Here is a 72,089-nt window from a genome sequence, read left to right as displayed (position 1 = left end):
ACTTGAACCACCATACCTTTAGCAACCACAGATTAGTTCACAGCACTTCACTCAGGTTCAAGAACAAATTGCACACATGAGCAGATGTAAAAAAGAATTTTGTCCAGAATAAAAGTGTAAAAAAACTCCCTAAAAATCCATTTAGAGTTTAGAGCCAGGAACCAAGTTTAGTGAAGTAGAAATTCAGCCTAAAGATTTCTGTTATTTCCATAGCCTGGCTCAGTGCTCATTGCTCCATCTCACCCTTTCTGCCTCTTTCTCACCCAGGACACATGCCGTGACATGAAGCTACTGCTGCTTTCACATTAACACCAAATCACCAATGCTTGCCAAGACAGCCTTCAGCTCTCCCGTAGATGCACACATATAAACATTTGCAATCTCTCTCATTATACACATACAGAATAAAGTCATCTCTCACCCACATGCGAAGGCAATCAGCAAAAACAGCAAACAAGAAAATGACAGACATGGTTTGACTTAACAAACTTCAAACCACATAGAGAGACAGAGAGAAAGAGAGACAGAGGTGAAGTTGTTCATCACCACTCTGAATGATAGGAGAAGAGGAGAGTCAGTACCTTGCCATCGGCCCAGCAGAAACAGATGTTGCTGGAGGTGCTGAGGATATCTGTGATGATGCCTGAGATGCCCAGACGCATGATGGATGAGTAAAATAGAGAGAAAGAAAAGAAAAGCAGGAGAAGAGGTACAGGTCGCCCGGGTGTTGTTAGAGTGGAGTATGAGGCAGTGATGAAAGAGGAGGGAGGAGAGTGAGGGAGGAGAAGAGAGGAGAGGAAGGGTGTGTGTGGTTGTGAGAGAGAGAGAGAGAGAGAGAGAGAGAGAGAGAGAGAGAGAGAGAGGAATGATAAAGAAAAAAGGTGCTTCTTCAGCTCTTTGCCATTAGACCTATGTCTCCAAGACACACACCAAGCCAAAGACCCGGTCAACCAGCGGACAAACACACGCATACCACACACACACACAAACACACACTCTGAATTACACACCCTGTAATAGCATGAGCATAAATACACCCAACACACACTCTACAGGGCATCTCCACTTGTTTTTCTCTGCTTGTGGTATGAGATGGAGACTTCTAGGACGCACAGTGAGCTTCACACAGCTTTTACACCACATTCTCTCACCCGAGCTCACACATGTACTGTAGCTGTGAACAAACCCCTTCGCTCCTGTCACCTCACGATTGATTTTTCAGCGACTACAGAGAATTGTTAATTGTATTTGCTTGCTTTTAGGCTCTTTAGTGCTTCACAGTTCTTTGAAGGGTGATTCCACACAAATGTCCCAGTGTCTAATTTAACACTGATAAATAAGTGTGTAAAGTAAAGGTAAAAGGCAATAAATACAGGGAAAGTGCCCTCCAAAACTACCAAAAAATATTACTAAAATATTCGAAAGCATACAGATATGTATCCCAGGTGGCTGTGATATATGGGCAATATGGCCAGCCAAACTTTTTCTTCCATATCTTTTTCTTTATACGAGGCACACAATTGTCTAGGATGTCTCTGGAAGTGGTAGAATACATTTTCCCATCATTTGAACTAGGAGACCCAAACCTGTTCCAGCATGACAATGCTCCTGTGTACAAAGCCAGCTACAGGAACATATAGTTTACATGGTTTAGAGTGAAATATCTTGAGTGGCATGCTATAGAGCTCTGCCCTCACTCTACTGAACACCTTTGGGATCAATTGAAATGCTGACTGCACCCGAGGCCTCCTCACGCTACATTAGTACAACACTATTAATTTTGAATGACAATGACACAAATCACTACAAGCACACCCCAAATTATCTTCCCAGTAAAGTGGATGTTATTATAACAGCAAATGGGGAATACATATGGAATGGCATGTTCAAAAAGCACATACAAATCTTATGGTCAGATGTCCACAAACTCTCTTCTTGATTATCATTTGATGGGCACAGTGTGTGTGTGTGTGTGTGTGTGTGTGTGTGTGTGTGTGTGTGTGTGTGTGTTCGTAAGTGCGTGTGTGTGAGTGCGTGTGTGTGTGTGTGTGTGTTTGTTTTATAAAAATTTGCTAAATTTCTTTACATGTAGAGATCCCTAAGAGTTTGTTCATGACTCCATCACTACACTCATATTACACATTTACTACCACACTACACATTTAATGGCTTTGTGACAGCCAGCTGAACTGCTGTTCTACATTGACAGTGACACAATTTTAATAAATTTGTCCTGTACACCAGCACAATGGATTTATAATGAAGCAATTAAGATGTTACTGATATGGAGATTTTCAGTATCTATTTGAACCACACAGTTTTTTGAACAGCTACCGAAAGCAAATTCAACACTGGACCATTTTTCTGTATAATTTGTTGAGAAATAAAAAGTGAGCATGACACACCTGGCAACAAAACTGTTTATAGGTCAAGTGTCCTATTACTGCTCAATTTGTGGAATGGAGGAATTGTTGTGTTACCTCTTGTGTTAACTCTTAAATTAAAGCTGAAAATCTACAGTTTTTGAAAGCTTGTGTTTGATTTGATGATGCTACTCCATGAGTGCTAGTATATACATCAGACCTGCAGACAGTTAAGTTATTGGGGCCAAAGCCCTGGCCAGTTTATTGTTCCTTGGGGAACCATTGTCCACTCAGGGGACTTAATTGAATCACCACCACCCTTCTTGGAATGTTTCTGTGTTTTGTTTTGCTTTTGAAAATGTATGATGTAATACTGGTTTGTGCCTTAATTAGGTATATGGAAAAATCTGTATAATATATTGTGTGGGAATGTTTATGTAGATTTTGTTTAAATTTAGAAAGCAAAAGGACACTAAATAAATTCATCAGCTAAACTAAATTTGAATTAAATTGCACTTCAGCCATCAGACATCCACTGAATATAGCCCACTTTTTTATTAGCAATATTTTTTCTTCATTTGAAACATTGCAGCCCATATCAATACAAATCAAGTTACATAACTTACGACATGCAAGCTCATAGGAACACGATTTTCCAACTAGTGTGGCATCATCAGTCTCAAGGTGATCTCATCATTGTATTATCTAAATGAAGTATTGGTGGTATACAAATGTCTCTATAAATAGAAACGTGAATGGAGCTCATTTCTCCTCTGTCAGCGGTGCATCTGTGTGCTCTTGGCTCTGAACCATCATTAACTTTCTGTGTTCACCTGCTGGCATTTAGACACACACAAATAAACACACACACACACACACACACACACACACACACACACACACACACACACACAGTGAAATATATTGATGCACACTTACTGGTGTGAAATCCACAGTCTTCGTGGGGGAGGAAGAAGCTCACATTTGTTGAGAGGCACGATCCCAAGAGCTGCCTGCATCACTGGGAGGAACTTCTTATACTTCATTTTGGGCTGGTTATCTCTCCTGAACTGTCTGTCAGTTAAATTTAAATCCTGATTAAAACTGTCTCTCTGCTCTGCAAGCTGCCCTTATCTGCCTCACTGCACTTATTTCAGGTGAAATAAGATCGACAGATGTCCATTTAGGTTCAGTTTGCGCCTATGACAGACTACATCCCTGACCTGACTGCATTTCCAAAACACAGATTTTGTTCTGAGATTTATATCAACGTCACTCTTACATAACTCTCGACATGACATTAAACAAATTGAAGTGAACCAGGTGACTGGAGAGTACTAAGCCTGTAGAGATAACGCAGGACTCCTTTCTCTGTAATCCTCCTGCATTAAGTGACCTACTGAGCATTTAACATCGGAGTGGACAAGCAAGCAGTCTTACAAAGTGCATGTCAGGGGGGAAAAGGAGGAATACAACTGGTCTTGCACTTAGGTGACAAAATCCCAATGCCATCCAACTTAAAGTACAGAGACTCTTGTCACAATGAGTCCTGGAAATGAAATTATGGGATGGCAGCTTGCATGGATAGATTACATTTTCGTACAGCAGTAGGAAAACACAGGATTCAGCACCACCGTGAAAGAGCTAAAAGGGGATTTAGTGTGTGTAAAACCTACTTTCACATACCTTCATCATCCTTTAAATACTTATTGTATTGTATATCATTCAAAATAAAAGATTTTCTCCAGACATATATGTTGCTTTAACAGTATATATTTATATACAAGCATTGTTGGAAAAGCACCACCTGAACATGGAGTACATACAATTTGTCACTAATAATAATAACAATAACAATAGTAATAATATTTTTCATCTTTTTTCAGCTCCCGTAGGTGTTGCCACAGCGGATCATTCATCTTAATATCACTCTGTCCTCTACATCTGCCTCTTTCAAACCAACCACCTGTGTGTGCATGTCTTTCCTCACCACATCCATAAACCTCCTCCGTGGCCTTCCTCTTTTCCTCCTGCCTGGTGGCTCCATCCTCAGCTTTCTTCAACCTATATACCCCATGTCCCTTCTGTGCTCATGACCAAACCATCTCAATTGCACCTCTCTCACGTTGTCTCCAAAATGTCCTACTTTGTCGTCTCCTTAATCTGTTTATCCTCATTACTTCCAATGAAAATTGCAGCATTTTTAAATCTGCCACCTCCATTTCCGTCTCCTGTCTTTCTGTCAATGGAATAATAATAATAATAATAATAATAATAATAATAATAATAATAATAATCTAACAATACAACAGTAAACAGCTAGTCATTATAGGACATTTCCGAGTCCCAGTGGAAATTTACCAGAGAGTTTGATTTAAGGTGAATAGGGATCAAGAGACTGACACATACTATATGGAAAATCAATTGAGACTGAAATGAACTGAATACAACATTTTTCTCCCCAGCTGTCACTCATTTAGAGGCTGTCATTGCTAAAGCCCTTGTTCCAGATAGCAACAAAGTGATCACACTTAAGAATAATAATAATTAAAAAAAATTACAATACCACTTAAACCTATGCCACAGAATTTGATAAAAAAAAAAAAAAAAAACTGCTAATAAACAGTCCGAGTTCTTCAAATTGTCCATGCTAAGCTATATGCAAAGCATGATTGATGTGTGCAAGGTCATTTCTGGGTGCCCAGGAGACAGATGACACAGTGGAAAGGATGGATGAAGAGAGAAAGAGACATTTGATTATAAGTCATGATCCTCTTGCTGGCAGTCAGCAGGTTTTATGAGAGCGCTCTGTATTCGGATCAGCTCTCCAGCCTGAACCCATGCGGTGCTTTTTACTAAATCTAATGAATGCAACCTCACAGGCAAAACAGCATTACATAAACAGGGTTAGCGTATCGAGCTGTGAATGCTTGTATGCTCAGCGTGCGCTCGTGCATGACGACAAAAACGTTAAGACGACACCAGCAAAAATGTCAAAAGCAAATTCATTAACTCTAAGTAGAATTAGTGACCAACATGCAGGAAAATCAATTAGTGAGTCCAGTACAAGTGCAGAATTAGAGTAAGGGGGTGACCTTATCACATTGCTCTTGATCCATGTAGTCAGAGCACAAGCTGCATGGGGTGGTGTGTCATATTAATACTGCCTGTAATGAATGTAGAGAAAATGGGATTTACATGTACAGCATTTGGCAGACACCTTTATCCAGAGCGACTTACATTTATGCCATTTACACAATGAAGCATTTAAAGATTCAGGGCTTTGCTCTAGGGTCTAGCAGTGTCACAATTGAAAATATTCATAACTCATAACCATCTGATCCAATGTCAAGCATCTTGACTCCATGCTTCCTCTTTAATTAGTCTATCAGTTTTAAGTAAACACAAATCAAACCTGATAATAAAGCCTGTGTGAGCTGGCATCTCAGAATGAGTACAGTGTTGAAGACAGTCTCAGCTGACCAAGATTTGACCCTATACCCTGCCCCAGATTTATAGACTAACAGTGCTAATAGTTTGGTCTAATAAAGGAGAGGATATTTGGTTGGTCTTAGGTAGAGGGCATCACCCCACTGATCCAAATACCCTGGGGTAGGACCTACTGCGGCATTGGGAGAGATTTGTTGCATTTGCAGACTCCCCTATCCTGAGTGACTTACAGTTATCTCATATATATATAAAACTGAGCAGTCAAATAGTTAAGGTCCTTACTCAAGGGCACAGCAGTGGCAGCTACTCCTGAGATAGATGATATTGTACCCTTCTGCTCTCCAGACCTTCTGAATGGAGTTCTCATAATTTAGAAACCACTGCCTGCTGAGGATAACTTCACATTAACAGTTTAAAGATACATGAGATTGCTGTGGATTGTTCAACTCAATAATATTTTATGAATATTCCATGAACGATTTTGCATTTAAGTCTCTATCAGGGAATAGTTTAGAACCTGATGATGATGATGAAAATATAATGATGAATATTGGATGATGATAGATTCCCCTTTAAATCTGGTTCATCTCAAGGTTTCTGATTTATATTTACTCAGGAAGATTTTCATCACCACAATTATCTCTGGTTTGCTCATTAGGGACTGACATAATATAAATATAGCAGTGGTGGGGTGCGTTTCTTAGCTAGGCTTTAATTCTGTTGATTTTGAAGGCCCTCAAGGCAGAATTTGACCCTTGCAACACATGAATGCTGAAAAATTATCGACTAGAAACTCTAACATAAGTATACACTTGGGTGACAAAATCCCAATGGCATCCAAAACGTAAAAAGACGTAAAAAGTAACATGTAAACACAGATAATCTCTTATCACAGCCAAAGGGTTAGAGGTATCCAATTCAGAATAAGTCCTGGAAATTAAATTATGGGATGGCAGCATTCATTAATGGATTACGTTTCTTATAGCAGAAGGAGAACACAGGATTTAATTCAATTAGTGTTTGTAAAACCTACATTCGCATACATTCATCCATCTCCATATAACTCTGTCCTTTACATCTGCCTCTTAAAAACCAACCACCTGCATCTCTTCCCTCACCACATCCATAAACCTCCATGTCACTCCTCTGCTCATAACCAAACCATCTCAATCACACCTCTCTAACCTTGTCTCCAAAACATCCTAACTTGTCGTCTCCTAATTCTGTCCACCCTGATTAATTCCAATTAAAATCACAGCATTTTCAACTCTGCCACCTCCATATCCACCGCCTGTCTTTTTGTCAATGGCAATAATAATAATAACAATAATAATAATAGTAATAATAATAACAATAATAATAATAATAATAATAATAATAATAATAATAATAATAATAATAATAATCAAACAGTAAGTAGTAAGTCATTACAGGACATTTCCAAGTCCCAAGTTTCCAAGTTTGATTTAAGATGAAAATACACTACTGGATGCAGTGCAACAGCTATAAAATTATGAAAATTGACTATTGGAAATAATTTAATACATATTCATAAAAATAAAAAAAATATATTAAAATAAAGGTCAGTCACTCTGATTAACAGGGACTAATTTCTGAAGTAAACTTTGATATTAATAATCTTTTTATTCCGATAATGCTTTTTTTTAAGAAGTTGTTTAATTTAAATATCACCCTTGCTGAACTTTAAGGACGCTTTACAATAGCACAGGCATGGGCGTAAATCCCGGGGGGGGACGGAGGGGACATGTCCCCCCCCCCCCGTCCAAGGGTTGTCCCCCCCAATAAAAATATTTAGAAAAATCGCACTCTCTATTATATGTATTCTCTATTATATAAAAAATATATGTATGTATACCTTAAATAATTGTGTAAGTAGAAAAAAACCTGCAAAAATGCATTTAGAAACAGTTGAGTTCCCCCTCCCCTTCCTCACAGTGGTTTGACCCACTGCCTGTTTTCTCAGTTTATCTCACCTTCGCTACACACACGAGTCAGGTGTGTGTCTGCAGCTCAACTTATTTTCTTCTCCATTAAGTAGGGTATTTTATTCACGTATTTTATTCACTAAATAAAGCAATTCTCTGTAATGTAGTTGATGCAGACTCATTCATAAATTAGTTGCGGCAAAAATGCTGATTACGGATGTAATTTTCCATGAATCTGCTCTATTAGTGATTAAAATATCACTTATGTAGTGAACGTTAGCTTGTGTACAATAGCTTGTAACATAGTGCACTGACACTAACACACCAAAGCCGTTTCCCATGCAGTGTTTTATTTGGGACGACTTGGAATAATGTTAATTAAACATTAACACACAATGAGCATATTGTTTATCTGTGCATTTACTAAATGAGCACTGTGCTACATCTGAACTGACCACACTGTATTTTTTGTATAATCAATTTATATTCTGTTCTTAAGTGTCTTTATTAATTTGTAAATAAAATGTTAAACATTTTTTTAATTCCTTGTTTTTATTGTTGTGATTATTTTTTATGATAGTTTTACTTTTTTTATGTAAAGCAGTTTGAATTACCATTGTAACTGACGCAGTCTCCATGCTACAATAATAATGTAGTGTCTTTATACTGTAAGTACAATTTGACTGTATTATTTGTGTCCCCCCCTCAAAAATTGCTCATGAGAAATTTTATATTAATTGTCCCCCCCCCTACTGTTAAATGAAATTTAAGCCCATGAGCACAGGACAACCAACAGTCAATCCTATGGACATGGATATTGGCCCAGGCCAGAACAAAAGCCAATGCAGTTACATGTATCAGTTCTATTAAATTTTACAAAAAGAATCAAATCCAAAGCAAAGAAGGCAACATCATAATGAATGGCTTAGAAATCATAACCAATATAAGCATGCAAACACAATAAACAGTACAAGTTACAAACAGTACAAATACACACTGAGACTGTTAATATTGCTAGAATGAATTGGCATTCAGGTGAAATTTAAATTGACAATAGTAAATGACAAGAGGGTGAAAATAAGTCAAAAGGGACTGATATTCCTGAAAGATGCCTCTGACTCTTCCATACTCCTGACAAATGAGAGATTTAATCAGGTGCACCTAACAATTTATTTTCATGGGCCATTGTAATTCAACAGTTAGACAGCAGGTTTCTCACTTTCTCTCTCTCTCTCTCTCTCTCTCTCTCTCTCACACACACACACACACACACACACACACACACACACACACACACACACACACACACACACACACACACACACAGTATCTGTTTTTATGTGAACCTATTGAAAGGAATATGCAGTATAAGTGTATGAGAATGGCTGGGCAAAGAGATTTATTTTAAAATAAAATACCAAATACATTAACTTTGTGTATCAAAAAATAAAATACTTTTACAAGAGAGCATGACATGTATTCGCAAATCTTCCATCAATAGGCCTATTTGATCTGATCCTTCACCATTACACTGACTCAGTTGATTAACCAATGTTTGATAGGAACAGCTTTTCTCTGGCCGAGTTTTAAAGTAACCAACGGTTTAATGTTTAACAGTTTGAGAATGACTCAGGCAAGGGTTTGTGTAATTTGGTTACTTGGTGTTTGGTAATGAAGGGCTACATTACATTAGCAAAACTGACTCAATGGCAAACAAGTCATTCATAAGAAGACAACTGATGGTACCTGTATTCATAGCAACTAGTTTCTAAGTAATTTATTATTTGCTATAAATATAATAATGCATTATGTGTCCGGCAGTCATTCATGCAATGTTATGCAAAATCATGATCCTACTAAACAGCTACTTTAAGTAGGGTACAATATCCAGCAATCAAATATTTATTTATCAATCATTGGACACGTATTTTCTAAACTGGCAGCCTGCTTATCTCTTACCTCGAACACCTTCTTCCATATGGAATAATTTTCTGTTCTGATCTCAACAAGTCTGGGCAAACTACTGACTACTCTATTTTTATGGTCATGTAGACTTCTTACAAAGTATTTTACAGTATTCTCAAAAACAATTTTATATATATATATATATATATATATATATATATATATATATATATATATATATATATATATATATATATATATATAACTATATTATTATTATTATTATATTTAAAAGATGTATTTGAAATTCATGTATCATAAATAGTGCCCATCCCTGTGTGTGTGTTTGTTTATTGTGCGTGTGTGTATTGCACGTGTATGTGTGTTAATGGCTTACAGGAGTCACCTCTGCTCTGTTTTGGAAAGCACGGCAAAATCCCAGGGGTCGAACACCTCAGAAAGGTATGACAGCTCAATGCATCTCCATTATTTTTTAGAGCTGTGAGCCAGAGGACCCATTTATATCACCAATAGCCACTTTCAGGCTGTTTCTAGTATCCGCCACACTTTGTTGCTCTATGCATACACACACAAACACACACACACTCACACATAGTGCACCATTAAATAACACAAGTCTATTAAGGTAATGGATCTCTTGACGCTTCAAAAAAGGAGACAAAAAGATAAAATTTGCACATTTTTACGCTTACACCCAGTATCATCCATCAGCTACATGTTTAGTGTACAACCTCTACTACGTTTTACTGGGGTTTTGAGGGTAAAGGTGAAAGCCAACAGTTAATACAGCTTTATCACTCAGATAACCTTTTCCAGAAACATCAGCCTTCACAAATAGAAATAATAACAACCGATTTATCATTATTTTTATGGCACTCTTTATTAACTTGCAGTAGTATGTTTTGTAGCTGATTATTGTACTGTTACTCATCCAGCCTTTTTAGAAAACCAGCCCCCCCGAAGATACTACATGTTGATACTACATGATAATACTGTGCTGAAATTGTTGTTACAAAATATGGCAGTAAAAACTACAATATATTTCATTTGCATGCCATGTGTGATACAGTTATGAATCGCAAATTGAAACATGAACATCAATCAATGTCTATCTTTTATCCCTTTTTTAAAATTTTTAATACTAACAACTTTAAATTGCCAAGAACTGCCCACCGTGGGTAAAATGTTATAAATACACAGTGTGAAGGAAAACTATTGGGACAGTGGAATTTTTCAGCCATATGTAGTTCTCCCCAAACCTTACCAAAGATTCTTACCAAAAAACGTTGGAGGCGCACTATTGTGTAGAATGTCTTTGGATATGGTAGCATTTTATTTTTTCTTAGCTTGAACTTAAACCCAAACCTGTTCCAACATGACAAGGCTCCTGTGTACAAAGCCAGCTCCAAGACATCAGCACTATTAAACACCTTTGGAATGAATTGTGGGAATACATCAGTACCTGTCTTTACTAACACCCTTGTGGCTGAATGAGCACAAACCTCTACAAGCACACTCCAAAATTTACCGAAATCTACTCTACCAAAATCTAATTAAATTTATTATCAGGTGTCCACAAACTTAATTGTTCATAATTTGTAGTTTATTTATAGTAATAAAAAAATCAATCATTCAATGAATAGTAAAATTTACAGGACCGCTACACCCCTCAAAACACTTCCTCATTCACAAGAGTACAAACAAGCAGATTTTCAATGCTGTATCAGTGAATGCATTTTTACAAATCAAAGTCCAAGTATAAATTAATTAACAACAATCAATCAGAAGGAGCATAAACAGCAGTTCAGCCAAGAACAGAACTCAAGACAAACTAAATGTATTTGTCTGGACTTGGGAGATTTTCATTTCTCATTTATGACAGACCCCGGTGTATTTGTCTTCAGCAACACCAATAAAAAGTTTATCTCTCCTATTTCTCCTTGTGATCTTATCTTCAGGACACTGTTGTAGGGCTTGTCATGTTGAAGGATCAATATGTTATCTGCAAACAAGGATTAGGCTGATTTCATCTGTCTTTGTCTTTGCATAGTACAAGTACTGCAATGAAATGCAGTTTAGCATCTACCAGAAGTGCAAATAGTAGCACTGGGCAAATATTAAGTGCAAATAAATTTGCATATACATACAGTATCTCAAAAGAGTGAGTAAACTCCTTATATTTCAGCAACAAATTTAGTATATCTTTTTAATGGACAATATTATAAAAATAATAGTCAACGTGCAGCTTGTATAGCAGTATAGATTTACAGTCCTCTGAAAATAACTTATTATTGTCAAAATAGCTGACAACAAAAGTGAGTACACCCTAAGTATTAACAGCTGTACGACATGCAACCATGCAAAGCTACATGTCCTATTCATTATGTTCATTTTCTGTTCTGCTTGAAAGGACCATACCAAATTGTATATCTTGTATTAAAACAGTTAGAACTCAGTGCTTTGACTACAATTCTCTCAAACTGGCAATTGGATGTTTAACATGGTACCTCATGGCTAAGAACTCTCTGAGGATATGAGAATGAGAATTGGTGCACTCTACAAAGATGGCCAAGGCTATAAGAAGATAAGTAACACCCTGAAGCTGAAGGTGATGGAGTGTTCGAATATGTCTCCAGACCTGAAACCTATTGAGAACCTGTGGGGTCCATCCTCAAGCGGAAGGTGGAGTAGCACCATGTGTCTAACATCCAGAAGCTCTAGGATGTCATTATAAAGTGGAAGAGGATCCCAGCAACAACCTGTGCTACTCTTGTGATTTCAATGGCCAGAGGATCAAGGCAGTGGTAGATAACAATAGTGCTAACACAAAATATTGACATTGACAGTTTTGACATGTTCACTTAGGGTGTACTCACTTTTGTTGCCAGCTATTTTGAAAATAATGGCTGTATGTTCAGGACAGTAAATCTGTACAACACAAGCTACACATTGACTACTCTAAAATATATGCAATTTCTATTTCTGTATAATTGTCTTGAGAAGATACTACACTATTCTGGGGAGATGTTCCAGTAGATTTTGGAGTGTGCTCATGGAGATTTATGCTCTAGGGTTAGGAGGCCTGCAGGGCAGTCAGTGCTCTAATTCATCCCAAAGGTGTTTAATAGAGTTGAACCCAGAGCTCTAAAGCAGGCCACTCAAGATCTTTCACTCCAATTCATGTAAAGCATGACTTCATGGAACTCGCTTTGTGCACAAGGTCATTGTCATACTTGAACAGGTTTGGTGAAGGAAAAATGTAATGCTACCACATCCAAAGACGTCCTTTGCAATTATGCGCCTCCAACTTTGTGGTAACCATTTGTAGGAAGAAGCACATATAGCTGGAAAAGTCAGGTGTCCCAGTACTTTAACTCCAAATAGTGGCATACAGTTTAAATGTTTAAACTTTATGTAAGCTATACTTTACACACAAACAGTGTGATTAACTTGATAGAACTTAAATACTGTTTTGTATTTGATATTTGATGTATATTGATATTTGTTGGTACTGTCTCCAAGAAATGTATTCTAATTTTATTGTTTTACATTTAGAAAGCAGATATGAATAAGGCATTAGCTGACCCAGAGCAATAGTTCTGCCATATATCACCCAATATGGACGCTACTACAGAAAATAAACAATTCATTTGGGATTCAGCTGATATTTTATGCCAGTTTTCACTAGTACTGTTTCGGGAGTATGAGTATTGTGAAGGAGGAATTTTACTGTATGGTGTTTCCTGTACATATGATGACAAACTCCTAAATCTTAAAAATTTAATCTCAGAATTTGCTAATAATTTTTAAGCCAAAACTAATGAGACCTTGTTGCATGTCAGGGGGAAAACAAAAGATTGACAAGGATACAACCTGTTCCCATGGAAACCTGTGCTATTTCTGGCCTTTTGCTCCAAGTGCCATGAGAGATTTTCATACCCCCCATTTGTTCAGAGAAGGTCAAGAAAAGCTGTCTGGGTTTTGTTTGCATAAGCTGGAGACTTACCTGCGGGTGTGGAAGTAAACTGGGCTGTGAAGAAGGAAACAACCTTTGGATTTTTATTAGCTAAACTGACAGCAAAAGCTGGGCTTGATAGGAAAGAATAAAAGACGGAGTGGTGTGATCCTAATGCTAAGTGGAGTTTCCACAAACTATGAGGCTTGCGCATGCATTTCTATAGGAGAAGCATCATAGCGCAGTGATTAGGATGTTGGCCCTTTGATTGAAATGTTGTGAGTTTAAATACCAACAAAGCCAAGCTGCCTCTGCTGGGAAGTTGACCAAGGCCCTCAACTTTATGTATGGGATAATTGTGAGTTGCTCTGGGTGTCTGCCAAATGCTGTAAATGTAAATTTGTTTATTTCTCAATAGCTGCATGGCCGGGAGTCTTTTATTCCACTACCATTACAGTGTTAATTTTTTATATTAAGTAAAGAACACCTTATAATTTTGTTTATAATTGTATTTAAAGTTGTTAAATGTCTAATACAAGCTACTTCTTGTTATTACTTACACTATAACATCAGAAAAGCATTCTAAATGGTAATGATTGCTTTTGGCTTCTTTATACCAAAGCTTTGATTTATTCTTGATTCTGATTGATAAGTATATCAGGATAATGTTCTGTTAAGGAACAAACCACAACTGAACGTGTCAGGGTATTGGGGAGCAAAGATTCGAATGCACCGTTTCCGTAGGAATGTTATTGCTCCAACATGGTCTGTAGGACAAGAAGCTAACGAAGGTCATTGTGATGATCTGGGAAACACACTGATGGGAAGGGCAGTCATTCATTGAGGAAGTCAATTTGACGGTTGCAGATCAGATATAAGTCCAGATGACAATCCTGATTCAGGGTTTTTTATTTCATGAGGACAATGCTTCATTCCATAATCCACACCTTATTCAGGAATATAATAAGTTTACTGTGTTGCCCTGGCCTTGAAATTCCCCACATCCAAATGTGATCAAGCATGTGTGGAAAGTGCTGGAACAAAATGTGTGATGCGCTCCATCGCAGCAGCTTCACTTCGCAACTTATATGATTCTAGGGATCTGCTGCAGACAGATATCACAAGGCACCTTTAGAGCTGTTTGAGGGTAGTGTAGACCAACAACAAACAACTAACAATTATTTATAATAAACAGATAACACCATACTGCTGGGGAAAAAATGCAAACGTGAAAATGACAGTAGCATGGATACATATGGGCTACCAAATGCCCTACATTTATTGGCTGATAGATTTGACAGATTCTTTATTTACATACCTTCATTATCACACTCCAAAATATACATAATACACTAAACAATCACCCAACAAGCATCTCAGAAACAGAGTCAGATGAGTCAGCTCTGATCAGCACTTCTACACCTTTATTTTTTAATAATCCCCAACACTTCCTCTCTTCAGTCTCCACTCCACTGCTTGCAGTCTGGCCATGACCACATCTCTTAATTACCGGCATTGCCTTAAATGCCCCCAAATGAAAGAGTGCTCTCGTCGTTACTGGTGCGCTGTTAAAAAATTACCTTTTTAATCCAAATGTAATCCAGCCAGATTCATTGGCAGCAACTTCGAGAGCACTCAAACCCTGCGCCATAATAAACGAATGGAAGAGCAGTGCTTATACGGGGTGATGACTGGATCCTCATGCTACAACGAATTGCAATTTGGCCTCTGTAGGTAAAAGGCGGCAGGTGTAATAAATGCACTTAAAGAGCTGATTTGTACTACCAGATGCTTCAAATAAACTCAAAGAGAGTCACATTTTGTATTAAAACAACAACACAGTTTTAAACAGAAAAGAGAGGTCTTTCTTTTAAAAGATATAGTAGCATGTGACTCGACAACTCAATTCTGATCCCAAAGAAAAACAATGACGTCACATCTGTCCAGCTGTGCTTACACATGTCTGTTTCAGAAGAAACCTTTTTGGTTGTTTCCTCGTTCTCAGGTCGTTCTCAGGAATGGAGTAAATGTGACAGGTCAATGTTTGATTGAAAGATGGCAGAAAACTCTTTAGAGAGCAGATCGTGCAAGGCCATGCCATCGTGGGCGTATACCCAGCGCTCTCCTGTCCAATTGTAGCGTTTCGGCCCGCTGCAGAAACAAAAAGACATGTAGGTCATTACTAGAAGGCAGGATTATGCAAGTATAGAGTTTTGCTGAATAATGGTAGCTGAAAGGTCACAATATATTCATATAATTCATATTAAAACCAGCACTGGCTTCAAATACTGGATAAGAGAGGTTTTGCAACCTTCAAGTGACATCATACTGTACCTGCGATGTTTTAAACTAATTATTCACCTATATTCAGACCTTTTATAACAGCTTCATAATAAAAATAGGATCAGTTAATTCCTACTTCTTCTTAATATTCTGAAGCTGCAACAGCAAGAAATAATTGACCTGCTTTTAGCAAGAAATAAAACAATTAGAATGATGCTGTTATAGGAAATTAATCATTGACGATCTAAAGCACAACTAATATTTGGGAGTAAAACCAAATAATTGTTAAAAAACAAACTTTAAAGTAACTTATCATTGTAATTTATATAGGGAAAAATTGTGGCTTTACCTCAGTGTGAGAAAGTGCTGACACTTGAGACTCCTTTTTTTAAGTAATTTTTGAAGTAATCTTCAGAAACCTTCAGCAGATTAATACTAGTACATTTGTTGTATTGACATGTTTTAGTGTGAACAATGTCGTTTAAGTACTACAGAGTAAAAACTAGTATCATTATCGCCAAGATGCCACTCTTGGGCCCTTGATCAAGGCCCTTAACTCTCTGTGCTCCAGTGGTGTTGGATCATGGTTTACCCTGAGCTCTGACCCTAGCTTCCTAACATTGCTGGGATATGTGAAGAAATAATTGCAGTGCTGTAATCTACATGACAAGTACAAATATATATATATATATATATATATATATATATATATATATATATATATATATATATATATATATATATATATATATATATATATATATATATTTTTTTTTTTTACTTTCCTAAGTAAAGAAACATTTTCATACTTCTTTTCTGAAGCACAGAGAAACAGGCTGAGATGAGACTTGCCTTGTTGGAGAGGAGAGCCAAATCTGTCGGTTGGGGGTTTGTTTATTGATTACATAAGTGCCATGGTCACCTCCTACTTTCACGGTCAGGACGCCACTCTGTGGAGAACAGAAAGATGAAGATAAGAGTTCCTTCAGAAAACATTCTATCAGAGAAAAGCTTCATGTTCTCATGCTAACACTGAGTCAAATGTGCTGATGAGAGCATTTGTATATTCCTGCACTATTTTGATTTATTATTCCACTAGCTCAGAGTTTTTCTTATGATCCATGTTTTTTTTTTGTTTTGTTTTTTTAACGCTTCCCAGGAAGGTTCACAGGGCATCTGGTGGGGCCTAGAAGTGTGCACCAGAACTGGGACTCCCCAATAGAAGACTTAACCTAGCAAACCTAGGTTTTCTACTTTTATGTAGATGCAAGTGAGAGGTCAGATATAAAGAGTTTCAGGTTTGTGGTATAGTATTTAGCTACTAGTTAATTTATATTTGAGGAAATCGTGCAAACTAAATAAATTCTAAATATACTGCAAGTGTAAACACGTCTAATACAGACACTGATAGTTGAGACCAACGATAAACTGAAGTGATGTAGCTGAGGTTGAGAAACTGTGTGCCATTTTAGAACATCATGCTGCCTCGGCTGACATTTTTACCTTTGGGACACATCAAGATTGATCATAATAAAGAACTATTTCCAATCCCATCTTTGGGTTTAAATTCCAGATATAGATATCCAGATCACTAAACAGAGAACGATGTGTTATACCCCTAATTTGAACTAGGAAGAAAACTTTCCCTCTCACAGTTGTGCTCTTTTAGTCCATTTCCCTTTATATCACTAGAGAGCATCTATTACATTTACTATAATTAACATCACTGCGCATGTGCCTTCAGGCCACTTATAAAAACCTTGATCTGTCTTAGCTCAAGCCATGTTAAGGATCCTTGATGAACACATTTCCATTACCCACCTGTAGAGAGACTTGATTAAAAGAGTTTTCTTCAGGAATAAGGAGGAAGATTTATTTAACTACTCACATACTTGAGGTAAAAATTCAGTCATTACTGAATATCAGGAATGACTGATCACAGATTAAATTATTTTCACTTCCAGCCAGGAAAAAAAACAGGGGAATGTTTGTATAAGAGGTGCTTATGCTTTAACATATTCTCCTGCTGCTATTTGGACCAAAAAACAGAAAAAGCAAGTTGGTGAAAAGAGCGCATGCTTCAGCATGGTTTCTGACAGCAGCTGTCTGGTTACATGATTTAATAACTGAGAGTATTATTTAATCATCCTACTACAGGCAACACGACGAAAGGCAACAAAGGATCTACAGCCTTTCAAATAGCACTGAACGTTTACATGCTATACTGAGAACAGCAGTGCTTGTCGCCTATGACGCTTGTCGCCTATGACGCTTGTATATGAGTGCAGAATCTCGCTCCTTCATGGGGGGCCTGACAGGTCATTCCCTCTTCGGCATTTATCTGGAAGATAAGGAGGTAGGACAGAGGGTGTGAACAACCAATCAAGCTGTCAGCACGCCTCCCACACATCACACTTTCACGAGCCACTGAAATAAACCAAGGTGCAAGCGTGTGTTCGGAGCACACCGATTTCACATAGCATGTTTGGCTTGCTTCATATTCTCCTTATGGATCCACTGAGTAGAATAAATCTTACTCTACCCCTGACATGCAAGCTGTTCCACAAGGTTCAGTAGATGGGCCGCTTTAGTTGATCAATTCTGGTCAAATTTAACAATTACAAATTAAATCAGAACAGAGTAAACTGTTTGCTTTCGATTGCTATTGCTTTCTTCTGTTAAGATGTTCCACTAGATTTTGGCGTGTACCTGTGGAGATAATTATAATCCTCTCCAAGGATCGGAGGATCAGTTTGATACCAGGCGATTTCCTTGATTGTAGCCTTTTCAACTTTGAATTGAGAGGGGGAAAAAAACTAAGAATTGCGAGAAACAAAATTAGGCAATTTATTTTATGGGGCGAAAACAGGCATCTATATGAATCATCATCTCGCACCTCACTGTTTTCTCCTTGTTCCTCCATTTATATTGGATATATATGCATTTTTATTCTGCAGCATCTCCTGTCCAGAGCGCTCCAGAGTTTACTGGATAGTGTGTGAGTAATAATGGTCCATGGGAAACACAGTGCTCCGTGTGTAGTTAAATGGACTAAACGAAGATGAATTTTTATAATCGTATTAATCGAGGAAACGTTAAAGCCCTGCTATTGTGTGCCTCCAAATGTGTGGTAACAATTTAGAGAAGAACCCTGGCTGAAAAAGTGAGGTGTTCCAATACTTTTGTCGATATAGTGTCAAGAGAAAAGCTATAATAGCTGTCAGTAAGGTGACAGAGCTGACAAACTCTATATGGCTGCTCGTGTGCATGAAGTGACATTAGATACGTCTTGATATCACATTAACACAAAGCTGAGAGGATGGCAAGTCCACTACGCTTATAAGGCATAAAGCAAGACAGAAACCAAAAGCACGTTTATCAGAGATCTGTTTGGGTTTTAAACAGTGTCAGGTGCAGTCTGAAGTCAGGGACATGATCGTTGTTCATTTCTACTGTGACCTTTTAAACTTTTTTGTGAGATGAGCTCCAAAAGGAGAATCAAAAGGCTTGTGGTTGCTACTAGATGCATGAAGGTTTAAAAATCATTCTAACCAGCAGCAGAAAATAACATCTGTACTGTGGACTGCATGGAGGTTGCTTTTACTAGAAAGCCTGATATGCTGCATTGCTGACATGCTGTTCCTTCATAAATCCTGCAAGAGACATGCATTAACTCAGAATAGCTGAAAAGAAACATCCTGTTTGTGATTAACCATTTCTTAAAAGGGTCACTTGCACGAACACACACACACACACACACACACACACACACACACACACACACACACACACACAAATACCCCACTCCACTTCCATAAGAAAATATGGAAAAACACCATCATGAAACTTTTAAAGCCTTGTTCTAAAATCCAGTTTTCTCTTAAAATTCTTAAAATTCAATTGCTTAAAATGTAATTAATTTTCCTTGAATTTTATTATTGCAAAAAAAACAATTCTTGTCCTAGTGGACTTCACCCAATTCAAATCATGCACAGCCAAACACATGCATGAGCACTGATTATTGGGTACCAAAATAACAACAATAAACAAACAAACAAACAAAAAATCCCACATCTATCAGCACAGATCAGGTAGTGTCTTGCCTGATGTGTTTCCCATCTAAAATCCTATCCCATTTTACTGTAAACCAGCTTTAGGTTTTCAACAGAAGGACCACAATCACCAGCATAAGGACACTTTCTTCATCTCAAAGTATTTACTGGAAGATACGTCCTAATACTAATGCCAGACCAATTTGGCAATCCTGATCAATCTACTATTTCATGATTAGTCTATTAGCCAAATCTAATTCCCTACATTAGATGTCAATCGAAAAAATAAGTCAAGATGTGAATAAAACACAAAAAAATAAAAATAAGTACCACCACACTTTTTTTAGTATCTGGACCATACTTGGTACTGCCCCATTTACCGCCTGCATCATCATCATATCTCTTCCCAATGACCTTTTTTTGTGGGTCAGAATGCACTGAAATTCGACCTGGTTTTACAGTCCACCTGCTGAACAGCTCTGACTGACCTGGATAAAAAAAAATCGATAGCGAGTAGAGAGAAACATTGCTCTGTACAATCAAAACCATCATGAACATGAAAAACGGCACTATGCAAATGTGTGTTCGGTGTTGTGATCATCTTGAATAAATTCAGACACAGGCAACCAGGTCTCTGCATCGCAATATTCTCACAATGACACCAAAACACCAGTTTTAATAATGCAGCATAGCATTCATGGACTACCTGAAGAGTAATGTGTGTCAAAATTTCACATTTTGTCTATATTGTGCAGCTTCACTACGTTCAAAATTTTACAGTATGTGATTCAAATGATATAGATTATGAACAAACAGTTCCTATCCAGTCTATTCCGAATTAATAATTAAAAAAATAATGACAATAAAATTCACATCAAAATGCATTATGACTGGCAGAGGCAGCCTGAGAATTGCCTGTATTTAGAGATCTAGAAGCGGCACTGCCCTTTAGCAAGCCCCAAAGGAAGTACACATTAAAGCTGTATTTCCCGTCATCTTTGAAAAGTAAAATCAAGATAAGAAGAAAAAACCAAACAAACTAACAAAAAAACCCCAACACAGTCTGGAGCAGAACCAGTGAGCATTACACTGATCCTGGGTCATTAAACTTAGATTTGTAGAGCAACAGCGGCGCCATGTGGACATATACATAAACTGCACCCATCAGTCCACAGTAAAAGAGTTTCTTATTTATAACAATATTTATTCATTATCGTTTACTCACAGAAAACATCACGTCATAGTCAGGCGCAGTGAAGCTCTCATCAGTGAGATCCTCGAAATATTCTGCCATTGCATCCAGTGTCTCATCAGCCAGCTTTTCGTAGATGGCTTCTGGCAGCTCCCTACTGAGTAACAGAGCAGGAGGGGAAAGAAAAGAAAAAAATAAATAAACACATGACATGTGGGCCATTTAATATGCTACTAAAGCTGCTGTATTTCCATTTCTGTGTGCTCCTTTTAAAAACCCCATAATCCATGTGGCATTTAATTAGATTGTAACTTTTCCATGCAGAAAAAAATATGCATTTAGACTTATTTTTCACATAAATACTATATGGTCAAATAAATATGGACATCTGAACATCAGATCTAACAGTGATTCTTCCCCTGTTGCCACGGTGTTGGAAGCATGCAATTGTCCAGCAAACCTGTTCCAGCATGACAATGATCCTGTGTACAAAGCCAGTTCAATGACTATATGCTTTACATGGGTTGGAGTGTAAGTTCTTGAGTGGTCTGCTATAAAATACTGACCTCAACCCTACTGAACACCTTCAGCACGATTTGGAACACTGATTGCACCCCAGGACTCCTCCCCCCTCCCCCTACATCAGTGCCTGACTGTTCTAAAAACCCTTGTGGCTAAAAGAGTTTAAATCTCCTCAACCAAATCTTGTGGAACATCTTTCCAGAAGAGCGGAGGTTATTCCAACAGCAAATGGAGACGAGTGTGGAATAAGATGTATTAACATCATATATGACTCTTATGGTCAGGTGTCCACAAACTTTTGTCCATATAGTGTATGTAATAGGGATTAAAAGCCATGTATTGATTTACTTGGACTGAAGTGTGCTGTTTTCTGCAAGCTGGTGGGTCAAGTAAAGTCCTCTTCGTTGTACATGTCCCCCTGCAACACCTGTCCACTGAAAGAAGAAAAGATGAAGTAAATCATCATTTAAGATCAACAAATAATACAGGAACTGAATAATAAAGCTCACTAAATAAGTCGACTTGTTTTAGGGAATAAAATGAGAAAAAATGGCTATTGAATTGTCTTCTCTTACTGGAACACAATTCAAGACAAAACATCCCTCTCTCTGACTCCTCACCCTCCTCTAATCAGAGCATCCATGGTACCAACACCAGATTTTGCAGCAGATTCTTCTATGAATCACAATGCTTTCTCCTTGCATTCACAGATAACACATTCATAACTGCTGTCATGTGTGCTCACATCTCAGTAGTGAAGTACCCTGGACAACCTGCAGTCCATGTTCCTCTGATACAGCTTAAGAAGAGCTGATTATGATGAATCAGGAGTGTTGGGAGCAGAAAAGAACCTTGAGATGTTCTCTGGAACATTGAGATGTGCAAAACAGGGGGGTTCTCCAGAACCTTAGATGTGCAGAACTGGGGATTTTGAAGAACCCCTGAGATGTGCAGGACGGAGGAGTTCTCCAGATCACTGAGGTGTGCAGGACAGGGGGTTCTCCAAAGCACTGAGATGTACAGGACAAGGGGTTCTCCAGAGCACTGAGATGTGCAGGACAGGGGGTTCTCCAGAGCACTGAGATGTGCAGGACAGGGCGTTCTCCAGAGCACTGAGATGTGCAGGACAGGGGGTTCTCCAGAGCACTGAGATGTGCAGGACAGGGGGTTCTCCAGAGCACCGAGATGTGCAGGACAGGGGGTTCTCCAGAGCATTGAGATGTATAGCACAGGGGTTTTCCAAAAAACACAGAGATGTACAGCACAGGGGGTTCTCCAGAACCATAAAATGTGCAGGACAGGGAGTGGTCTATGAACAGGGTTAGGAACCCGTGGCCTAGGACAATAAGGAGAGGTGCACAGTGTCCATGGGTGTAAGTTCACCTGTACAATGAGTTTATAAATCGTTTAGGTGAAGCTCTAAAATCTAATTATGTACAGGAGGAGTTTACTACATTCCAAAATTAATTTTTCAATAAACTTGTCCTTTCCTGTACACTGATGTTCCTGCAGCTTCCTCAAAAGCCCAAAAGCTTCATCACTCCTCTCTCTGTCTCTCACCTTCACTTCCTCTGTCCGCACTCCACAGGCGGGTGGAGATGACTGGGACACGCGCTGAGGACATCTCCACCTGCTCCTCAAAACACAAGAACACAACCTGCACGCTCGCGCTCCTGACCTCCACATGTTCTACTGCCGAGTCCTACAGGACGCGCGCGCTCACAAACTCTCTTGAGTCGAGACCTGATAAACCGGAACCGTCTGTCTAGCGAGCAGCCTTCAAAATAAAAGTCACCCATGGCAAAATTAACATATTGACGCAACACATTTTTTTGTTTTTTGTTTTTGTGTATTGAACATATTGAACAGGCTATACAGCACATATACACAGGCACTAATACAGGCAGATAACGAACTATTGAGCAAGACACATATACAATATAAGTGCAAAGTACCAATAACTTTAGAATATACTTTATACTTTATAATTTATATATTCTGAGAAAGCAAAGAAAAGGGGGGGGGGGAGGCGGCGGGGGGGTTAAGTAGGGGTCTCTTCATTCCTCTTTAAATATATCAAGTTCTCTTATTGTTTTAACAAGTTTCTGGGCCTTTATACTGGAAAATAATTATGAATATAGTCTCTTTTAAAAACAGAAAAATAAGGTTTCGTCTTCATACATTTGGATTAATTAATTAAATGTAATTAATTTATGTAAGAGAAAATATGCCAAAGCCAACATAACATTACTAAACAAATTATTCTAATTGCACTCCAAACATAATGTTTTTTTTGTTTTGTTTTTTTTTTACAAAATTGGGCAGTAACTGAATTTTTGTCTTTTACAATTAAACTTTGTGTGTTTAGATAGATAGATAGATAGATAGATAGATAGATAGATAGATAGATAGATAGATTGATAGATTGATAGATAGATAGATTAGTATTAAAATTAGCATTTTTATTATTATCCAATCTTCCATTTATAAAGGCCACCGCTGAACGGCCACTTGCATGCGCAGTGCTTGGGCTTCAGGCTGCTGTATTCCTGCAGACGGCCTGCACCGGGCGTTGTGGTCCATCAGATGGCCTGCAGGGGACGCTGTGTTCTTGCAAAGAGCCTGCAGGGGGCACTGTGATCCAGCAGAGAGCCTGCAGGGGCCACTGTATTGCTTCACAAAGCCCACAGGGGGCACTGTGTATTTGCAGGGGGTACTGTGTTCCAGAAAAAAAGAACCCGCAGGGGGCGCTATATTCGTGTAAAAAGCCTACAGGGGGCGCTGTGTTCTTGCCGAGGGCCATGCAAGGGACACAGGTTTCCTGATAAAGGCCTGCAGGGGGCGCTGTTAGCTGTCCCCGAGCCGGGCTCGTGCCGCCGTCCTAATGAACATGCAGGAACCTGGCACGCGGCGCTCCGGAGCGGGGTTTGTGTGTGGCGCGGCTGTGCAGGGGGCGGTGTGTTTTAGAGGGACTGAGCGCTCACACAACTCACAGTCTACAGCTCAGAAACTGCAGGCCAGGAGGAGAACGCAGTCTGCTGCTGCTGCTGCTGTCTGGAAGAAAACGAACACACTGTTCCCAAGCTACATTTCTGTGGATTACCAATCAGCTCTGAGTCCCACCATCCCGAGAAGACGCACTGATATCCAGGTAAGAATTTTACATGATGTTTATGGGATCATAGGGAGAGCTGTAGCACACCTGTCCAAGGTGAGCTTCTACCGGCCATCCTGCAGCTACAGTAAATCTACTGCATTTTTATTTTTTATTATGTATTTTTTAACTAAAAACAAATGTTGGACGATTTCTGTTGGGCTGTATAAGTCTATATGTTTATAATATAAATATACATAAATTTTATATTCACATTACATATATATTGCATATTAATATACTTACTGTTACTACTACTATTACTACTAATACTATTAATAATGCAATAACAATAAATAACAACAACAATAATAATAACTAATTATTTTGTATGAGATTAGAATGAAAATGACATATTTCACTAAAATTAATGGTAATGTACCAATACTATGTATTGGAAATGTTATAACTCAATAACAATATTTTGATACCACACACATTCAGTAAAGTGGTAAAAGTTTTGGTGCATAAACTTTCAGACAAATTGTAGAAAAAAAATCCAGCTGGAAAGCTTTATGTGGTAAAACCTTACAGGTTCATTATACACTTTAGCCAGAGCTGTACACTGTAAAGTAAAGTAAAGTAAAGCTGAATTTTACTTAATAAAAAACATAGAATCTTTTTATTACAACTATTATGAAGTATATATACTTGGTTATTTGTATACTTGGCAAAAATTGTAGATCCTACACAGCATGCTTCATTCATACTACACAGTTGTAATGAAAGTTGAATTGAACTTAATTATGTCATTGGGTGCAAGGTCCTTTAGCCATCAAAACACATGCATGCAGACACATTGAGCTGCCAGTCAGCGTTTGGGTTTGGTCCAAATCCACCTGACAGAGGTAATGAAGAATAATGATGTCCTGTCTTTCTGAAAATGGAAATAATTACATAGGCAGCTAATTGACAAAAGAAAGAAGGCAATAAGTCATGCATTTCACGGAACAAAGGTTTATAAGAAATAAAGGTATTATTCAGAACTTTTTCTCGTCACTAGCGTGTTGCTACTGTTCATCAGGGAAAGCGTATTAGGAGTACTTGTAAGCGGTTTATAGGTCCTTAAGGGCCGAAATTTAATGTCAAAATGATTTTAAAATTTCAAATTTGTTCAAGGACAGGGTCTAAAGAATCCTCTTGAGCCTGATAGAGTGAAATCATAAACGCTCGTATCACATGGTAAGGATTATATCGAAGTGTTGTTTTTTGCCTGAAGGTCAAATAACAATTCCTTTATATTAATATATTCTCTCAGTGTATCATCCTCAACATGTTGTCTTGTGACACGTGACCCATGCCGTGAGACTGCATCATTGCACTGGCTTTGTACCGGCTTGGGGGGTACCGGCTTGGTTGCTTTGATCACATGGTTGTTGGCAACAATGGCAGGAAGACAATCTGTTTGAGTGAGCCTTGAGTATTCTTCATGTGTTTATGCTCAAGTTTTGTTTGATTCCCCCTGGACAATGTTTAGGAGCAGCTCAGCTCACTGTGACGCTGCGTAGCTGTTTATTCTCTGAGTGCATTAGGCTACTCCTTGTGACAATTTCCCAGAAGCAGAAGCTGTCTTCAAAAGCTGTTCAGGGAACTGGCTCCATGTGCTTTAAATATTAAATAATAAAATTGTAAGTGTATAACGCAGTGCTGTCATAAGAGCAATCTGAATACTGACTCACAGGCTTGCAGAAAGTGAGTTTGACCTTTTTTCAAGGTCACTTACACAGATGAAGAGTGTTTGGCACACTTGCTATAAAAACACACTCTCTGGTCACAGTCTCAATTTATGTTCAGAGTTCCCTTTAAGGAAGCACAGAGAAATGAGCAAAATCAGCAACTGCTGTTTAGCCTGCATATTTCTGCTGCAGTGTGAGATTCCTTCACCCTCTATCTATTGCACAACATATGTGAACACACACAGACACACAGACACACAGACACACACACACACACACACACACACACACACACACACACACACAAACATGCACACACAGTCTGTCTGATCATCTTGTCCTGCTCAGAGACCAGCCAATGATGTGGTATAAAAGATCAGAACAAAGGATATAAATATCCAGCAGCTCCTAGAGCCACGTGTATAAAAGATGATGAAATATGGTGATGGTGAAGTTTATCACCTCTTTATCTTATTGCCACATTGAGTACTGAGTTACAGATGTTCTCTATTATTTACAGATGTTCCACAAGGATTCTTTGCATAGTTAAAGGGAAAAAAAATAAACCTAACCCACAATGCAGTCTGTTTACCTGATAATATTGGCATCAGTAGGAATGAATCTTTACCTAAAAAAGAACAATGGTGCAGCAGTGCTTTAATCTTTTAGTCTGTTCCAGCTTTCTCACCTTCTCACTCTTTATACTGTGCTCAAACAGATTTCAACTTTAATGCTAATTCCACTTTCAACACTATCACACGTGTCATTTCCTGGATTGCCAACTAGCTGAGCCGGTTCTCCGAGCTGTATAGGTGCAAAGCATCTCGGATCTTTGAGTGTAAGGTTTGCTGTATTTACTACTTCTAGACTGGATTTTTTCTTAATGTAGTGGAAAAGTTGTGAGCGAGAAAAGATGATCTTGCTCCTTTTTTAAGTAGTTAACTGCAACACCTGCTTGTAATCCCTTATGTTCGAGAAGGATGTTTCTTCTATTTTGATTAAATGCCATTGTAACTACAGTTCTGCCCCAATAACATAAGTAACATAGAGACTTCTCACAGGATTAATGAAGATAGCACAGGAAGAAAAATTGCACCACAATCGCTAAATAGATCACGCACATTTTAACATGAACCATTTTTCATGTATGATTTTGAGTCCTCTCATATGAGTTTGAGACTACAGTACATATCACTTACAAGAGTTTCAGTCAGGGACAAGCTGAAGGACCCCTGAGTTAATGCCTACAACTCTATAAAAATGTAATATGGTGCTCAACAGCACTGAACATGCAAGTTTATAACCTTCCTGGTTAAAATAAAAAGGATTTGGAGGCATATTTAAGGTTTCACTTCCTTACTCAACTAACTTGGCAAATAGGTGGAGGCCACATTTCATGCAAATCGAGTGTTTGCTCTGTTGGTCTAATACAAATGGCTTAAGGGTACAGAGGAAAGGTGCTTAGGTTTTCCAGTAAGGTACAACATACAGTGTACAGCATACATTATCATCTTTGTTCACTTTTATATGTGGGATTAATTTATGATGTGTAATTACATATCCACATGAGAAATTTCTGCATTTTGGTTTAGGGAACGATGTATGTAGGGGTTTCATGTATTAATGATAGCTTAGCATAAGCAGTAGAGAAGAAGTTAAGGTTGATAGGATTGAATTGTGACACTTTATACAAAGAATCAGTGCTGAGATCCAACTCCCATGCTAGAAACACTAGTGAGCAGGGATTCTGACGGCTTTGGGTAAGACCTTTTTTTATGGGTTTCCTGTTTGCATCACGTAATCACATAGCTAGAAAAATTAGCATAGCTTTTTGACTTGAAAATCAGTGAAGGCAAATGCGGTTCTTTCTAAGCCACCAGAGGTTTTCACCGTCATATACAGCCACTCCTGTTTGAGAACTGCGTAATTTGTTGACAGTCAGCATAGTGTTTGTTTAAATATCAAACTTTCCTTTACAGGTATACCCTGGCTAATGTATTGCAGTGTCATATATGTTACATCTAAGTTATATATTGCTAACCTAATGCTTGTCACATGACTGAAAACATTTTTGTAATAACTTTTAGCAGGAAATACATTTCTTTAGGATTTACACAACAAAAGAAGAGGATGTTGCCTGTATTTCATTAAACTTATCTAATTCATTTAACTCTATTCCTCGTCCCGGTCGAGCTTCACCTTTTATAAGGGTATTAAAAAAGGCATGCATCAAGACAGTAACATTCCTGAAAAAGGCGCAAGTCGAAACTATTCTGTCAATTTAAGCTGAATCAATCTTGTACTTGTTTTTGGTGTCATTAAACTTGATCAAAGGAACAGGAAATTGCTCTATAACAATCAGTGGGGTTTTCTTAGACATTGTTGACATTGTCGCTTGGGGAAAGTGGAATGACTTTTCTTAAACTCAAAAAGCTTAGTTGGGGTCTTCCTTATGGTTTGAGTAGAGCAAACTGGAATGACATTTATTGATACTGTTTGACAGGACCCAATGTGATCCTCTACCTTTGATGGCAGTGCCTCATGGTGCTGTGGGATGCTTTTTGGATCACTAGAATAGTTAGTGGTTGAAAGTGGTTAAGAGTTCTGCCTGCAGAGCTGCTTCTCCCTGGATGTTTTTTGTTTTTTACACCAGTTTGTGTACACTACATTTGACTGACTGTTGTGCATTAAGATCTTAAGGGATTTAACCAGCCAGTTTGCCATACTACAGTCAAGGTTACTGCGACCACATTTTTTTCCATTGAGCAGTATCTGAAGCTCTTCATCTGTATCCGTATGATGTCATGCATTTTGTTCTTGCCACATATTTCTCCCAACATCTTTATCTTTTTCTTTTTCTTTAAATAAAAACATCACCATAATTTTCTGTTATCCCTCTGCCATCTCTCTTGAAAGCATCTCTGTCTCTGCCATCACAGATTCATCTTTGATGTAACCATTTTATGATTGTATGGTGTGTTATGTCATTTGAGGTGGACGTTTCATGTGTTTGATAAGATTTAACTGTTGGTCAGACTTGTATCCTGATAGTCAGTGTGTGTTGCTCAATGTCTTCCTTCTTTCTTGGCCAGATCAGCACCATAATGAAATTAACACCATGTGATTTTCATTAACTCCATCTTATATAATAGCCCTAGGCTTTTTTGTGTTTGTGTGAATAGCTAGCCGAGCTTTCTAGGTTTCGTTTGTCCAATCTTTAAAGATAAAAATCTTTAAAGATTGTAAGTAAGTAAGTGGGTAAGTAGGTAAGTGATTTATTGAAATGTGCTGAGGGATGAGAAAAAGTTGTTGTGTTGTACCATTGTGTTCTAAAGTTTCTTATGGAACTATGTATATGATGAAAAATGTGCTGGATTTGAGCAGTTTTTGGTTATATTTTTGTCTGCTTTTTGCTCCTTTTTGAAATTTCTCTGTTTGTTTGTTAGCCAGGTTCATTTTATTAATGGTAGGGGGTGTATTATGTTTTATTAGGTTTTTCAGCAAGCTGTAAAATTTTAGGCTGTTAATTAAAGGCTTGTTGTTTTAGGCTTTAGCTACTTGTCACTGCCATCTTTTTAACTGACTAATGCTTACCTAACCAATCTTCCTGCAGAATTCTTTCATGTTCATTCAACTTCCATAACTTCGTTTGTATAATGATTTGCATATTAATGTTAGCCATACTGCCAGTTTAGGCTTAGTACATTGTTTTACTAAGTCACTTGTAAAAAATTGAACAAAACTCTACCAACTGACTTTTATTCTAAGGTTAGGATTATTATTATTATGCCTACAACTCTGTCTTTCCTTTTTGGGGTATGTTTATCTCTAGTGGTGAAGTCAGGAAAGCCCACAGTGAAGCAACATCACATCATTGATGTCCTGAGAGGGTACAGAAAGTTTAGAAAATATTACTTATGTTCCAACTATATTAATAATTATATAATTAACCATATATTATATAATCCAACAATTTAATTTCACTTTGTTTAGTAAAATTATTACATTATATAGTATTTGTCATTAAGTATGAGAATCAGATTCACCTTTATCGCAAACTATTATGGGTTGCATGTACAAGGAGTTTTCATGGTGTGCTGGTGCTATAAAAAAAAAAAATAATAATAATAATAATAAAATAATAAATAAAGTTTGAGACATTAACAATACAATTTGTGCAGGGTATGTAAAAGTGAGGCAGTGCAAGTGATAATATTTCCCAAATTATTCCAAGGTGAAGGGTTTCAGTATGGTAGTCTTTGTTGATTGTGCTAAAGTAAAATATATATAACAGTGTGAGGTTTAAAGTGGGTCCTTGGTATTGTTGATGAGGTCAGTTGCAGATGGAAAGAAACGTTCGTTCTGTGACGTTACTTTACACAAAAAACTTTTACTTAAAATATTAAAACCTTAGATACATTAAAATTCAAATGAGATATAAATGGCAAAAATAACGTCAAGCAATCATGGGAAAGGATTATGGTTTTAACAATAAATGTAGGTACTACTCTACATGTAATGTAGGGAGGTGGTAGCTCAGTGGTTAAGGCATTGGGCTTTGGATCAGAGCCCTTGAGCAAAGCCCTAAGACCCTCCCCTGCTCAGTTGTAAGTCGCTCTGGATAAGGGCGTCTGCCAAATGCCACAAATGTAAATGTAAATGCACATGTTTCATAGCATCCTTAGAACATTATATTTCCAATAATAATTTAATTATTGTAAAAAATTATTGTGGCATCAATTTTGTCCAAAGGCCACATTTCCTATACACATGGGTTTTGGAAATGCCTCAGATTTCATACTCTCCACTCATGCTCCCTTTGGAAAATGCCAATCATGTACCACTTTAAACCTTGTAGCAGTATGATTGGTGGGTTTCCTTATTCTGTGCAACAAACATTTATTTACTATTAGCTAAGTGCTACTTTTGAACCATTCAATTATTTTGTCCAAACAGAAATCACACTTTAGTCTTGGAGGACACTTTATGGTCTGCGTTCTTTTTCCAGAATAATTCCTTTAAAAAAAAAAATTCTAGATGTGTTGGAAAGTAGGTTTTGCTGCAGAATGTTTGCCAGTGTATCTGTTTATGGGTAGAAAAAACAGAAGAATGAGGGTTATTTGTGAGTTGGAGTTTAGCCCAAGTCTGAGAAGAGTTAGGGATATCAATAGTTTTGGTAGCAGTTCACTAAAATCTCCAAACAATACTTAGCATTTACCTTATGTTCAGTTACCACAATAAATCATTTTAATTGTACAAAGAAAAAAGAGAAAATGTGTTTACCTAAAGCGATCTTATATTGAAGGATGAAAGGCAGTTGTTGAAGCTGTCAATTTATATATATATATATATATATATATATATATATATATATATATATATATATATATATATATATATATATATATATATATATATATATATATATATATATATATATATATATATATATATATATCTTAATTGACAGCTTCAACAACTGCCTTTCATCCTTCAATATAAGTTTGCTTATATTAGAGAGAGAGAGAGAGAGAGAGAGAGAGAGACAGACAGACAGGCAGGCAGGCAGGCAGGCAGGCAGGCAGGCAGGCAGGCAGGCAGGCAGGCAGGTAGGTAGGTAGGTAGGTAGGTAGATAGATAGATAGATAGATAGATAGATAGATAGATAGATAGATAGATAGATAGATAGATAGATAGATAGATAGATAGATAGATAGATAGATAGATAGATAGATAGATAGATAGAAATGTATACTCCTTTAGTCTTTTCTCATCTAAAGGCATAATAGCATTTAAAGAAAATATTTACACAGATAATAATTCTACTTCATTTACATTGAAGCTATGTAATGGTGTTTTGTACAGTCATCCTCATTTTGTCACACCTCAGCCCTTCTCTGCTATCTTGCCACTGCAGTCCATCCCCATTGCCTTTGCCATGAGACTCCTGGCTAGTGCAGTTTGTCCTAATCAGCTGCGTCACGCTGTTCTGTGCATGCAGAATGTGACCCACCTAGAATAGTAAACAGTGTCTTAGCTTCAATACCCTCTCTTCTCTCTTTCTCGGGTTGTTAATTTTTCTCATTCCTGTTTATCTCTAATGCTGTCTGACCTGCACCTTGGAAGCTAATCTGAGGCCACAGGTCCCTCCCTGAAACATTGTTAATGCCTTTTTTATATTTGTCTTGTAATAGTTTCATAATTGCACATGAAGTGTTTTAGGGCTCCTCCCTGCTGTGTCTCAATAGCTGCAATAGCTGCAATAGGTCATATTCTGATTATTTTAACATGTGTTTTATAGCATTTGCTAATTTGTAACATGTCTGCCTGGCTTTGAAGACTGGGTATGACAGTATGACATTTATATTGATGTTATATGCAGCTTGTTTTTACTTAAAATCTTTTTGTGAAAGACAACATACTGAACTTTTGGAGACTCTTTCTAGAATAAATATCTCCCTACAGAAAACCTCAACAAATCAGTGAGCTGTCAGTGCATTAAAATTAAGCATTATTCTCATTAAGCATAAAGTATCATGATGTAATATTTTTGTCGTATTGCCCAACAATAGGATCAGTAGGATTTTTTTTATATTTTACTACGATATAACAAGGGTTGTTGTATTCAGACAGCCCTGTTAAAAAAACAACAAAATATACACCATCACATAAAGTCTAATGGTTTCCACTACCAATTAGGGCTAAAACGATTCCTTGAGTAACTGAAGTAATTTGGCCTCTGGACAGGTAACACAGTAGACGCTGCAGAACAAAAAATGGAGGAACGGAAAAAGAAAACAGCGAAGGGCGAGGAGAAGATTCAGGTCAAAGAAAACGCCAGAAGGTTTCCAAAGTTTGGGATAATATCAAACAAAAACGGAAAGAAAACTCCATATAGTGCACTCAACACTTTTAAAGTAATTTTGAATTTATTTTTGTATTTTTATTTAAATACAGTGCATTCATTTTGATGTAATATGGCAATTAAAAGCACTAAATGGGTTAAGTTTTTACCAATATTCTTGTATGCGAATTTCAGCAATAAAAACTACTACTACCAATACCATTGCAAACCTTTAAATGTTACCCATTAAAACCATTCTTCAAAAGGTTCCTTTACATTTACCAAAATCAACAGTTATAGTCTGATTTATATTGAGTTTGTTATCTAGAGTACCAGTGTAGATTAATTCATCGCTAGAGACTCAAAGCACTTTTGTACGTTGCTCTGGACAAGGGCGTCTGCTAAATGCCGCAAATGTAAATGTAAATTTAAAATGTGGCTAACCGTATCATTATCATGTTTTGGGGTTCATGGTAGTTTAAGACTTCACACAAGCATGATCAGATTTAGTATTGACATTTTTAAGGAACTAATTACTTTTAGGAAATACATTTTTACAAAGAATGTAACGCAATCATTGTGTGACTGCACCCAATTATCTTATGCACAAAGAACAAAGTGTCCATATGTGGACTTAATCCTGACTGACTTAATCCTTTAATGGAGCTTAAGTCAATTAACACAATATGTTTTGTGTATAAAGAACATCAGTGAGATTTAGAAGACATCCCAAAATGTTTGTTTTCAATTAATCGGGAGAGAGTGATGGGATATGACCTAATAGATGTAGAAGGGCTTCGTGCGCAGATACATGCAAGTCTTTGTGTTAGAAGATGGCCTTGTTTGATGCGCAAATATTTGTGCTCTGATTAAAACGTCACTGCTGGAAATTATGTCAGGAAATACTTTCTATCCACATCAAACAGAGAGGGTATGATTATCCGGATCTGCCATTGTGCATTCTTACAAGAAAACGACGCCCTGAATGAAAATGTAGAATCAGTATTTGATGTTCAGTTGTCAAAAGGTTTATTTTGTAAGTAAAATTCAGTTGCAGTCTAGCTCTTTTACAAAACTCATCTTTAAACTTTTTTTTACATTAATACATCAGCTTTTATGCTAAAAATACTCTCAATGTCATTGCTTGTGTTCATCATCTCATATATTGTTAGCTGGCTGAGTCGAGTCTTAGTCCATAATACAATGCAATTGCATCATATAGTTAGCTACATTGTATTCTGGATGGTATTTTGAGTCTCTTTGCTGTCACTTCCCAATAGCATGCAACTGAACATTGCTGGAAAATGGTGAAAAGTTAAAATCTATTCAAAATTGCTGAAAAGTTATTGTGACTGTGCTATTAATAACAGTTTCCAGTTTTGATTCCATAGAAGCACAAAGCCTCAATCTTCTTCCAGGAGCTATGAAAATGAAGAACTAACCAATGATTTAGACCCACAACTTTTATTCATGATAAAAGTATTTCAATACGATTATATTTCATGTTTCAGGATTACATTTTTCTTGTAATTCACCTTGAAAAACATCTAACATTCCAGTGGAAATTTTTAAACTCTGTCTCTAAAGGATCAGGTGTTTTATATGCAGTACTTCCTGAAAGAAAATTAACACCTAAAGATTCATCAAAACATTTTATAACAACTATACTTATGTACAGGTTGTCCTCTACTTAGGATGGAGATACGTTATGACGACCCCATCGTAAGTCAAAAATAGCATAAGTCGAAGATGGATCTACTATGACTGTGACAGTCTTTCCTTCTTCATGCTGATTTCTAATTAAAATTTTCTCCTCGAAACTGATGGCTTTCCTCTTTTTGTTTTTCACTACAAGCAGGGGACATATTTGGCCACTTGGAAGACATGCTTTTATAATTAAAATTGCTTTTTAAAACCGTTTGAAACAGAAAAAAATACACACTTAGACAACTTTATTCCATCGGCCGCATCCCACACACTCATCCCAGCTGTGCATCTAATGTATCATACATCGTACGCCGCTGCTTGTGCCTGTTGCGTGAAATTTTAAATATTTGTACAATTTTGTCTTTATCGTCAATGTAAGATTGTACATAGTGCATGTATAATGTGCTACGTTAATCATGCCACCATCATTTTGTACTATGGATTTGATTAGAAACTATGCAGCACCTCAGAGGTTCTGTATTTTGCTGGCATTTAAAAGATGCTCTTATGAGACTCATTTATAGTCCCTGGAAGCATGACGGCACTTCCAGAGCAGTTTGAGGTTAAGAACTAAAGGGCACAGCAGCAATGACGAGCAAAAAGGGCAGAGAAGCTGACGCCAGCAGGTATTGGCCTGAATTCAAATTCATCCAAGTCCAAGTGACAAGGCAAACCAGCGACTCATTTGGAGTAAATCTGGAAAACGTTGCAGAGCTAGTCGGCCACTCAGGTCCATTGATGATTAGAGAAAATTGAAACTTATAACATTGTTCAAAACATGGCTTTCGGGTCTGTTTCTCTTGGTCTTACCCTGTGTCTAAGGTTTAGTGTATACAGACACTGCTGCTGAGCAACCACAGGGAAAAAACGCAGATAGAAAAGTGTTATGATGATAACGAGCCAAGTGTTCTCAAAAGTGCTGCTAGTCTACCGCATAGCATCAAAAAGATTTAATCCTCAGCGAGGTGTCATTAGCAGGTCAGGTTTAGTGCCATAACAACAGAGGAATTCAAATAGCAGTGGTTCTGTGAATGCCAATGTAAAAAAAAAACAAAAAAAAAAACAAAGGTATCTTTATTATTACATCAAAGATGTATTTTATCAACATAATCTAGAATTGTATATTTTGGGCACATCTGCCATCTTGTTGATTGATGGGTGTGAGTTTCAAACATTTTCTATTATATTTAGCAGCACAATTGCAGTTAGATCCATGTTAACCTTATGTAGCTAAACTGGTGACTTTAAATTGGTGTGAATCTGTGTAAGGTGCCTTGCGATGGACTGGCTTCCACTTTTCAGAGTATATTTCCAGAGTATAGCTTGCGTTCTTGGGACAGATTCCCCATACTCATATTTCAATGTTTGTTTTATAATTCCTACATTCTCTAAAGCTGCTTTGAGACAATGTCCATTGTGAAAAACACTATAGAAATAAACTTGAATTGAATTTTATTCGATTTTAGATCCACCATGACTCTGACCAGGATAAAGCAGCGATTAGGGCTGGAGATGAATGAATGAAATCACTTCAGTTCAAATGATTAGTCAGTGAGGCTTTTAAATATATACCTAAATGCAAACTATAGCAGTTGATCTATAGTTGATCTACCATAGATAATCTCATTGTGAGAATGTGAACATTTTGCATGCTTAAAGCTCGCACTAAAGTTGTTTACTTCCTCATATGGACTGTTAATGGAGCTTTTGGCCATATTAGTTCTTTGTCTGGACCTTTTGTCTTCTCTCAGATCTTCCACAGCAGGTGCCTTATTTTGAATGCTTGGTGTGTGGGGGGGGGGCAGACGTTGCCTCAGGCTAGGATCAGTGTGAAACAGGATTTTATTATAGACGTTGCACGTGCTTAGACAGAGACTTAAACCTTAACCGACTTTAAAGACGTGCCATTGTAGTGGTTATTTCCAAAAGTACTTGAGCTGCCTGTGTGTTGTTCAGATTTGGCAGATTCATTGTTTGACCTGATGAAGGTTATGATTTGCGAAGCACAAATTGTTTTTTATTATGCATAGCAAGCCCAGAGCCGTACTGATAAATACTTTATCTTTTGATTTCCAAGTTCTAAAAGACAAAGAAAATCGAAATGTTCACAAAATGCAGGTGAGCTCTGAGAAGACAATACAGTAGGCTGATAGGGTTGAAAGTTGAACACGGAAATACAATTAAATTATTGTATAAACGTGAGAAGCTTTTTTGACTTGTGTGTGTGTGTGTGTGTGTGTGTGTGTGTGTGTGTGTTTTCACAGTGCGATAGGTAGCCTGCACGGCCTTGAGGGAATGATTATGTAACAAAGGTTGCTGAAGGTCTTGGCCACGTCCACATTCATACGCAGGTGCAGAAAAACTCTGCATACAGACTGGCCGCCCTTCACAACATTTCTCTTCCTCTCTCTCTCTTTTTTATAAGTCTTTTTCATCTGCCCAAACACTGTGAATTTGGGCGTTTTTTAGTTTTCTTTCTAGTATTCTTCTCCCAGACACCACCCCTCCATGCCACGTGTTCTCTATCCTCTTTCTCTCTCGCTTGCTGTTATATACATTGCGTTGCATGCAGTACCGCACCGATGCAGTAAACGCAGTAAACGAGGAAATAAGCCCATGGCGGTCTTTAAGTCTGAATAAGGACTCAAGCTTGTCTCTGGCACGCTGCATATTTATGCCAGTGCCCTGCAAGGAAATTATCATTCATTCACACCCTTTCAGAGCGCCTGCTTTTACTCTCCTGCTTTAACGAGGTGCTGTTTATATGCACGTACACTCGGGCACAAAACACACATTTATGCGCACACACCTTCACATTTCAGCGAGTCGGGTCAGAGGGTTGCGATTCCTACCTCATTTGTTACAACCTTTTCAGCTCATTATCTAATGACAGAGATGTGTTCCAGATCACATCAATTTTTCAGAGTGTATATTGAAATGTACTGCGTATTCAGTAAGAAATATGAACCAAAGAGTAAATGGTGACAGAACAAATATCATTCAGACAAATCCTTTTGCACCAACTTGGCTCATCACGTATCAGAGAATGTAGTTTAGGAGCCTGTTTTAGATATCAAACAGTGAACATTGTTACATTTTTTAACATCATTTGAATGCAATGAGTGCAAAAAAACATGGAACAAATGTTTGTCATGATACTGCCTGAGGTCAGGCCGAAAGTTGATTTATTTTGTATGAGGCCGAAGAGTGTTAACCCTTTTATCGTTAGTGATTTCTTAATGATTACAGTGTTTATTTTATTGATGAGTGACACGTTGCTTTTGGCAGCTGTATATATTTAAGTATAATGTTGTAGAGACAAGTTCCTGTTATCAACTGTATTCTCTGTCTTAAAATATCACAGTGTCAATGACATTTATTGTTAGTCTTGGATTCTATAGAGTATGCATGTATAATTATAACCAATAAATAATTATTATGAACCTATTGATTTTACCACTAGAACTGATATTGAGCTGCATTGTTACATAAAATGATTACGTTTTTCTTCAATCAGCATTATTGTATAATGTTCATTATTTTGTGACCTCAGTATCAGGACAATTTAAAATGATTTTGGCCTTTGATGTAAATTCTTGCAATGAGAATCCTTTTATATTAATTTATACATTTCATAGCAGTTACTGCGCACAGGGACATTGTCATACTAGAACAGATTTGGGTCTCTGAGTTCAAGTGAAGGGAAATCAAAATACACCCAATACAATTAAGTGTCTTCAACAGTTTAGGGTAGAACCACATATAGCTGTCAAATGTCTAAATACTTTTGTCTATATAGTGAACATTATGGGTTACTTAGGAATACAGTGATGATCTAAAAAACATCTCACAAAAAACTTTTTTAGTGTTTTGGGCCTCCAGTGTTGGAGTCTGCCACTTCTCTAACAGATTGATCAGTCTCTAAGATTTAGATGGAAGCGATATTTCATGATAAATAATACATATAGATTGAATAATGCATTGTGAGATGCATTGCTTTCTTATTACTTGTCTGGGTTTTTTTTTTTTTTTTTTTTTTTTTTGTAAAACAGAGTTTGCCCTTGATATTATCATGTCAGGGTGCTCGAGAAAACTCTGCCATACAGACTGTTTAGTCCCAGTAAAAGGACGCCTCATGTTTAGACAGCTGCTGTTGTGTGAGAACTCTGGAGCACTAACACAATTTGAGAGCTTAAATTGTGGCCCGACACAAGGAAGTGGATACATTTTCCTCCCAATTCAGTTAGGTAATGAGGAGACAGGGGAGGAACTGTGTGCATGGCTCAGAGAACACATAAACACACACACAGAGTGAGAGAAATGTGCCTATGCATGCAAATTCAGCAAGGTTGGACATTTTTGCTGTAGATTTTCTAATCACCGTTGTATTTTCTATGAAAACATAGATGCATTTAATAAACCAACTGACAGTGCAGTTTATTTACTTTTTGTCATGTGAACTAATTGATGCTGTTACTTTTCTATCCTAGGTTAAGTGAAATTGGACTACATAGTCCATATGAGTGAGCAATGCAGCAGCCGTGAGCAACAAAGCAACTGTGTGTGTGGTTAAATAAAGGTAGGACTAACATTTGTACATGTTACTGTAAAATGTGTACTCTACTGTTAATTGTAATATTATTACACACACACACACACATATATATATATATATATATATATATATATATATATATATATATATATATATATATATATATATTAGGGCTGTCAAAATGAACACGTTAATGCAAATTCAATGTAGCAAATTTTATTAAAGTGCAATTATTGCAGCAGACATTTCTGTTATTTTTATTTTTATTAAGAATATACACAAATAAATATAAAAGAGAAGAAATTAAAACCTTAAATGCAACACACATTTATTCACGACGTCCTTTATTTATTTAAATATAAAAACTCCACCGACAAAAATCCACCGTGAAGCACACATTCAGCAATTAGAACCGTTTGTGTGAAAACATAGCAAAAGTTCCATTTGGTGTCCGGATGAGTTACATAATTAAAACACAATAATTACTTAATTACCATAATACAAGAATATTTTGTCTTCATGCTCTATGTTGAGTATGGTTTCACTAATAAACATATTAATACATGTACATACACATGTTAATACAATTGACTTAATAATAGTAAGCTTAATATCTAGATGTGTACACTATTCTAAAAGTTGTACACTTTATTTTAATATTATTATACTTTATTGTGACATTAATACACATTATTGTAAAATTAGTACACTTTATTGTGAGCAATCAAAAGTAAGCACTGCAGATAATGTTATGATTTCATGTTTACTATTTAAACAAATTCCTATGTTTTTGATTCAAAGAATGTGTGGATGTTCAGGTCGATTTGTGCAGTGTATATTGTCTTTTTTGACCCAGTCCTCAATATCTGTCTCTCTGAAAGATGTCGGCGACTGAAAATGTCGGCAGGCCAAGCAGAGAGAAAACCTATAAAAAGGTAAATGTTTCTGAGTGAACTGTTAAACTTCTACATTCATCCCTCTGGGCTTATAAATATAAATATATGCTTATAAATATTTATTTTTTTAGGCTGAGGAACCCAATGACAGTAAGCCATAACTTTCTTGCGGTACATTTAAAATCCGAACCCCCTTAAATTCCCAGGAGTTAGAATTGAATCCTCAATTTGCATAACTTTCTTAAACTCAGTACATTACTAAATGATTTATAGTAGCTAATGAATAATAATTAATAAGATGTGGTTCGTAGTATGCTGTGAATTTAAGGGGTTAATAAGTGATAGACGTATCCTCACCTCAACAAGGGCAAAGCAGCTTATTTGTATAAGCCTGGACCCCAGAGTTTTAGTTTAGTATTGTGGGTTCCTTCCATTTATTCAAGTCACCCAAAGTTTTGTTTTCTCCGAATATTCTCAGAAAATTGCCGAACTAGCCAAAGTGTCTCTACAAAGTTAGATTTAAAGACATTATAGCCTAAAAAAACTCAATAAATAGCTTTGTATTGACAAAATTGTCCTAAATTTCATCACAATATATTAAAAACAATCATATTCCAGTATGCAAATAATCTCTGGTATTATGTTTGTTTTTACTGGAGATGTATGTCGATGTTTATTAAGGCCAGATTTAGAGATTTTTATTATTTTTTTTGTAGAACCCCTCTTCATAAAACAACTTTATTTGTTATAGAAAAAGGTTTTGGGTGACTTTAAGAAAGAGGAAGTGACATGCTGTTTTACAGGGTGCTGCAAGACTGTGGACCACTGTGAACATCACAAAACATATGCTGTATAACAGAGAATTTGTTATCAGTGTTATCTTGCTGGAACTGCTGTCTCAGGACCACAACAGAGCTCAGATAACTATAACATAATGTGTTTAATGTCCACTTGCCAAAATAGTGGTATTAACAGAGGTCCATTCAGTCTTGCAGGGTATACAGATGCCATTCAGCCATTCCCTCCCTGTACTTGTTATGGTTGACATATTTTGTTTAATGAACCTTCACCTATGATGCAACATCATGGGAAGTAACTTACTAGAGCCAAAATATGCAATCCCAGCAGTGTTCTTATGTTATTTATGTGTGTCTGTTTGACCAGACATCATCCTCGGCTATTAAGGGAGCCATCCAGTTGGGCATTGGTTACACTGTAGGGAATCTGACCTCAAAACCTGACCGAGATGTACTCATGCAGGATTTTTATGTGGTGGAGAGCGTATTTCTGCCCAGGTAAGCCCAATTAGATTTGTAAAAAGATTCTTCTGTTGGCTCAAAATGCATAAATCACTTCTTTTTCATAGTATTTTTTTTTTTTTTTTTCATAGTAGCCACCTTGCTTTTTGGTTTCCATCTGTTGCTTTTTCTTTTCACCTGAATCCCTCCTGTGATCAGAGTTGGGAAGTATCACTATTTCTTAACACTTTGATATTTACTTAAATTTCAAAAGAAAATATCTCCTTTTTTCTCGGTACATTTTAATTTCACACAGTCATAAGGAAACATTTTAACATCGGAGAACTTTAACGGGTTGATCTAAATTCCTAACACATCTAGATTTTAAATGAACAGATGCTCATTATGTAGCTAGCTAATAGCTAATTAATCTAACCTAGCTATTAGCATTGTTAGTTTGTATTTTCAGAGTTTTTATTATGTTCTAGCTAATATTTAGTTCTATGTGTATAGCAGCAAAAGCTGTAGTTAGTTAGCTGATGTATTTTCTTGTACATTTAATAATATCTTCAGTGGCTGTCCTGCTAGCTAACATTTGGAAAATACCATTGGGTTGTTAGTGACAGATCCGCTGATGTACAAACAGTCGCAAAATGTACTGCACATTTTAAGGCAACTATCATTTTCTTATGTGAATCTTTTTTGTAGTTTTACTTAGGCATGTTCTACTTTAGCTTGTATAATGAATTTCAAGGTGTCCTTTATCGTTTATTTAAATGATTAATCAGTCAAAAATGTAAGGAGTATTACTTCCACCTAGCACAATTTTGACTGTATGTTGGTCTCGTAATAAGGATTGCCCTGCATAATATATTTACTTATTTAGATGAGCATTTGGCAGTCATTCTTTTGTATATATCTCGATGTGGAAAAACTTTCTATACTTAAAACTTAAGCTCTTTAAGACCTCCACTGGTTGCTGAAATAGTTTACCACTTCAAATTCTTCGAGCACACAGCATTCTGTGTAAATATGTATTAAAACTATCCATTGGTGAGGTACTGCTAGGTCATTTGTCTTCATAAAGCATTGTCAAGTTGTGCAAACAACTCAAATAAATGACTCCCCAAAATCAAAAACAAGTTTGAAGGATTCCATATTGCTCTGGCTACAAGAGGAAAAACAGTGTGTTTCAAAGCTCTAACTCCAGGGTACTGGCAGTCATATTTGCACCTCCTGCCAAGCATGCCTGGCATCTTGCTGCACTTTCATGTGCTAATGCGCAAAGTGACAACTCCTGACAACATTACGAGTAGCTAATGTGAACTCCGTGGCAATGACGGTTGCAGTGTCAAGTGTACCACTTAACTGGCATGCATTTATACTGTAAATATAAATTTAATTCGTTTTTTTTATTGATAATAGCCTTTCACTTAACTTCACTTAACAGTTTTCAAGGTGTATTAAGGCCTTTTTTTACTCAGTAACTTTTTTACTAAGCCACTCAGGTTTGCACGTATTTTGGTTTAACCCTGTCTCAGTTTGTGCAGCACTGGGATGACAGTAAGACAGGACTAGGACCTCCTTGGCCTCGGGGATCCGTCACAGTATTCTGTGTCCTGGATTGCATTGCGTATTTGCCTCTAGTGTCTCACATTCACAACAAGGACTTTGTGAATGGGGGCTAAATGAGATCAAATGACCTCTTAGTCCTCTGGTATACAGTATCATTTCGCATGGGAACTCTCTACTTCAGGCCACAGAAGCATTTTTGTTAGACACTGTTTTTCTCAGAGGATTAACATTACCCTGAGATTTTAAAAGATCCCCATTTATATGGATCTACATCTATGGCTAAATCATAGCTTTTCTGGATTTATGTCGTCATCACTAATTAATGGAATTCCCTAGAATTTCACTACATATGTAAGTATCATGAACATGTATTTGTATAAGTACATGTACAAGTATCAAGAACATGGAAATGCTTCCGTTTGTAGTCGACCCCCGATTATTCGCGGTTCAGAACTTGCAGCTTGAAAAATACGCGGGTTCTCATTTGGAACCTAACTAACAGCAAGCGGGGGATTATCCTAAAATTTGCGGGAATCTGCAGCGGGACCGAATGTTCAGGAACGTTAGGAATAACATTTTAAACTATGTTTTCACTAACAAATTTCATACATTTTGTTTGAAACACATTATTGTATTACAGTGACATAATGTCTAAATGAATTCACTACGGTACCATAGGGGCTGCAGGGGTGCGTCCAAAATTTCAGATTTTCAGAACTCGCAGGGGGTCTTAGAACGTAAGCCCCACAAGATCCAGGGGACCACTGTATTAAAAACCAAGAACGAGTAAACCAATTAAATTTTCTTTTGGGAGTCTAAGGGCAGAAAATGTATTTTTGTTTCAAATATGTGACTATGCAGTATAAACTACAAACATGACCATGTTTTTATGATATTGTTTTAGGTTTGTTTAAATTTTTACCATTGCTTGTGTTTTTGCAAAGGATTTATCTTATTCAAAGATGATAAGGCTGAGACAAAATATGTTGATAATTAAAACCAACAAATTCCTCTGTCTAAAAAACAGTCACAAAGAATGAATTCCAGTGATTTAGAGAACACAAAGATGAGGGAGCTTTACCTACAAATATATTTGACTGATAAAATCAGGACACCTTAGTGTCATGTGCTTAGATATAAACATTAAAATGCAAAATTACTGCATTTTTGTTTTTATTGTTTTTTTTTTTTTAAGACAGAGTGCATCTAAGTTGGTCTGCACAAGAACATCTTTTAATGTACATGTAAAAGCAGCAACAACTGCCCTTATACTTCCACTGTGAGTGAATATGGAGTTAAATAGTTGACCTTTTTTGTTAGGTGTTGGAGTCGTTTGTAAAGTAAATTATCTGTTTGTCAAACATACAGTAAGAAAAAGAAAATCCAACTATAGTATGTATCGTTACAGCAAAAATATGACTTCCTGATTTCTGTCTTGTCACAGCGAGGGGAGCAACCTGACTCCAGCACACCACTATCCTGACTTCCGGTTCAAAACCTATGCCCCGTTGGCCTTCCGGTACTTCCGAGAACTTTTTGGAATCAAACCCGATGACTACCTGGTAAGTGTTAGTCAGCGTTATATTACTTTTTTCCACAAAAGTGACAAATTGTTATATTGCAGGATGAATAGTTTCTTATCATACAACCAAACTAGGTGTCTAGCTAATGATTAACTATAATAAAGCCTCTTCCTACCAGTAATGTCTAGGACCTTTGATAAGCCTCTTAGCATGCCACCTAATTACTAAGGGATCTTTAAATAAGGACTAATGACCATTTTTCCCCCCTAATTAAGTAAAGGATTAAGTCTTAGTTCACACTGCTCAATAAGTGTGTTTTAGAAGTTGGTTCGCTGTGGTTAATGAAGCTGTGTGCTGCTCCAGATGGAATTTTAGCATCTGCAGTGCCTCTGCAGTAACCCTACCGTTAATGTAGGCATTTCAGTTTCAAGGCACTGTTAGTCTGAGTGATCGAGAATTTTCTTTTATGTGTTTACATTATACTTGTAGACACAAATGTGCATAGTATGTGGGTATGGATATATGTGTGTGTGCATTTTACTTGCGTATGTCAAAATGCAAATATGTAGGTGTGTGCCTGCAGATAAACATATATGTATGTATGTTTGTGTATGTGTTTGTCTGTGTGCTCGACTGATGACTAACATTAATTAGCCATACTACGCAGATAGCTCGGTAAACGTCTTGCTTGCGCAGAATGTAATCAGGCAGTAATTAGCCTCTGGGAACAGAAGAGGCTCTCAAAAGCCTGTCATTCATCGTTTCATGCTTCCTTCGTCTCCTCTTTAATAGTCACAAACCTACACTTCTTTACCTCTCTTTATGTGCTATAATGAAGCACACAGTCACTACAGGCTCTTGGTTATCAATGTTACGTAATAATGATAATATCAGTAAGACAAGGACACTCTGTGACCAGAATGTCTACTGAGGCCAAGAAACAAGATATTAAAATTCCTGGATTTTTTCGTCTATTCTTCATCCATTATTCTTGGCAATAACTTTTTTTTTTTGGACTAGTACAAGATGTGACATTACATACAATGCAAACAACCTCCTCGTTTTATTGCTGGTAATAATACAGCAAATCTAGATAGCTGGCCATCTTATTTCTTTCATACTCGGTAAATACTAGATAGAAAGTAGTTATATGCGTTACAGTGTGTGTTTGGGAGGAGCTTTTGCCCAGATTCACTAATTTGACTCACAGATATGGTTGACACACACACACACACACACACACACACACACACACACACACACACACACACACACACACCAGACCTCAGCTGGTCCAAATGCAAATGCTTTGTGTTTGTGCTTCGGGCATAACCTCACTGCTCATTTTCATTAACCAGATACTGCGCATGCGTTTGTTTCGATGTGTGTGTGTGTGTGTGTGTGTGTGTGTGTGTGTGTGTGTGTGCATGCGTGTTTGTGTATAAAGTTTGTTAAGGAGTTTCATTAACCAGACATTTTTTTTTATGTTTTATGTTTATTATAAGTTTGTTGAGTTTTCTATTCTTCATATTGTTCTATGTCATCTCAACACAACATGCATGCATAACAACACCACACAAAATCGCATAACACAAGATCTCCTTCGATAATTCCGTCCTTACTAAAACATTAAACTATCTGCTCCCATCCCTCAAGCTGTCCTTTTTCACATAGTCAAATGAGCCTGTGTTTGCACTTCTGTGTGAATGAGGATTGAAATGTAGATGCCTACCTATCTGTAACCCATAAACAAAACCCACACTGGCACACACTTGTTGCTTTGTCACCTGTTTTGAAGAGGTTTGACTGGTTAGTTGTAAATTGTAGTGAGATGAGGTATTTGAAATAAGATATCCCATCTGTCAGGTTTTTTTTCTGTATATTCTGTTTTTTTGTCCTCAATTGGAAAGGTTACAGAATTTTTTCATACATTCACAGAATTTAGGAGACTTCCAGAGCAACTAACACAAGTGCATTTCTTGACTATATTATATAGTTATGGAGGGAAACAATTTACAATTGTAATTTCTCGTGTCACAATGAACAGGTTGGGTTCCCATTTGCATCTGGTTTCTCTCAAGTTTTCTTCTTCAAATTGGCTTAGGAGTCCTTTCCTTGCCTTGATCTCCTCTGGCTTTCACATTAGGGATAAATGTTTGAATTCTAAATTTATACCCATAATTTATAAAACAAAAAAAAAAATTATTTTAAGTCTGCTTTTTGTCCATTAGTAAAAGTGTTTTAACTTAAGTTGAATTGAGTTGAATTAAAATTAATTGAATGTAATTAAATTGAAACGAATTTAATTTAAATGTACATTTTTCCAATTCTTGAGGAAAGGGTTTTGTTACTGTGTGGATTTTGTCTATTCAGCCAATGTTGTTTGAGGAGACCTGCAGCAGTATCAGCATTCTTGTGTTTGATAATTATTGTGAGGGTCAATTTATTCAACATGTGCTTGAGGTTGAAGGCTTAAATAGGACACAACACAGAGTTGGCTTTGATACAATAGGAATCTGACTGCATATTCTCTTCCTCTATTACAGTACTCGATCTGCAAGGAGCCCCTGATCGAGCTGTCCAACCCCGGTGCCAGCGGCTCGCTCTTCTACCTGACCAGCGATGACGAATTCATCATCAAGACCTTGCAGCACAAGGAAGCTGAGTTTCTACAAAAACTGCTGCCAGGCTATTACATGGTGAGTTCCCGATCATTTCTCAGAGCTCTGCTCGTTTCTTCACTCCACACAGGTTTCCTTGCTTTCCTCGTCTCCTCGCAACTCCAAATAAGGGCTCGGTGAGTGACCGCTGTGAGGACATGCCTCTAGCAAACTAACACTGGGACTTGTGGAGGAGAGTGAGTTCATCACAACTACATGCTTGGACCCTTTTTGGAAATATTTCTTCATTGATTTTTAAAGGGAATGCACAGTGTTTGAGTGTTTTATGCGCAAATAGTGTTTAGAGTGTTTAGCGCAGTGGTAAAGAAGCAAATCACAGTGGATATAGCAGGAGGAAGCTGCACAATGTGCATGCATCTGCATCCTTATTATTTTATTACATTTTACTATAAATAATTGAAAGTATAACCAGTCACTTATTTGTACATTAAAATGTTTGACAAATGGGACATGCTGATTTTGGAAGATGATTAACTTCATGGTTACTCCGCTCAGCATCAGGTTGCATCACACCGTAGCACCTGTATTCAATATGTGAATTTATTGAGGTTGGGCAGGTAAACCTTTTGCTAATTGAAACCATTTTAAAAGCTTACTGTCCTAAAAGTATTATGTAAATTCTAATACACAGTCTTCTAGCCACCAGTGAACTGAGACTGTAAACTTTAGACTCTAGATGTCTTCAAAATGCATATTGCACTCTCCAGTAAATAGACAGTTCCTAAAACCAAAAACTGTTTTGTGTATGACACCAAATGTCATGTGGTGGCCACCAAAATAATCACTTGTGTTTCAGTTTGAAGTCTTGATCTGGTTCTGCATTTCTCATCTGATCCAAATAAAGCAGGCTTTTATAAAACACATTTTATTTTGTTTCTCTATTTGAACAGAATCTCAACCAGAACCCCAGGACACTTTTGCCAAAGTTCTACGGTCTCTACTGCATGCAGTCAGGTGGAATGAACATCCGTGTAGTGGTTATGAACAACGTCCTGCCCCGCTCATTACGAATGCACTACAAATATGATCTCAAAGGTTCTACGTACAAACGGCGGGCCTCTCGAAAAGAGCGTGAGAAGTCCTGCCCAACTTACAAGGACCTGGACTTTCAGGACATGCATGAAGGTCTGTACTTTGACACAGAGACCTACAACGCTTTGATGAAGACCCTGCAGCGTGACTGCCGGGTATGTATTCTATTCTATTCTATTCTATTCTATTCTATTCTATTCTATTCTATTCTATTCTATTATATTATATTATATTATATTATATTATATTATATTATATTTCAGTGTGGAGTAGTTATCACACTAATATCACCAGGACTAATAGAGAAGAGGCACACTGGTGGAATCAGGGTTATTTGTGATGGTGTAGGTCTTTTCAGAACATAATCGTGAAAGTCCAGTATTATTTATAGACGGGTTTACATGGAACATGGGAATTTGTCATAATCCCAGCATCAGGCACTAATCACTGCTATTGCTACTGAAACAATCACTTTGTGTCCTCTTCCAAAGTTATTTATAATCCTATGTTCAGACAACATATTAAGGCTTATATAAAGATTATGTGCTGACCTGTATAGGTAATGTATTTCATAATAATAATAATACTGATGCAGGGCACAGCTTCTCTTTTTGTACTAGCATTTGTTACTATGTAATATGAGGTAAAACCGACCCAGAAACCCAGATCTGGAAGGACCTTATGCAAGCTTGGTTTTTAAGATGAACTTTACAGGAAGGTAGCTCTTGAAGATAATACTTAGACTCTCCATCTTTTCATTTCTTAGATGTGAAAACAATAAGAGCTTTACTTATTTGCTCTGTAATAAGTCATTAATGGCATTCCACCAATAGTGGGTTTTCAAAAAAGCGCCTTAGGCAAATATTTTTCACTGAAAACTGAATTTATTTGGTCAATTTTTAACCTACAAAGGCTTCACAGTTGTCTGAGTGCTGAGAGTAGGTGTGTTTGTGTGTTGGTTTAATTAAAGACTAATTTCATTCTTTTTTATTTCTTAGAAGTATAATTAACAGCAACTCTTCTCTATTTGGTGGTCTCTTACTTCATAAAGAATATCACAATTAACCTGCTTTTTTTATACAAAAATAAAGATAATGGATTGATGGTCACTACATTACATTCACATTGTCTAATTTTAAATATAGAAACAGAATCAAAGGTTTAACCATGATTAGAGAAGAGAACTTTTAGCTGCAGAACTAGCATTCAAACATAGCAATTTAACATGATCATAGCTATTGTTAAAGCTAAAAATATTTTTGTAGTATTAAATTTGGCCCACCAAAATTTCTAGACAAGTAACGATTTGAAAAATTGCTCTGTCAGAAAATTTAGGTCAAGATAAATACTGAAACACTACTGTAAGTTAGTTTGCGAGGGTTCAATTAGCCTGCTAGCTGAATGGCTCGCTAATTTAACTAATGAGCAATATCGAATGTATTCTGATGTATTTTTTTCCATTTTGACTACAGTTACGTGAATATGATGATGCAAATAAAGATCTATAGTGAGATTTATCTTGTGTGTGTACTGGTATACTGATGTATGATGAGACATATCGTTGGGAAGAAACTGAAAAAAGCAAAAGAATATCTGGTGCATTGCATTTGCCTTAATGAAGGAAACACTGAATGAGGAACTCCTGAATCATACGTTTCTTTGTCAGGAAGCATGATGCTTAATTCCAAGAACATTATCACTCATGTTTTTTTTCCATTGAGTAAGCTGGGTGTCTGCCCTGGCTGTAAACCAGAAGGAATATACTTTCCTTTACATTGCTTTGTTAACGTGCATACAAAAAAAAAAAAAAAAAAAAAAGGGGGGTCTCAGATCTCGTAGTGATAAGATAAATGACCTATATACTTCATCTGAATGTCACAGAGGCTTATTATTGACTAAAGACAAAAAGTATGCTGAGGACCCAAACTATTTGTTCTCATAGATATGGTTCGGGACACGATGGTAGTCCAAGTTCTTTAATTATCTGATTAGGGCATGTTCTAGTCATGGCCAAAACAAGTCATCCAAAACAGCAAAGGCAGTGCTTGAAAATTCTTCGCCGTTGCATTCCTTTCTATTTTAGACCTTCAGACCTTTGACGTCATATATGATGTCATTTTTTCCATTAGATAGCATAGACAAAACAATGATTACAAATAGAGCAATGTTTTCTGTTTGGGACTTGGTAATTGCTTTATTGCTATTGCATTTACTATTTAGCTTTTTTTATTCACACAAATGCAGTATAGACACTAGTTTGGCTTGTAGACATGTAGATATCTTTATTTATTTTAACAGTCATTACTAAGGAAGTGCAAATGAACTATGAGGAAATACTAACGAAGCAAATTGTTTCCTTTTACTAAGGCTGGGTGAAGTTCAAAATAAAATGGTTACTTGTTACTCCTTTCAAAACAGTGCACAATTTTATGTTCTTAATCCACTAAACGCTGAGGACTGGAGGTCCAGACTTTCTTCTCTTGTGTAATACATTCTTTTCTTGCATAACTACATAACTTCTCCGCTTAGTTTCACTGCAGGTACTGAATAATAATAGACACTGAATATGCTTTAAACAAATAATAAACTCGAAGCATGATTTCTTGGTTAATATTATATAAGCAAGTTTGTTAGATATGCTATCTGACTCATTATAATGCTTTTAAAGGCTTGGTGAAGTGATACTGAAACTGAATACTATCAGGTTATCACAACATAAAACAAGGAACTGGTTGAAGTGTGTCAATATGTGGCATTATTTGGTGTAATAAAGCAACTGCATTTGCTAATTTTTTTTTCCTTTGGCTGATTTGTGAATCCATGCTCACATCCACTTCATGTTTATTTACCGACATATAGGTTCTTCTAAAGCATTCAATCTCTAAAAGTTTCAACCACGTCAAGCAGTTTCTCTGAAGCCCCCATTATTCCACTTTTCTTGGTACAACTAGTTTTTTGTGCTTTCTGTCCATCCTGCTTGGCCAGGATCAGCCCTAATGCGAGTTACATCACTGTCTCAATGGCTGTGAGAACTTTTTTGTGAATATGCAAGAAAAAAAAAACATGGACTAGTTGCACTGAAAATCACACATTTATATTGATGTGCCTGCTCTTGAACTTTATTATTTCTATCAGCTCATTCACAGGGACTGGTATAGACACAACACAATATAAGCGTAATTATATGTAATGTAAGCACATTATTATACAACAAAAATTTATAGTCAGAAATTTTGGTTTTATAAGGATTTTTTTATTGAACATTTATGGAAGGAGTTCCTAGAATCTGTGCTTTGTAACAGGTCAGAGGAGATTGTCTGTAACATTGCAAGCCGTCTTGTTGACCTCAAGAGAAAGAAGAAAGAGGGAGTAGCTTTGAAATGACTGCTTATAACTATTTATATATATTATATATATACATATATATATATATATATATATATACAGGGAGTGCAGAATTATTAGGCAAATGAGTATTTTGACCACATCATCCTCGTTATGCATGTTGTCTTACTCCAAGCTGTATAGGCTGGAAAGCCTACTACCAATTAAGCATATTAGGTGATGTGCATCTCTGTAATGAGAAGGGGTGTGGTCTAATGACATCAACACCCTATATCAGGTGTGCATAATTATTAGGCAACTTCCTTTCCTTTGGCAAAATGGGTCAAAAGAAGGACTTGACAGGCTCAGAAAAGTCAAAAATAGTGAGATATATTGCAGAGGATGCAGCAGTCTTAAAATAGCCAAGCTTCTGAAGCGTGATCATCAAACAATCAAGCGTTTCATTCAAAATAGTCGACAGGGTCGCAAGAAGCGTGTGGAAAAACCAAGGCGCAAAATAACTGCCCGTGAACTGAGAAAAGTCAAGCGTGCAGCTGCCAAGATGCCACTTGCCACCAGTTTGGCCATATTTCAGAGCTGCAACATCACTGGGTGCCCAAAAGCACAAGGTGTGCAATACTCAGAGACATGGCCAAGGTAAGAAAGGCAGAAAGTCGACCACCACTGAACAAGACACACAAGCTGAAACGTCAAGACTGGGCCAAGAAATATCTCAAGACTGATTTTTCTAAGGTTTTATGGACTGATGAAATGAGAGTGAGTCTTGATGGGCCAGATGGATGGGCCCGTGGCTGGATTGGTAAAGGGCAGAGAGCTCCAGTCCGACTCAGGCGCCAGCAAGGTGGAGGTGGAGTACTGGTTTGGGCTGGTATCATCAAAGATGAGCTTGTGGGGCCTTTTCGGGTTGAGGATGGAGTCAAGCTGAACTCCCAGTCCTACTGCCAGTTTCTGGAAGACACCTTCTTCAAGCAGTGGTACAGGAAGAAGTCTGCATCCTTCAAGAAAAACATGATTTTCATGCAGGACAATGCTCCATCACACACGTCCAAGTACTCCACAGCGTGGCTGGCAAGAAAGGGTATAAAAGAAGAAAATCTAATGATATGGCCTCCTTGTTCACCTGATCTGAACCCCATTGAGAACCTGTGGTCCATCATCAAATGTGCGATTTACAAGGAGGAAAACAGTACACCTCTCTGAACAGTGTCTGGGAGGCTGTGGTTGCTGCTGCACGCAATGTTGATGGTGAACAGATCAAAACACTGACAGAATCCATGGATGGCAGGCTTTTGAGTGTCCTTGCAAAGAAAGGTGGCTATATTGGTCACTGATTTGTTTTTGTTTGGTTTTGAATGTCAGAAATGTATATTTGTGAATGTTGAGATGTTATATTGGTTTCACTGGTAAAATAAATAATTGAAATGGGTATGAATTTGTTTTTGTTGTTGCCTAATAATTATGCACAGTAATAGTCACCTGCACACACAGATATCCCCTAAAATAGCTAAAACTAAAACTACTTCCAAAAATATTCAGCTTTGATATTAATGAGTTTTTGTGTTCATTGAGAACATGGTTGTTGTTCAAATTAATCCTCAAATAAAATTAATCCTCAAAAATACAACTTGCCTAATAATTCTGCACTCCCTGTATATATATATATATATATATATATATATATATATATATATATATATATATATATATATATATATATATATATATACATATTTACATGAAAATAAATTAGACTAATATCTAATTGTTGTCCGATTCTTGTTTTATGAGATAACACTATGATTCCCAGGCAAAATAAAAGAAAAATGAAATTTTGATGTGCTGTTATGGTAAAATAATTGTATTGATTATCATTAATTAATGCTGCTAATGTATTTATCTACCATGTTATTTATTAGTTACTGAATTACTGCTTATAATTTACAATAATTTCTGACTTAATTAGGACTTCATAACAATATGTAGCTTGCTATCAGCTGAACAACATGGCATTATTAAGCATGCACATGACAAACTTTCCTAGCCCCAGTGTTAACTCTCACTTGTTCATACACACACTCAGTACAGCCCCAAAGCCATTGTTTTTATCTGGTGATGTACAATTCAGTTTTAAGTTGCTATAACAACATGATTATCACAACACACACTTGGTGTAGAGAGTTAAGAGGATCTGTGTTGCTTTCAGGAACTCTCGGCCCAGAATGGCTCTTGTGTAAGCATTGGAAGGTCACACACTCGTTAGTTCTCATTGTTATGCTTTCCTGTGAACTGTGAAGTGATGTGTCGCTGAAGTGTGCTCTAAGCAGAAATCATACTGTTCCCTGAGTAAGCAGTCCACAGTCCTTATCCTCTAAGAACGCTTCACTGCCCAATCTAAATACAATGCAAAAACATTTATTCCTGAATGAATGCATTTTCTGAAAGAACAGGTTATGCTGTATTTACCCTAAACTCTGCTGAACCAAAAATATGTGCCTATAAATAACATTTATTGTCAGCGTTACAATGCACATAAAATTCATTTGAGTCCTGTCATTGTGTTACAAGTAGTTAACATTAGTAGCATGCTCAGTTTTATTGACAACAATGTGAGTGCTGTCAAAGCATAATGACTAGCAGTAATTTGGGCTACTTGTATTTGCTATGCTATCTAGCATGAAAGAAGAACCTCCTGCTTCAGAGAAAGAGGAAATACATACGTCACAGATGTATTCCTGTACTGTAAGCAAACATTCAAAGCTTACATTGTTGACACACCACCGACTCCTTCAAGCTAAATATTGTAATTACTTTTCTCAGTTTTTATCTTGTGGAACACTCATTCCATCCATGATTAAATCTGCACTAAGATACCAGATTCATATCACCTACAGCCTACAACATTCTGAAGCTTGTGGCTGGAAAATTGTAAAAATAAATTTAATATAAAAAAAATGTATGCTCTTCGATTTTTGCGATCAAAGCATCTAAGGCAAAAATATATAGCTAATCTATAGTAGTTTATGTTAGCTCAGCATGTTAGCTCAGCATGTTTTTAATGACAGTGGACAGTGGTATCATGTGAGAATGATATTCCAGAGGAAATGTAGCTATAACACAGCAGTATTGTAGCTGCTATAATATAGGTATATAGGTATAGCATCTTTTTAGTTTTCAGTTATTATGTGATTAAGAGTAGAATAAGGTAATAGGTTTAGTATATCTTGTTAGCCAAGTTTCATGGACAATTACAAGAGTTGTGTCAGGATGTAACAATTTGATAAAAATTAGCATAATGTGTTTGCTCACTTTCAGTCCCTGGTGGTCTAGTGGTTAGGATGCGGCGCTCTCACCACTGCGGCCCGGGTTTGATCCCCGGTCAGGGAACCAACCCCAGCCACTCTTAGTGCCGGTCCCAAGCCCGGATAAATGGGGAGGGTTGCATTAGAAAGGGCATCTAGCGTAAAAACATGTGCCAAATCAACATATGGATGATCTGCTGTGGCGACCCCTAATGGAAGAAGCCAAAAGAAAGTTCTAAGGTTCCCTGGTGGTCTAGTGGTTAGGATGCGGCGCTATCACCACTGCGGCCCGGGTTTGATCTGCGGACAGGGAACCAACCCCAGCAACTCTTAGTGCCGGTCCCAAGCCCGGATAAATGGGGAGGGTTGCGTTAGGAAGGGCATCCAGCGTAAAAACGTGCTAAATCAACATGCGAATGATCCGCTGTGGCGACCCCTAATGGGAGAAGCCAAAATAAGTTCTACGGTTCCCTGGTAGTCTAGTGGTTAGGATGCGCCGCTCTCACCGCTGCGCCCCGGGCTCGATCCCCGGTCAGGGAACCGACCCCAGCCATTAGGGTTGCACAAGGCAGTGCACTCTTAGTGCCGGTCCCAAGCCCGGATAAATGGGAGGGTTGTTTCCGGAAGGGCATCCAGCGTAAAAACATGTGCCAAATCGAACATGCGGATCATGAATATGGATCCGCTGTGGAGACCCCTAATGGGAGAAGCCGAAAGAACGTTTTTTGGGTTTTTTGAGTTTGCTCACTGTTAAAATACAAATGTATAATTCATATGAATTATGGTGAATAAACCACAATGACAAAACATAAAAATAGTTGTTAATTGATTTAATGGTTATAATAACAATTGTATTGTTTTTATTGGAACTGTAATGGTTCCTGTGTAATGGTCCCAACTTTAATGATAATTAGTTAATGATGCACACAAACACAATATGTATAGTAAAAAAAATGTTAACTTCTATGATAGTTTCTGTAGGCTTTTTTCAGCAAGGAATTACATTCTTTTCAATATCAACCAGTAGCTAACATGGATTTAGTACATTAGCTCAGTTTTCAATGACAACCAAATGATTCTGCCAGCAAATAACAAGTAAATCGTGTAAGCTCACTTTTTGTTAACAATCATGTAAGCTCTGTCAGAGTTCAACAAGTAGCTTACGTTTGTTTAGCAGGGCATGCCATATTTCAATAGCAACCATATGAGTCCTGTCAGAGTATAACAAGTAACTCTCTTAGATTCAGCATTTCGGCTCAGTTTTCACTTACAGGCTTGTGAGAAATGGAATAACTTAATGTTATTTAACATTAATTTAGCATGCTAGCTCAGTTTTCACTAATGATTGCATGACTCCTATCAGAGTTTCACCTGTGACAAACATTTGTTTAGCACTTTAGCTAGGATTTCAGTGACAACTTTACAATGCCTGTCAGAGAGCAACACGTAACTCACGTCATTTCAGCATGTTAGCTCAGTTTTCACTCACACTCCTGCGAGTTCTGTCTGGGTGTAACAAATTGATAACATTAGTTCAGGCTCACATTACCAAAGCAATTTTCCATAGCATCCTTCATTTTTTTTTAAACACACTTCCTCTATTTAACAAATTATTAAATGATTTTGTAACTTGTGTGAACAGATATAAGAAAATATGTTCAGATTTGCTTGAACCTAGTTAATCTTTTGTAAACATTACATTTTGTGAGCTATGGATCAAATTATTTCGATTTTTTTTTTAAGATTTTTGATGATTTAGCTATATTAAAAGATATCTACTTTTTTCACACATCTTTCAGACTCTACATACATGATTTTATTAAAAGATTAAAAGATTTCATCAATGTCTCCAATGCTATTGTTCTCCCATACACATTTCCTCAGTAGTGTGTGTATGAGTATAGTAATAAATGTAGAGAATATAAATAATGCTTTATGGTGCGTGACATGCAGGAGTGCTTTCTGCTGTCAGAGTGTTATTGACATATGGAAAATAATAGCCATTTTATTGTTAATGATCTTTGCCCATGTTCAGCCTATTCTTTCTGTCATTGAATAGGAAATGATCATAAAATAATGCATTATTATTTCTATAGTAGCAACACATTTACAGGCACTTGCATGGGACACAGCAAATATTGTCTGTGATAGTTTTTAGTGCAGTTTTCTGTAACATGTAATTAAGATGAACATATAGAGTGATGTTTATTTAGCATTTGAGATGAGTGTCTAGTCTGACATTAGAGGGGAAAATGAAAAGTTAAAGCTTCAACATTATGTTTCCTGACACAGCTAAGGCTGGGTTTTGTTTTTTGTTTTGTGACAAGACAAGCAGTTTAACTGCTATAACAGATATATTTAAGCATACTTCAATGCACAAAAAACCTGATTCATTGTTACATCTTCAAACTGACTTAGCAACCGATCACTATTTAATGGCAACATCAACAATAGGTTTGAATTTATGGCCTAAAGTGGAATAGTATAAATATCCTTGCCTTAAACTATAACAAATAAAATTAAGTATAATTTACTATGAATCCCTGACACACCCTTTTGTTGGAGAAACATGGACACCACAGATGGGATGCAAAGCACCATGGGCATATTCAAAAGACGGGAACATAAAGGCCATGCAAAGCAGATATTAGCCTTGCTCACCATCTTTCTCAGTTCCTAGTACAATGGAAAAAACAGAGGGCCTAACACAGCATATCCCACTTTTAAGTAATTGGTTGGGGTTTTTTTAAACAAAAATTGGTGTTGGCTACTAAACATTTTCTGCCTGTCATTCGTCACATATAGAAAACTTAGGAAGTGGTTTTGGTGGATAAGACCATTTGATGTGTTATGCAAAGTGACTGGTTTTGTACATTTTAACAAAGCAGTGTGACTAAGCAAAATTTCTGCCAATGCAGTAATAGTGGAGGTCTCTCAAACACCGAATTCAATTGTTCTGGTGGTAAACCTTCGCCTCATTCATTTATCAGTACCTGATTTAAACTTTAAAGGATTACTAGTTGGCATATATTTTTTTGGAAATTAAACCTGTTTGAAATAGATAGTTATGCACATTTCTCCAAAGAACATCATGCAATCGAGTGGTATATATGTTGAATTGTTGAACTGAGCTAGCATTTCTACCGCTAACATTTTTCTGGTGATTTTTCTGGTGTTTTCAGTGTAGGATTAAATATTTATTGCAAAAAAAAAAAAGTTAAGGCCACACCCACATTTGGCAAAAGCAAATGTAAAACCTAGAGATGTAGCTCTGGGTCACATCTGACTTCTATGCTCATCTTTTATAGCACAATTTCTGTGCATAGACCTGAACTAAAGGCAATGTTTATGTTCTTGTTACACAAGTAATAGCATTACTAGTAAATGTATTTCCTTGACTGTGGATTGTGATAATTATTTATCATTTCTGTTTATCTTCACTAAGTTATTTATGAAAGTCCATCAAGTGGTATTTCCTGCAATAGTTTCCTAACTATTTGTTCAAAATAGTGCACCTTAGGGTTTTTTCCCCTTGTCCCAATTACAGACATTGATTCTGAGTTTTAATATGTTATACCTATCTACATGTCATCTTTCTAGACAATTAAGTGATTGGGCAAAAACAAAGCTGTGTCCTTCATGCATTTTTCCTCATTCAGCAGGATTATATTAAACTTTGTTCATGTGAAAACTTCTTAGAGAAAGCGCTTTAGTCAGGAAGAAGGTCATTCTGTTCTCTTTATTAATACATAACTCAGGCCAAATAAACAGACGTCATTTGCTTTCTCTCTCAGTGTCTTTGAGCCGGATATTCGTATCCAGAAACAAACTTGGTGCACTCTTAGTGTGCACACAGTCATCATGGCCTTGTTTGACCATGGATTTATAGCAAGGAAATGTCTTGCTTTCCTGTCTTGGGTGTTTTAGTTTTTCTTATCTTCCCCCCTCAGTTTTTTTTGCTGATCTCACTGCAGAGAAACAACCATTTGACCCTCTCAGCATATTATTTTAACCATGACAGAGTGCCCCTCATGTCTTCCTCTTCCAGAGTATTGGGTGATTGCTTCATGTAGTGTTACTTTGACTCATACATTTCTAAATGTCTTCTGACCTACATCTGATTCTATGTGTTGTTGATTAGAATTAATTGGCCAATTAGCATTGTGGTAAACAGATGTATGTATATGGATGTGTGTGTAGGTTTTGGAGAGCTTTAAGATCATGGATTATAGTTTGCTCCTGGGCATACACGTGCTGGATACACACAGCCACAGAGAAGCAGAAGGTAGTGGAGGAGACGGCAGGCGTCCTGTAGGACAGAGGGTACTCTACTCCACCGCCATGGAGTCCATCCAGGGGGATGGCAAGGCAGCAGAGGTTGTGACCACAGATAACACGTGAGTTGTTGTTAGAAGACTCTATGAAAATACAGGGCACAGATACAGGGCACAGATACACCAAGCTTGATATACATATCATACACGGAGGCAGGCATGAAACTGTGCTACAAAACGTATGTTTTTTTCCATTAATAAGTGAATTTTGTCAATCATAGATTGGATAGGTTTTAAGCCCCACCCACTAGGCACAGTCATGTCATGCCAAACTTGTTTTCTGTGAGATTTATTTGGTATTGGTATTTAAATCTTTTGGTTTATAAAATATGCATACATTTACATAGAAAAATCTGTGTCTGTTTAATTAGATGAGGCCTGCTCTGTCTGGAAATTATTATTTCAATGTGTACTATCTAACCTTCTTACATGTGATATATTTCTAGAAGTATTTTTAAAATAATCGATATAAAGTATATTGATCAATGTATTGTTTTCTGTAGAATGGGTGGCATCCCAGCCAGAACCAACAGGGGTGAGAAGCTGTTGATTTTCCTGGGCATAATTGACATCCTGCAGTCATACAGGTAAGGACACAGCGTTCTACGCTGCACTTTAACACTGTCTGTCTGTTTAACAGTCAAAAAACAGCACTGAACATAATTACAATGAATAAAAAAGCACAGAGTGTTCTAGTACAAAAATAGTGACTATGTGAAAGCCTATGAATAAGCACAACACACTGATATATTCAGGTCTTTTAATAAGGATTAATACAACTTTCCAAATTGTACTTTGTTCCTCAACCCAGAGCCTATATTTATTCTCAGTCCTTGTAAGGTTTGAATTGTTTGAGTGATATAGACTTTACTATATTTCAGTACATTCTGCCATAATACTGTTGGAGGTGTTGATACATTTTCCATAATAACAGTTCTGACAATAACTCCAGCTGCAAGGTGTATTTTAATGTAATTTATGGTTAGCAACAATTCACACAGGAACTTTTTTGGTGGATTCTCTATTGATAATGATTGATATAGTGGTATTTAGAAATGTTTTCTGTGTGAAGACATTTATTTAACACTTTTGGAAGGACTTCCTCAGGCAGACATCAGTGGAAAAATCATACTTTATAGGACAGTCATGTTAAAGAGAGTCAGAAAAACAAAGTAAGGTGGTGAGGGAACAGCTCTGTACAGCTGATATACTGTAAGCCATAAAAAGAACATTGGCTAAGTATAATGTGCACTACTTTAATAAAAACATGAGGAAAATCTTGTAGCCAGGTAAAATCTACAACACTGTATGTATTCAAATAAAAAAAAATAACAATGCTAATTATTTGCCAAGTTGCTGTGATATAAAAGAAATGGATTACTTCAGGATCTGCTGTAATTAGAAAATATTTAACTTGAGGGTGGTAACAGTACATGTTTTTATGTCAGGAGGTCACATCACTACACACCACCATGTTGTTGGTTATTTTCCTATAACAGCATGTCTTGTTTTATTCCTTACGTGACAATGCTGATGACTCACTGGCTATTTACTCACTGGGTGTATGCAGCTCAGAAAGAAGGGCTTGTTTTTCTAATATTTTACATAAACCCATTCTGTGCCAAACTCTCTCTGCTCTTTCCACTAAGGTTTATCAAGAAGCTGGAGCACTCTTGGAAAGCACTTGTCTACGATGGTGTAAGTTGATAGACTATACATCGGCTTGTCTCTGTATGAACAGGCCTCATCTCATTGATATCTGTAATATGAAATCAGCTTTTCTGAACAAATCTCTCTCCTTTTCATATTCATAGGATACGGTGTCAGTTCACAGGCCGAGCTTCTATGCAAACAGGTTTCTCAAATTTATGAGTACCAGAGTCTTCCGAAAAATCCAGAGTGAGTGTCTGGCGAGTGTTTCGTGAAATTTCTGTAGCACCTGCCCAATTTTAGAGCTGCGTCACACACATTTAAAAATGGCAACACTATTTTGCGACTGCATTGTGACAGGTCACATAATTGGTATACGTGCTTACTTAAAAACACAACTAACCTGTATACAAAACATGCAAATAATTTATTTTTAACGCATTCTGTAGACTTGTATAAATAGTTGTGAAAGCTTTTAAGCTTTCTGCAGAAAAGGAAGTTGACAGAAGGAAGTTACAGCAAACAAATACTTGCATTCTATTTCTTAGTCTAATATTTTCACTTTACAAAGTGAAATATTGCCATTTTCTACTTTATGAAGTTCTAAAAAAATTACATTTGACAGCAGTTGTTTTGGCTGAAATCTTACACAGCCAAAAAAAAAATGTTTTTGGCCGAAGTGGGGTTTAGCTGCTTTAAATTACATATATAAAAACCATACATATATTTCACCAGAAGCACATTATTTGTAAATCCTAGAAGCTATTTTAATAAAACTGTGTTTTATAGAATTGTACGAGATTTTGTTCCAGGAAAAAAAGATTAATAACACAAGTTGATTTGATTTGGGACTTCTTTATAGAAATTATACCTGAAAGCATTTTCACTTTACCTAATGCTTTTTCATGGTACTGTTTATAAAAAAGTAAAGCTTACACTGACCTGGGCACAGCTATTATCTTCCACAGCTTTGCTGGACTTCCTTAAAAATTCTTTTAACACCTGTAGTATATGTACATTTTCTCAAGTCAAATTACCTACGTTTTCATTTCCATGCCAATATTAGCTTCTTTTCCATGCACTGAGACATCCTGAACAGTTTTTTTTTCCATAATTTATTTTATGTACATAACAAAAGACAAAGGATTGTTATATAGTGAAATTAATTTAGAGTGGTAACTTTTGGAATATAATTAATGAAAATCAAATCTTCTGCCTTCATTTCTTTTCAATTCTCTTTCCTGACTGATTCCTTTCCACTGTTTTTTTTTTCTATCAGCAAACCGATATTCTCCCTCTAAGCGAGTGCGTAACTCCATAGTCCCTATAAAATCGTCCTCTCAGGAGCTGCTGTCCCCACACAGGGAGGAAAGAGCAGAGGACAGGGTTGAGAGACTGGTGACAGCCCGCAGTCTTGCCAGTCTGGAGGTGCATGGTGAGCAAACTTATCAATATGAGTTTAAACTTTTAACAGGCTAATTTATTACTTAGTAAAAAAACTTCCTTTCGGACCATCCGCATGTTTGATTTGGCTCGTTTTTACGCTGGATGCCCTTCCTAACGCAACCCTACCCATTTATCCGGGCTTGGGACCCTAATTTATTACTTAGTATTTAGCAATATTCAGGTTATTGTCAAATTATTATAAAAGCATGGGCCCTACTTTCAGGACCAATGAGTTAATGGGTTTGGTACATCAAAAATATGTACAAATTATTTGCAAATATTTATTGGAAGAGACCAGTGTGCTTCGCTGTCTCAATATGGGGTTGATGCCAAAAACATGGAGTATGGGGTATTAAAATACACATATTGGATCAGATCCTACAACAAATAGCAACATATATATACAGTGAGGAAAATAAGTATTTGAACACCCTGCTATTTTGCAAGTTCTCCCACTTAGAAATCATGGAGGGGTCTGAAATTGTCATCGTAGGTGCATGTCCACTGTGAGAGACATAATCAAAAAAAAAAATCCAGAAATCACAATATATGATTTTTTTTTAACTATTTATTTGTATGATACAGCTGCAAATAGGTATTTGAACACCTGTCTATCATCTAGAATTATGACCCTCATAGACCTGTTAGTCTGCCTTTAAAATGTCCACCTCCACTACATTTATTATCCTAAATTAGATGCACCTGTTTGAGGTCGTTAGCTGCATAAAAATACCTGTCCACCCCATACAATCAGTAAGAATCCAACTACTAACATGGCCAAGACCAAAGAGCTGTCCAAAGACACTAGAGACAAAATTGTACACCTCCACAAGGCTGGAAAGGGCTACAGCGAAATTGCCAAGCCGCTTGGTGAAAAAAGGTCCACTGTTGGAGCAATCATTAGAAAATGGAAGAAGCTAAACATGACTGTCAATCTTCCTCGGACTGGGGCTCCATGCAAGATCTCACCTCGTGGGGTTTCAATGATCCTAAGGAAGGTGAGAAATCAGCCCAGAACTACACGGGAGGAGCTGGTCAATGACCTGAAAAGAGCTGGGATCACCGTTTCCAAGGTTACTGTTGGTAATACACTAAGACGTCATGGTTTGAAATCATGCATGGCAAGGAAGGTTCCCCTGCTTAAACCAGCACATGTCCAGGCACGTCTTAAGTTTGCCAGTGACCATTTGGATGATCCAAAGGAGTCATGGGAGAAAGTCATGTGGTCAGATGAGACCAAAATAGAACTTTTGGGTCATAATTCCACTAAACATGTTTGGAGGAAGAAGAATGATGAGTACCATTACAAGAACACCATCCCTACTGTGAAGCATGGGGGTGGTAGCATCATGCTTTGGGGGTGTTTTTCTGCACATGGGACAGGGCGACTGCACTGTATTAAGGAGAGGATGACCGGGGCCATGTATTGTGAGATTTTGGGGAACAACCTCCTTCCCTCAGTTAGAGCATTGAAGATTGGTCGAGGCTGGGTCTTCCAACATGACAATGACCTGAAGCACACAGCCAGGATAACCAAGGAGTGGCTCTGTAAGAAGCATATCAAGGTTCTGGCATGGCCTAGCCAGTCTCCAGACTTAAACCCAATAGAGAATCTTAGAAGGGAGCTCAAACTCCGTGTTTCTCAGCGACAGGCCAGAAACCTGACTGATCTAGAGAAGATCTGTGTGGAGGAGTGGGCCAAAATCCCTCCTGCAGTGTGTGCAAACCTGGTGAAAAACTACAGGAAACATTTGACCTCTGTAATTGCAAACAAAGGCTAACGTACCAAATATTAACATTGACTTTCTCAGGTGTTCAAATACTTATTTGCAGCTGTATCATACAAATAAATAGTTAAAAAATCATACACAGTGCACCTACGATGACAATTTCAGACCCCTCCATGATTTCTAAGTGGGAGAACTTGCAAAATAGCAGGGTGTTCAAATACTTATTTTTCCTATTTTATATTTATATATGCCAATGTATCATCTCTAACCTTCAGGAAAAAGGTTTTTTTTCCCCCATTCCCAAACATAAGGTGGGTATAGTAAATCCGGGTGCTGTTTCTGGTGCTGCTTTAGTGGATTGCATAAGATGATAAGATTATTTTCTTCTATTAAGTGCAGAAAATTGTTGCTATGTGAGCCGAAGGACCGAAAGAAGAACTCTAAACCGAAACTCCACAGCCCTAATTACGACCTTTGCACTTTCAGCCTAGCCTAACTATGTATACCATGCATGTCATTTGCATGCAGTGTTGCTCAATGAATCCATTAGAATACATTTAGAGACATGGGTGAGGCTCAGTTATATGACTTAGTAAATAAGTGAGAAGGGCAAACAGATTCGCAGCATTATTAAATCTTACACTAAAGCCATACGGACTAAAAGGATCAAATAAATAAAAAATTATTAATGGAGAACAAAGTTTGTCATTTTTAAACATTTTAATTCTATAATTATAATTGTTTATTTTTATAGAGATAAGCAAAAAATAATAATTTTAGCCTATACAAGTAAAAAAATGCAAATTTCAGAATTGACATTGTACAATTTTTTAATGCTTTTTTTGTAGCTTTTGTAGACAGTTGATGTCAACTTATTTATGTTTTCTGATACGAGTCTAATTAGAGTGATCCACTGATTTCTAATAATATTAATTGGAAAGTCACAAAGATTTCTCAGCTGCATTATATCTATGAATTGGTCATTAACCGACTGTGTATTTCCGACAATGTAATTATAGAACATTATAAATAATGCGACTTTTTCTCTTCATTTATTTCCCCGCAGGGTTTGCTTCTTATCGGCAGCCCGACCTAGTCTCGAACACAACCACCTATGGTGAGCCTTCTTCAATGGCCACTCCTATGTACGTTAGCGACAGATACCTGCCTGCCAGACCAAACTATCGGTAATGCCCTAGAAACCTACACCCACTTATACATACACACACACACACACACACACACACACACACACACACACATACACACACACACATACACATGTTGCGCAAGCATGCAGACATGCCATATCACTCAAATACCTTGAGCCACCACACACACCTGCCGAGTTCCCACCCTAGCCTCACTGCTGCCACTTTAGTCATCTGGCCTGTCTCCAAGAGGCCTATATTTAACTGTGATGGAGATAGCAAGCAGTATTTCCGGACTACAACCCTCTAGTCCTCTGGATGTTCTCTGTTCACTGAGTCTTATCAGTCGCACTCGATATACGCATTGTGGTTTGCTGTTCGACACACACCTGTTTACCGGGAAGTTTGGTATCAAAACACCACCTGAATATTTCATTAGCAACCTAAGAGACCTAACAATAACGTGAAAGAGAATGTTACAAAAGATGGCATTTAGCACTAAGGCAACTAACACCGCGATTGTATGGCAGCTGTGGTAAACAGGTACACTTCCTTTGTCACCTGTCACCTTGTCCACTTACACAATACAATGAGAGGATTATATTGTGTTTATGGACGAGGCGACAGTCTGGATTATAATAACATGGTGTCGATCTGTATGCATGATCCATTCAGGGGCAGGGGTGAATACAAGGTTACTTTAATGTTTTCTTTTTTCTTTTGGTCAAACAGCACACATAAGTAGGAAAAATAAACATAAATCAAGCACTATTATCCCACTGCAGTCTGTAGCTGCTCTGTAAATATATGCACAGTGGTGTATTTTGACCTGGGACGATTTTACTGATTCGTCGGTACATATTTGCGATGGATTTTAGATGCATAAACCATCACTTCTGACGTGCTTCAGCTCATTTGGAAAGCAAAGTAAATGAAACACAACTTTGTAATAGTCATCAGGGTCAGGTAACGCAGCTGAGTGCAAAGCAGGGTTACTGTTACAAGCCTGAAGTTCATTGTTTTCCAAAATGCATTAGTGTTTTTTTCCACTTAAAAAACACAATTGCCAATGATTAATATTCTTTTGATTAGAGAATATGCATAAAACAAGTTTATAGCTGTTATAAGTTAGATTATTACAGCTGTTAACAGTCTATCCCCTAGATAGCCTCTATTTTACTTTATTTTACTCTCTCTCTCTCTCTCTCTCTCTCTCTCTTTCTCTCTATCTCTCTCTCTTACTATACATCTTCTATAAAAGAATCAACATGTTCTATTTATTATAATAATGCACAATGAAAGGTTTGCAAAGTGACCAGGATATAACACCACTAAATGTTACTATATTCCTTAACAAAACAATTAAATAATTTATAAATAATAATAACAATAATGAATAAAAATAGGCACATTAACAATAAATATGTTTACTGACCAGAAATGTTTTTAACCATTTCGTAATCTAGCAACTGATCTCGATTACCTAAATGAATCCATTAATCCAGATCAGCACCAATAACTTTGTTTATTATGTACAGTACAACGGGTGATTTCTAAAAGTGTTGGTGTGTACTTGTTTTCTCTGGCCAACAACAAATTGGTACAGGACAGACCTAGTTAATGAACAGCCTCGATGACAACTTCTTGCAGGAACACAATTCTAAGTCCAAGAAGTAAAAAGGTCTCTAGGTGCAGGCAATAAAAAAAAGCACATTCCTCAGCTGACACAGGTGACATTGTCATGTGACACACAGGCAGGTGACACATTTATGGGGAAAAACATGTCTTAGCACAACATATTTCATTAGGGTGTTAAGCTTCAGTGCACCTTTGCTTACATATGTCACTCCAGAATGTTAGTTGTTTATTTGGATTAAAGATCCTCACATATGATAACCTAATTTTCATTTGCAGTGATTCTTCACTCTTAGACAACAAATGGAGTAAATTCAGGCAAAAGTAAATAAACTAAATAATTCCCCATACATTATAGATAACATTTCTTCTTCTTCTTTCGGCTTCTCTTCATTAGGGGTCGCCACAGCGGATCATCCGTCTCCATACCCCCTGTACATCTGCCTCTTTCAACCCAACTACCTGCATGTCTTCCCTCACCACATCCATAAACCTCCTCCTTGGTCTTCCTCTTTTCCTCCTTCCTGGCGGCTCCATCCTCTGCATTCTTCTACCGATATAACATTATAACTAACACTAAAGCCATCATTTTTCCTATTAATCTGTCATCCCTCTGTGTAATACTGAAAAGTAGGAAACAGTAATACGTTTAGAGCTATTACATTTTAGAGCTATTAAATATGTTATATTTTGCTGATGTCATGGACCAGCCTATTTAAGTTTTTGGATTTTGTTTTTTATTGATGCTTCCATTGGTACTTTTGTTGCTTTTGGAATATGGAATATTATTCATCATTATGGCTCTGTTTTTTTTTATGCTAATGTTTCATCCTGGTGTGTGTCTCAGAAATCCCAACAACTCGTACTCAAACTTCAGGCTGGAGGACAGCGCCATCTGTCTGACGTCTGAGCAAAGCACAGTGGACATGGACCGAGACGACGGCTCAGTGCTGGATGTTTACTTTGTAAGTGTATTTTCTGCTCGATTGTCATAGCACTGGAGTGTTGCATTTCTGAACAAGTTAAGATTCAAGATATTGCGGTATTTATAGGTTGCTCAGTGAAAGACAAATTGCCTTAAGATTCTATAAGTATAAACATCAAGACATGTTCTGTACCCAAATCTCAGAAGAAGTTGCTGTGCATTTATATTGGTTAGCCAAACTCATGGTTACCAGTCCAAAATCTGATTTTGAAAACTTTTATTAACTATATGAGTCCATGAATGCGTTTTAAACTTATCTCTTAAAAATTAAACTTCATATTACCTGCATGTTTATGTTTATGTATGTGCTTTGAGACAATGTCTGTTGTGAAAAGCGCTATACAAATAAACTTGACTTGAAACTTGACTTGATTACCCACATGGAAATGTACAAAATTTAATAATTTAAATTATTCTATACCATATTGTTTCGTTTTTCGTTTTGCAGTAAGGAGGCTGATTGTGATGCTCATTATTGTCTTCCTCGTCACTTTTCATCACGCACTCTGGACATGACTTGTCAAGGATACACAGTAGGATCTTTACAGAACTGACTGCTATTGATGAAAGACTGGACCTCGGCCATGATCATGGACAACAGGAAAGGATAAGAGATGTTTTATGTGTGCCATGACAATACAGCAGTAGAGATGGTGTTTTATGGCTGCAAAGAGGCCAGAATCTGCAGCCTAGGGCCAAAGTATCTCCAATCATCAAGTAATGCTTGTCTGACTTATTGTGGAAAACAAAATCAGGCTTCTTACAGGGCAAGGACCGCTTTGTTTCGAACGTTTTTCATGTGTTTGCAGATTTTTAGCTCTTTTGCACTCAAGCAGCACACAAACAGCAAATCGTTCACGACTTGATTACTGAAAAATTACTGCTCATTGTCGGGGTTTAAAATGCAAAAGTGTCATACAGAGATGATTGCCTTTGTTTATATCGCTGTGATATCTAGTAGACTAGATTACAAAGTAGTTCAATTCTGAATGTCTAGTTTTTCATAAACAATCAAAAAGGACTTTAGTATGTCAGAGAAAATAAATGATATACTCAGTTGAATTTGAATAACATACAATTTGTCCTTTTTTTATTTATTTATAACACCAAAAAAATGGCTTACATGTTTATTCTATAGGCAGAGATGGTTTGATGATAAGTCAAGAAATACTATCAGTCCTACGTTATATGCTAGTATGCCATACTTCAATTTAAACATGTAAATGTGTGAGTTTGTGTGCAGTAGACGTTCCAGAATGAAGGAATTTTGATAGTTAAGCTCCACAGAGAATATTTTGTGAAGGGTGAGGAGTCATTTATATTTGTGCATCTGTTCCGTTAGGAAATATAATTCATATTGAAGCATCCTGTTACGAGCTTTATATTATTTGACAGCGTACTTCTGTTTTACACAGACAATTGCTTAACTTGTGATCCGTACAAAGAATAGTCTTTTGAATATCATTATTGCACCTTTGTAGAGTAATTTATGAAACTGCTTTCAATAAACACTGTATATTGTACAAGCTGGGTCATGAATTTTTGCTTGCATCAGGAATCTGCTTCTGTGTGACCTCATTAATAAAGCTAAGTTTTATAACTATCTCTGTTTAACCAGTCACCTGTTATGGAATTATAACAACTATCCACGCAGTTGCTATGAGTCAAGCTCCTGACCTGCACCAGCTCGAGCTACTGACCTGACAGAGCATGACATGACATGGGATAGTAAAAAGCAGCAAGCAGTTTAAACAGATTTGAATGTTAAAAAAGTATAATAAAGAATTTAAGAGGACACATAACATCATGACATTATAACACCATGACCAGTGAGTGAATAACGCTAGCTATCTGTTCATTATGGCACCTGTTAGTGGGTGGGATATATTAGGCAGCAAGTTAATATTTTGTCCTTAAATTTGATGTGTTAAAAGCAGGAAAATAAGCATGCGTAAGGATTTGATTGAGTTTGACAAAGGCCAAATTGTGATGGACTGGGCTCTTGTGTCTTCCAAGTCTGAAGTGGGCAGTATCTATCAAAAGTGGTCCAACGAAGGAACGGCTGTGACCCGGTGACAGGGTCATGGGCAGCCAATGCTCATTGATACAGGTGGGAAGTAAGGGCTGGCCCATGTGGTCCGATCCAACAGATATATATACTGTAAAGTATTTTACAAAAGTAAAACTTACATTTCAGCAACCATTTTAGTACATTTTCTCAAGGCACAATACTATAGAATAGAAACTTGGATATATTTTAGAGTAGTCAATATGCAGCTTGTATAGATTTATTGTCCTCTGAAAATAACTCAACATATAGCAATTATTGTCAAAATTGCTGGCAATAAAAGTGTAACCATGCAAAGCCTATATGTCCATGTTTCCAGACTCTTTGAGGATTTGAGAATTTGAATTGTTGCTCTCCACAAAGATGGCATAGGCTATAAGAAGATCGATAACACCCTGAAACAGTACAGTGGCCAGGGTCATACAAAGGTTTTCTAAGATGGGTTTCAGTTGGTTTAGGCCTCAAGGGTTGATCAAAGAAGTCGAGTCCTGGTGCTGTGCGTCAGGGGCAGAAGCTGGCTTCAAAAAACAGATGCATGAGTGCTGCCAGAAGGACCGTTTTTCAGTGCTCAGTCCATACGCCGCACACTGCAACATGTCGGTTTGCATTGCTGTCATCCCAGAAGGGAACCTTTTCTGAAACTGGCTCACAAGAAAGCCCGCAAACAGTTTGCTGAAGACAACCTGTCCAAGGGCAAGAATTTCTGGAACCATGTCCTGTGATCTAATGATAAACTACCACCACCATGCTTGTGTGTGGGCAAGACACATTGTAGGCAAGATGTAGGCAAGACACAATTTTTTTGGTACTTCTCAACAGCTTGTTAACAACTTTTTAATATATAAATATTAATATATTATAATATTATAATATTAATAATATATTAGTTTGATGATTTAAAACATTAAAGTGTGACAAACATGCAAAAAAAAAAAGAAATCAGGAAGAGGGCAAACACTTTTTCACACCACTGTATGTATATTGATGGGAAGATGGATGGAGCCAAATACAGGACCATTCTGGAAGAAAACCTGATGGAGTCTGCAAAACACCTGAGACTGGGACGGAGATTTGTCTTCCAACAAGACAATGATCCAAAACATAAAGCAAAATCTACAATATAATGGTTCACAAATAAACATATCCAGGTGTTAGAATGGCCAAGTCAAAGTCCAGACCTGAATCCAATCGAGAATCTGTGGAAAGAACTGAAAACTGCTGTTCACAAATGCTCTCCATCCAACCTCACTGAGCTTGAGCTGTTTTGCACGGAGGAATGGGCAAAAATTTCAGTGTCTTTATGTGCAAAACTGATAGAGACATACCCCAAGCGACTTACAGCTGTAATCGCAGCAAAAGGTGGCGCTGCAAAGTATTAACTTAAGGGGGCTGAATAATTTTGCACGCCCAATTTTTCAGTTTTTTATTTGTTAAAAAAGTTTGAAATATCCAATATATTTCGTTCCACTTCATGATTGTGTCCCACTTGTTGTTGATTCTTCACAAAAAATTACAGTTTTATATCTTTATGTTTGAAGCCTGAAATGTGGCAAAAGGTTGCAAAGTTCAAGGGGGCCAAATACTTTCGCAAGGCATTATATAATAACAGGAATAAAGGAAAAGGAGAATGGTTCAGTATTTCAAAGATCTTGCTTCTCAGAAATACTCAAATGGCAATCATTCAGGTGATCCCAATGATACCAGAGTAAGCTAATTCAAATATTATTTAGGATGTGTAAACAATATCTGTTGCAATGGACAAGATCATCATGATTTTTCTAGAATCTTGTGGACTACACTGTTGTAGGCATCGGGACCTTCCCCCACTTGGACAACTTCCTCACCAGTGAGATCTCACAGGTTATGGAAACTACGA

At 37.1% G+C, this 72,089-nt stretch overlaps 2 protein-coding genes across 6 annotated transcripts; one reads left to right on the top strand and one right to left on the bottom strand.

Annotated features, from left to right (window-relative positions):
* Positions 1 to 14,890: 14,890 nt before the first annotated feature.
* Positions 14,891 to 23,447, bottom strand: fxn (frataxin). 2 transcript variants are annotated; one of them, XM_046872432.1, is made up of 5 exons: positions 23,250 to 23,447; positions 22,038 to 22,123; positions 21,201 to 21,321; positions 16,776 to 16,873; positions 14,891 to 15,791 (listed from the first exon to the last, which is right to left on the bottom strand). In XM_046872432.1, exons 1-5 carry the CDS (start codon positions 23,373 to 23,375, stop codon positions 15,653 to 15,655), a joined length of 570 nt encoding a protein of 189 aa, XP_046728388.1. In that variant the 5' UTR covers positions 23,376 to 23,447; the 3' UTR covers positions 14,891 to 15,652. The 2 variants fall into 2 exon arrangements, with proteins under 2 accessions (XP_046728388.1, XP_046728387.1); XM_046872431.1 differs by having other exon boundaries at positions 21,201 to 21,324; positions 23,250 to 23,446.
* A 1,142-nt stretch (positions 23,448 to 24,589) lies between these two features.
* pip5k1bb (phosphatidylinositol-4-phosphate 5-kinase, type I, beta b) lies at positions 24,590 to 69,668 on the top strand. Of its 4 annotated transcripts, XM_046870811.1 has the most exons (17): positions 24,590 to 24,840; positions 37,335 to 37,421; positions 39,561 to 39,649; positions 40,507 to 40,560; positions 40,653 to 40,671; positions 41,686 to 41,816; positions 44,779 to 44,896; positions 47,404 to 47,556; positions 48,429 to 48,725; positions 59,415 to 59,611; positions 60,052 to 60,135; positions 61,198 to 61,246; positions 61,363 to 61,447; positions 62,478 to 62,633; positions 65,441 to 65,561; positions 68,008 to 68,125; positions 68,594 to 69,668. In XM_046870811.1, the coding sequence occupies exons 4-17, from the start codon at positions 40,523 to 40,525 to the stop codon at positions 68,594 to 68,596; spliced, it is 1,569 nt and encodes a 522-aa protein (XP_046726767.1). In that variant the 5' UTR covers positions 24,590 to 24,840; positions 37,335 to 37,421; positions 39,561 to 39,649; positions 40,507 to 40,522; the 3' UTR covers positions 68,597 to 69,668. The 4 variants fall into 4 exon arrangements, with proteins under 4 accessions (XP_046726767.1, XP_046726766.1, XP_046726769.1 ...); XM_046870810.1 differs by lacking the exon at positions 37,335 to 37,421 and having other exon boundaries at positions 24,591 to 24,840; XM_046870813.1 differs by lacking the exon at positions 40,653 to 40,671 and having other exon boundaries at positions 24,592 to 24,840.
* The last annotated feature ends 2,421 nt before the right edge of the window (positions 69,669 to 72,089 follow it).

Source organism: Silurus meridionalis, chromosome 17 (assembly GCF_014805685.1).
Source record: "Silurus meridionalis isolate SWU-2019-XX chromosome 17, ASM1480568v1, whole genome shotgun sequence".
Taxonomy (NCBI): Eukaryota; Metazoa; Chordata; class Actinopteri; order Siluriformes; family Siluridae; genus Silurus; species Silurus meridionalis.
This window is presented reverse-complemented; position numbering and strand designations above follow the sequence as displayed.

Coding starts and splice junctions, on each gene's coding strand:
- fxn (XM_046872431.1), bottom strand. CDS start 23,375: ATGTGGAGGTCAGGAGCGCGAGCGTGCAGGTTGTGTTCTTGTGTTTTG. Junction 22,124..23,249: donor TGCGGACAGAGGAAGTGAAG/GTGAGAGACAGA, acceptor TTCTTCTTTCAG/TGGACAGGTGTTGCAGGGGG. Junction 21,325..22,037: donor AACAGCACACTTCAGTCCAA/GTAAATCAATAC, acceptor TCTGTTACTCAG/TAGGGAGCTGCCAGAAGCCA.
- pip5k1bb (XM_046870811.1), top strand. CDS start 40,523: ATGTCGGCAGGCCAAGCAGAGAGAAAACCTATAAAAAG. Junction 44,897..47,403: donor TCAAACCCGATGACTACCTG/GTAAGTGTTAGT, acceptor CCTCTATTACAG/TACTCGATCTGCAAGGAGCC. Junction 62,634..65,440: donor TGCCAGTCTGGAGGTGCATG/GTGAGCAAACTT, acceptor ATTTCCCCGCAG/GGTTTGCTTCTTATCGGCAG.